This window comes from Dasypus novemcinctus, chromosome 10 (assembly GCF_030445035.2).
Source record: "Dasypus novemcinctus isolate mDasNov1 chromosome 10, mDasNov1.1.hap2, whole genome shotgun sequence".
In the NCBI taxonomy this organism is placed as follows: domain Eukaryota; kingdom Metazoa; phylum Chordata; class Mammalia; order Cingulata; family Dasypodidae; genus Dasypus; species Dasypus novemcinctus.
The window spans coordinates 38,855,178-38,927,266 of NC_080682.1; the positions used below are offsets into that span (position 1 = coordinate 38,855,178).

At 35.6% G+C, this 72,089-nt stretch overlaps 2 protein-coding genes, 1 non-coding gene and 4 pseudogenes across 3 annotated transcripts; 2 read left to right on the top strand and 5 right to left on the bottom strand.

Annotated features, from left to right (window-relative positions):
• Positions 1–3,388: 3,388 nt before the first annotated feature.
• LOC101414150 (olfactory receptor 5L1-like) lies at positions 3,389–4,324 on the bottom strand. Its single transcript, XM_058306399.1, has one exon. The coding sequence runs from the start codon at positions 4,322–4,324 to the stop codon at positions 3,389–3,391; it is 936 nt and encodes a 311-aa protein (XP_058162382.1).
• A 26,852-nt stretch (positions 4,325–31,176) lies between these two features.
• Positions 31,177–31,972, bottom strand: LOC105745254 (olfactory receptor 5L1-like; annotated as a pseudogene).
• Positions 31,973–37,892: 5,920 nt separating this feature from the next.
• Positions 37,893–38,834, bottom strand: LOC101413274 (olfactory receptor 5D18). The gene has a single exon (XM_004483934.1). The coding sequence runs from the start codon at positions 38,832–38,834 to the stop codon at positions 37,893–37,895; it is 942 nt and encodes a 313-aa protein (XP_004483991.1).
• A 3,371-nt stretch (positions 38,835–42,205) lies between these two features.
• LOC111762039 (U6 spliceosomal RNA) lies at positions 42,206–42,313 on the top strand. The gene has a single exon (XR_002795256.1). It is a non-coding gene; the product is annotated as a U6 spliceosomal RNA (small nuclear RNA).
• A 14,019-nt stretch (positions 42,314–56,332) lies between these two features.
• On the bottom strand, positions 56,333–60,417 carry LOC101412840 (olfactory receptor 5D14-like; annotated as a pseudogene).
• A 305-nt stretch (positions 60,418–60,722) lies between these two features.
• On the bottom strand, positions 60,723–61,671 carry LOC101412406 (olfactory receptor 5D13-like; annotated as a pseudogene).
• A 1,393-nt stretch (positions 61,672–63,064) lies between these two features.
• Positions 63,065–72,089, top strand: part of LOC101411978 (cytokine receptor-like factor 3) — a 9,913-nt pseudogene continuing 888 nt past the window's right edge.

Here is a 72,089-nt window from a genome sequence, read left to right on the forward strand (position 1 = left end):
GACACTCTATTACAAGATGAACACATTCATATTCCATAGAAGCATGCCTCAGGTACACTGTTCACTATACATCTCCCTACCACCAAGATCCTGCACCAGTGACCCTTCCCTGCCATATTTTCTGAAAGAACATTCCTACAATTGTATTCTCACCCACAGACCTCCACCTTGCCAAAGTTCACCTCTTCCTTCTTCCATCCCTTTCCCCAGTTCCATGGATAGGCTAACCTAGTCCCCTGCCCCCCAACCCCAGTCAATCTCTCACTTCAGCACTGTTGACCCTACTTATAGTCTTGTACCACCAACACCCTCATCCACTGCCACATCAGCTCCATCCATCTTATCAGAGATTTTCTCCAGATTGAGCCTTGGGTCGCCACAATCTATACCCTTTCTATCTCCCAGTAACTTATCATTCAGACTCTATCTTTGTGAGTGTTCAATATCTTTAGTTCATACCAGTGAGATCATACTATATTTGTCCTTTAGTGACTGTTTTACTCTTTGCTAAAGAAAATGAGGTGGGGGCTATGTGATATTATCAAGGCCCTGAGGGAAAGAATCAATACTAAGAACATAGTTTATTTAAGAATATCATATATTTTAAGGATATATTACAAACAAATAGAGAAGGAAAGGATTCTCGATAAATAATATTGTGAAAATAGGCATACAATTTGTTAAAAGGAGTTAGACCACTACTTTTTAACCAATTAACCTGAACAAACATACAAAATTGTGTGAAAACAAATAAGTTGAAGACATTACACTTTATGTTGAAAAAACTTATTGAAGATAAAATGTAGAATAGGACATAATTTATTTTCTCTATTTTTATTCTTTGAATTTAAAACATAAAATAAGTAAACTCTACATTAAGAAGCATGCCAAATACATAACACTAAATGAAATACAACAAACTTTGATATATTTTCAATATATTCTTCAGGAGTTAGTGTTCTTAAAATGTAAAATATCTTGTGAATTATTACGAACACCTTATTACCAAATGGAAGTATGGCAAAGTGCTTGACAGAAGTCTCACAGGAAATAATTTTAAAAATCATTATAAATTAAATGTTTCCATAATAATTTTTAAAATATTATTCACTTAGCTCCTTCCTAATTCTGAATGATCTTTCAATTCTATCATGTCACTAAGATCACCAACTGCTAAGATAATATTTTATTAATAAGTAAAACTCATTTTGAACCAAGCTGTCCAGAACAGCTTCACCTCATTGAATAGGACTATAAGCAGCCAAGGTAACACTCAAGAATAACTATTTTATAAAAATTGTGAGTGAGTATTGAACTTGATCCATAAAACTTCAGTTACCTAGATTCTAAAGTGTAGTAATCAGCACCACCACTGGCATCACATTTGGTTGGTAAATGTTACAAAGTTTCTATTCCATCTATTCTTAATATAATGAAATAAAGTCTGAAGAGTCTTGAGACATATTTAAGTGTTCAGTTTTAGAGAGATTTATCAGTGTTAAGGGAGATAATAAAAGGTTAAAAGAATCTCTCCCTTGCATTGTAGATTGCAATCCCTCAGAAGTTGTGTTTGTTGCCTTTGTCTCATCTCCATGTCTTCCTTTCCACTCGTTAAGCCATGATGATGCTTCTGGGACTATACATAATGCACACTCAGATATCTTTGTTAGTTGCCTTCCCTTTAGTTTCTGCTCAGTGGAGAGACTGGAAGCTAAGGGGGGAGGAAAAAAAGGAAGGCTTAGAAACATGTGGGCAGGAAAGGAGTAGGGAATTCCTTCTTGATTTCCAAATACTTTTTATGTGAATCCAGCAGAAATAGACACTTGGCTGTGGCTAACAGCTTCTCATCATTTCACCTCTCTCTTCACAGATAGAAGCAGCAGACTTTGGTGTTGAGTAATTGTTGGGACATGCACCAGAGGTGTGAACACCGCTGAGGCCTGAGCCATCCTCAGAGGCACAGACACTCTGAGAGCCAAGAACCTTCCTCAGGGATTTAACAGCAGCTGAGTGGAGTGCATCCTCCAAGCTCATAATGATACTTCTTTTTTATTACCTCCCAATATCAAACATAATAGCTGTCCTCTGCATTTAATAATCAGTACTTTAATACATAGTATCCCTTTTGTGTTCTTTCAGCCTTCTAACATGTAAAATTCAATGTATTAAATTGCTCTAGGGATTTGTTTTAATGAGTGAAACCTAAATTATATAATACACATTATAATGTGGGACAATTTTAGACAATTTGCAATTCTTGAAATTCAACACAACACTCTAATTATGTATTAAGTCTGATATGTATACCATTTATTAACCAGTATTTACTCGTTCATTAATTTAATAAAAAATATAAAGAAATTATAATATACAAGTAAGAGTCAAAGAGAAAAAGATATATAACTCCAGGTCTCAAAGATTTCATTTAAACAGACATTAGCTGAGAACATTCTATGTTCCAGTGAGCTGTCAAATGTAACATGTTGTCATAATTCAATTTCAATATAATGCTGTGAAGTTGCCTTTATTATCCAGTGTTTAAACTTGAGGAATCAGAGAATTGGATAGAATAATTATTTACCAAATGAAAAAATCATGGTCAAAACACCAACCCATTATTTCATGTTCTCAAGCTTGAGATGTGCTTCTCTCACATCACTCTTAGTAGAAGCTGACAATATTCTTTTAAAGTAAATAATGTAGACTGTTATGAAACAAAATGGAAACACTATTATAGTATCAAATGTTCCATAGTAATTGTTACAGAGTGTAGAGTTTTGACCTAGGCCTGTAGAGAAAGGCTAAGAAAGGGCAGTTCAGCACAAGCAGAGACACATGCAAAGAACATGTGCAGAGCCTGGGGAATCCACTTATAAGCTATAGGACAAATTCCATCCTTAATTGTTAGGCATAAGGTAAATATGAATACAAGCAGTAAAGAAAAAGGAGAGCAACAAATGCTGCTACTGATGATGATTATAGCAACAATTACTAGTATATACCTTGTGAAAAACATGATTGAAATTTCAGAAAGATTCACAGTTTACCTAATAATTACAGAGAAAAAAAGTGTAATTCTCATGAACTATTCACTAGATACATGAAAGTTTTACAGCAACCTAAATTCCCGAGTCTTAGCGGTGCCATTTTCCATATACAGTTTAAAGAAAACAGATTGAAGAAAAGCAAAATATGTAGGCATATTTTGAAATATTCTCAAGCCAACTCTTAGAAATTGAAAAGGCACAGATATATGTGACTCAAAAAGACTCATTTGTAACCACTTTGCTCCTTACTCTTCTCTACACTGTAGCACTACAACCTACCTACTCACACCTCCACAAGAATCCTATTTGGAAATCTGAGTCCTGTTTAAAAAAAAAAGTCTTTAAGAAGATATTTTGGAAGCCACCAATTTACTGAGAGCTGTTTTTACATCCTTGTTCCTCAGGCTGTAGATCAGAGGGTTCAGCATGGGAATCACCACAGTATAGAACACTGTGGCCACTTTATCAGTTTCCAGACTGTAACCAGAACTGGGCCTGCAATAAATGAAAAGGATTGTTCCATGGAAGACAAAGATGGCTGTGAGGTGGGAGGTGCATGTGGAAAAGGCTTTGCGCCTTCCTACTGCAGAGCTCATCCTCAGGATGGTGATGAGAATAAACAAATAGGAAGTGAGGATGACAATGATAGTGACGATCTCATAGAAAGTAGCCACAATAAATACCAGCAGTTCATTCAAAGACACATCGGAGCAGGCAAGGGATAAGAGAGGGGGTAAATCACAGAAAAAGTGATTAATCACATTTGATCTATAAGATGGAATCTCAAGAACTAAACACATATGAATCAGAGAGGATACTGTTCCACAGAAATAACAGACAGACACCAATCCCAAACAGAGCTTCTGGGACATGATCACCATGTACAGCAGTGGGTAAGAGATGGCCACAAAGCGATCATAGGCCATCACAGCCAGCAGGATGACCTCAGTGATCACACAGGTGCAAAACAAGTAGAATTGTACAATGCATCCCGGGAAGGAAATGGCTTTTTCTTTGTCTAAGATATTGGCCAGCATCTTTGGCACAATGGTATTGGAATAGCAGAAATCCACAAAGGACAAGTGGCTCAGGAAAAAGTACATGGGGGTGTGCAGCTGAGAGCTGGCCTGGATCATGGTGATCATGCCCAGGTTGCCCATCACTGTGACTCCATAGATGAGAAGGAAGACCAGGAAGAGGAAGACGCTCAGCTCAGGGAGGTCTGACAATCCCACGAGAATGAACTCTGACACAGAGCTGCAGTTTTCCTTGTTCATGTCACCACTTCATTTGGGGTTGGGGAAAAAAATAAGCTAAAAGTCATTTTCCATTATAAATCAAAAATTGAGTTTTTTCTCTCTCCTGAAAACAGACATGGGAAGAATATTGTAAGTTAATTTAGGAAACAAGATATAGGACATTTCTTTTGGCAAGTTCAGAAGGAGTTCATAAATAGTAGAAAACCAATGCATAAGACTCACAGTTTATTTCAGATTACACAGAAACATTAAAGTTATTGACATCTACAGAATCATATATGATTCTTCGCATTCATCTTCCACATTTTAGGGACATCGAATTATTAGAAATAATTTAAATTATTTTTTAATTAGTTTTATTGTTCTATAGTTTCAAATCCATTTTTCTCCATGTAAGTGATGGAATATTTATTTAAGATTGCTAACCGCCAAGGTTTTGTCTTGTATTGCTATCTGTAGATGCAGAAAATAGCTTTGATACTATGTAATAGCATGTTCTAAAAAACATTAGCATAGTTACGGTGTTCATTCTTCACTTCAGTGTTGGCCAGAGTTTAGTGAATTGGATATCTTATATATCTACCTGTAACTATATAATTTCTTGTAACTATGACCCCAAAGCCCTAAAAATATATTTTGATAAATTAATTTAACAGCTTCCAATCTATTGCAAGAACTAATTAAATATATGAATAGCAATTACTAACAAAAATGCCTATTGATGTAATGCAGCATTATTTATGATATTAAGACTTAGAAGTAAGTTAAGTGTTAAGTAAGAGGGAAATAGTCAAAACAGTTTCACATGTATATATGATTAAAAAAACTATGCAGCTATTGCACGATAATTTTGATAAATTTTTGTTGATCTGAAAAATTACTTGATAATATGGCCAGTTAAAAATAATAAGCATTGTTATAAAGGCAGAATCCTATGCATGCCTACATAAGTTGCATTGTATACTAAATTCTCATAACATCTTTGAAATAGAATCATATTATCTCCATTTTTTAAAGAGGACTATGAAAACTTGTCTGAATTTTCACAAAATATAAATATTTATGAGGTAAGTTAGGAAAGACAGCAGCATTTTTTTTTAATTGGAAGAAGATACCTTTAAGTTCTAGAAAATAGCAAATGGAAATAGAGAATAAGGATTCTCTCTTCCTGACCCTGATTGTACATCTGCAACTATAGATGAATCAGCTGGTTTATTATGGGCAGAAAAGAAAAGGACTAGAAACCAACGCAATGAAGTAGTTCCTCCATTCTTTAACTGATTTAAAATAGGTCAAGAATACAGGCATATAGAAATACCTGCTTGAAAACAAGGAATATTTCTGATGATATGGTTTTCTCTATTCACTCACTTAGAAAATTGAATCAATTACTTTCCTTGAGTTCAAAGAATACAATAATAATGAAAACCTTTTCCAGTTTTTAAGACTAAAGGTTAAAAATCAGAATGTTGCAAACCCATGGAACAGTGGTTCACACTGAGGAATGATTGTTCTCCTCAAGTGTTCATTGGCAACATCTGGAGACATTTTTGGTAATGACAATTGGGTGAAGTGCTACTGGCATCTAGTAGATGGAGGCCTAGGGTGCTGCTAAACATCCTACATAGTATGTACAAGAGGGCCCCTCTACAACAAAGAATTATCTAGCATAAAATGTCTATATGGTAATATGTTTGAGAAGACTTGCTATCAAAAGGCATTTCAAAATTTGTTTCACAAGGTCAAATTGATTCCTCTCCTTTCTACTTCAGAGGTTGTTCACATGCCTGGGGCTATCCATGAACTCTCCTGAATATCTCTTACTGCCACCTTCACCTTCAGCATCTAGGTGACTGTTAGGTGAATCTCAATGCTTCTTTCCTATGTTCCATGGGTGGAGTTAGGTAAATGACCAAAAATAAAAGAGAAATAATACATGCTCCCTATTTTCTTCATACTGTTTTCCTTCTCATACTGAGAGCAATTAGAGGATATTTGTTCTAAAGACTAAATTGTTTCCATTACCACTCTAGCATATTATATAATATGCAAAAAGAAAAATATTTCCATGAAGGAATTCTCAAAAAAAATGATATTTTCTTAAAGCATTCTTTAATTAAAAGAAAACTAAAACATAGATTTGTAAGAAAAGACTCTAATTCAACTCCTTTACAATTTTTTCTTCTTTTACATATGACTATAATTAACCCAATGAGGAGAAAAATGAAAATAACAGTTCAGCACATATCATACACATCATTCTCAAATAACAAAATTTAATTCAAACAACAAACCTGTGGGACACATTGTTTCCTCTGCTTCTGAAGATGCAGTGATGGAAAATGTTACAGGCTTTATATATTTTGTATGTCCCTCAGGTCCACGTTCCTTAAACATTCTGAAATCATCATTTATCTCTGCGGGATAACATGATATCAAGAAAAGTACTCTACCTTGCGACAAACAATTATTGATGGCTATGCAACATAAACAAAGGGAGGGAATTATTCCAATTTATGTAGTATTGTAATACAATACAATTTCTTCCAGAATTCACAGTGAATTGCAGAGCATTTTATGATGCATATGAGCATTGCCTCTATCAGCCAGTGATCACATTGTTGCTATGAACTATATAACATATCTTCCAATGTTGCCCATCTATATTCAAAAGTTCCTAATTTCCTGCCAGACATAGTGTCAGAAATCACACCAGAGTTCTAACAAACACAAGAAAACATTTGTGAGTAATAAGCTTTCTTTATGTAGTATAATAGCAATTAGAATAATATTTGCTTATGTTAATAAGCATTTTCTATGTGCTAATTTCTGACCTAAATACAAGAATCAACTCATTTCATATTTATATGAATAAGTAAAAGAGGTACAGGCAGATGTGACTTGCCCAGAACCACATTAGAAATCACCGGTAGAAAGAGGCCATATGATGTTTTCTGGTTTGTACCACCCATATATCTGCATGAATAGAAGAGAGTCAGAAGGGTTCTGGGATGGGATACTTCCTAGAGGGCATTTTCAATACCAGAGGATATTAAATGGGAATGCCTCAAAGATCTCTCCCAGGCTTAGTTCTAGGCTAGCTACATAAATTCTATCTAATCCAATAGTGTTCACACCAGAGTTTTGTTTATCCTGGATATTCCAAACATTTCAAGAATTTCACAGGTATATCTATCTATAGGTGAATCTATGCCCAAATTCTTAGCAAAACTACATGTGAAGAAGTGGACATGGCTCAATAGAGCATCCACCTACCATACAGGAGATCCAGAGTTCAGTACCCAGGGCCTCCTGGCTCATGTGGCAAGCTGGCCCATGCTCAGTGCTGCTGTGTGCAAGGAGTGTCGTGCCACACAGGGTTGCCCCCTGTGTAGGGGTGCCCCACATGCAAGGAGTGCACCCCGCAAGGAGAGCCGCCCCACAGAAAAATTGCAGCACACCCAGGAGTGGTGCCACACACACAGAGAGCTGATACAGCAAGATGACACAACAAAAAGATACACAGATTCCCAGTGCTGCCTGATAAGAATGCAAGTGGACACAGAACACACAGCAAATAGACACAGAAAGAGGACAATGGGGTGGGGGGAGAAGTGGAGAGAAATAAATAAAACTTTTTTTAAAAAGTATGAACCTAGACACTCTATTGCCATTATTCAACTAAAGGCAATTTTTATAGAATTTAAAACAAACAAACAAACAAACAAAAAGCTATATGTGTTTTCTCCTGTCCCACTTAACACATTTTATAATTCCTCTTCTCTCACTTTACAAAATCAAAATGTTCTTCTTATCCACTCACATACTACCATGATGAGTTGCCCCATAAGAAAACCAAACAAAATAAAAATAATCATCTAAATTAAAAATAAAATGATAACTTGAAATGTTGTTATCCTGAAATTTATTTTTAAATCACAGCACCCTAAATCACAATATGGTTCTCATTTCTTGAAAGATTTATCATATTTTTTTCTGTTGGGGATTGAATCATGTCCCCCCAAAAAGGCATGTCCCAACCCCTGGACCAGTGGTAATGAATCCATCTGTAAGCATGAACTTGGATATTGTTTTTAGTTAAGGTAATAACATACTTAAAGTAATACAGTATGGTCGAAGTCCTTTTAAGCAAAGAAATTAGGCACAGAAGAAAAAGTCAAGTACCAAGGTTTGCCATTTGCCAGACCCAGAATATCACAATCTTCAGGTAGACGGTCATTGTCTTGCTGATGTCTTGATTTTGGACTTCATTTAGCCTCAAAACCATGAGCCAATAAATCCCTATTGTTTAAACCAAATGATTTTTTTAGCGTTTGTTTTAACATCAAGGAAACTAAGTCACTTTCCATTGAAAGGAAAGGCATTAGACAGATATAAGCCTACATAGTGATGTGTTGAAATCAGATATAAAATAGAGTGTTGACAATATTTAACACCTTTTTTTTCTTTTCTTAGTTCATACCCCAAACTTTGCCACAGAGAGCATCCTTACTGAAGGATAAAATCCCATTAGAGCAAAGCCATAAGAAAATCTCTAAAAATCATTGTCTTGATGGATTACCCTCACAATAAGCTGCCTTGCCTATCTATTTATTTTAGGTTTAAGGAGCTTTGATGTGTTTTCAAAAGTTCATTCAAATTAAAATCAAATCTGAGTGGAATTGATTTCATGTTTATTATACATAAATTGAATATTCTAAAAGTGTAACCTTATGCTTTTGATGAAAATGTACTAAAAACACATAATACAATATTAATAATATGTTATATTTGCAAGGTTCAATGAAATAATGGTATTTTGATATTTCCAATTTTGTGGGTTTTTGCATTTTTAAAATAAATTGCCTCTATGTTGAAAAATAACAGATGTTCTTAATTGTCATATGATAAATCTTGGAAAAGTCTTTATGGTATCCTTTCCAAAACTTGAGAAAGTGAATGACTCTGATGACTACATAACAAACCAGTCTAAAACATTCACTCTAAAGCATGTTCACTTAAAACAAAAAGCGCAAAAAATAAAAAATAAAAAATAAATAAATAAAGTAAAAAACAACAACAACAAGCGCTTACTATTTCAGGAGTTACCTGTGCTGTTGTGCTAATATGGTCCAAGTTTGGTAGTCTTGGCTTGACTTGCACATATTTATGATATCAGTTGGTAGTTAAGGGAACTTAATTCTTAAGTGTAGGGGTTAGCTAGTTGTTAACTATAGTCCATTCCAAACTTGAGGTATTTGGAATGATGTCTGCTTCAGGCTGAGAAGGATTGTAGATATTAAAGGGCATAGAAATGGAGTTCTTTTGCTTGCAGTTGAAGATACTCCTTGTTTTTGGGGTAAAGCTGGCCCATCCTCATCATTTTGTTAGTTGTGCATGGCAGACCCAAAGAACTGAAGAATAGGGGGTGACTGAATATCTGCTAGGTTTCAGGAATCAGCCAGCATAGGACAATCTAAAGACTTTAAGTCTCTGAGAAATACACTTAACATGTAAGTTGAAAATTATAGGTTCAGATGAAAGAGTAGAAGAATCATGATTTGGGAATTTGTAAATGAATATAGCTATGATCTATTGAGGATCTAGATTTATCTATATTCACACTGATGGGGTGGTGATTTCATGAGGCTGTGTAGCTTGCCTATGATGTGTGAATGTCTGTAGGTCCCTCAGGAGTACTTTCGTGTGAGACTTTGTTTACTGTGTCAGTTGGTGAAGTCTGGCTGAAATATGCATAAGCATAACATCTGGCATGACCTCCCAACTCATTTTGAAATCTTTTAGTCATAAAAACTATATTTTGTTTCATATTTTCCCCTCTTGGTCAAGGTCTTTCACCAAATGCATTGGTGATTAAAGCATGATAATAATCTCCCGATGTCCGGGGAGCTTATTCCCCGGAGTCATGTCCCACGTTGTAGGGAAGAGTAGTGAGTTTATTTGTAGAGTTTCGCTTAAAGAGAGGCCACATTTGAATTACAAGAAGGTTTCCAGAGGGCAATTCTTAGCTATTAATTTTATGTAGGCTTACTGTCATTATTATAGAAATAAGGTCCATACTTGCAACACTTAAGACTGAGGGCTTAGCATATTGGCCTGTTTTCTATTATTAGACAAGTGTCATATAATACAGAACACTATGTTATCATATTTGTGAAGTAGCATGGCTTTCCCAGGATGAAATTTTAATATTTTGTTAGCTACTGTGTAGGCCTCTATCTATGCAGGAAGCAAACTAATGGCAACCGGAATATCTTTTTATATCCCATGTAAGAATCTAACTATACTTTCTATAAATATATAAGTATATATTATATACTTATATAAATATATAAGCATCTAGCTATAGATTTCAAGATGTTCAAAAGACCCTATCTGTCAGGACACTTGACCATATCCCATCTTTACCTTCTGACCAGTGTTATGTTAAATAACAGGTAGAACTTGAATTATATACTTGCCTTGTCTCTCATATAAAATTCTTTGCATGTACTTTCAGAGAAGCCTCAGAGTACAACAATATACCTCAAAAGGAAATTTGGTTGTTTCTCTGGTATATAGAATTTTCTAAGGATAAAATATGCAGTGTTTCCATAACCCACCATTATCTTAAAGAAGTTTGAGAATTTAAAAAGCAATCATGCATAGCATACAGGATTACCTTACATCCTCCCACTACCAACACTGCATTATTGTATAACATTTGTTACAAATGTTTAAAGAACACCCACAAAATATTACTGTTACCTATAGACCATAATTTACATTTAATGTACTTTTCTACTAACAATTCTATTATTAAGACCATATATTAGTGTTGTATTTTGTTTATAGGTCATGAGAGAATATTCCATGTTTCTTATACTTTTTATTTTTTAACTTTTAAAAAGATAATTAAATTGTATAAATGTTATGTAAAAAATGTAGGGGATTCCAGTATGCCTCACTCCCTACCCATTCCCATACTTTCCCACATTAACAACATCCTTCATTAGTGTGGTACATTTGTTGCAATTGATGGAAACATATTGGAGCATAGCTACAAAGTGTGGATTATAGTTTACATTATAGTTTAAACTCTCTCCCATACATTTTTGTAAATTATGACAAGATATATAATGGCCTGTATCCTTCACTGCAACATCATTCAGGACAATTCCAATGTCCTGAAAATGCTATCGATATTACATGCACACACACACACACAAACACACACACACACACACATATATATATATATTTAGGTTACCCAAATATTACATTAAAAATATAGGGGATTCCCATTCTCATATTTTTGCAGTAAACCACAATCCATCATCCACAGGGTTTCACTGTGTTATACATTCCTATGCCTTAAACGGTCTATCCAAAGTGTTCACACATTTACTCTTGATTTCAACATAGAGTTTTGCTGTTACCACCCCCATCAAATTTAGAAAGTTTTCATAGCTCCAAGAGGAAAAATTCCATACGCCATCATACCCACCTATTGTGTAACCTTCACATTGATATAGTACCATCTTTGCCATTGCTATAAAAAATTTCAATATTATTGATAACTATGGGCCATAAGTTACATTAGTTATATTTTCCTCATCTATCATATTCTAAATCACTTATATTATTGAGATGCATAGTTCACAGAAAATAATTCTTTTATTTTTACTATTAATCACAATCTTCATCTACCACCAAGTTTTCTATGTTAAACAGTCCTTAGATAATTCTCTATTATTCTTTCAATTTAAATTTATGTCCTCAGACTACCCCTTTCAGCCACTGTCACCTTTATACATCAGCAATGTTAGTTAAACTTATTATAACATGTTGCCATTGACTCTATCCATTTCCACACATTTACAATCAACCTTATTAAAAATTCTTCATACATTAAACATCAGCTACGCCATCTCAGCCCTCGTTCTACCTCTTAGTAATTTATACTCTGCAGACTAAAACCATTTAGTTTAATATGGTGAAATTTTCTCATTTTCATCAATTTAAAAGTAAATACAAAATTGGTACTAAACACTTTTGCCTTCTAACAATAAGTGATTGAAATGATTCAGTTCAAAGAAGGGCTGTGCAATAACTGAAAGACAAATTTGCAGAAGAACGCATTCCATGTGGAAAATAATCTCTACACATTATTATTCTGTGTTTTTGACATCCCTGTTTCTCAGACTGTGGATTAGAGGATGCAACATTAGGACCACAAGTGTGAAAACAGAGGCCAGTTTTAGCTGGATACTTTGGAGTTAGGCACACATCAGAGAAAGAGGAATGTGTGATGGAATTTGGTGATGGCAGTCAGGTGTGAGGGACAGGTGGAGCAGACTTTGTGGCACCCACTGGCTGAATGCTTCTACAGGATGGTGACAATGATGAACAAATAACAGGAATGATTGATGAATCTCTCATTAAAGGTGGCAAAAATGAAAGCAGCAACTGGTTAAGATAAGTATCAAAACAGGAGAGCGAGAGAAGTGAGGAGAACTCAAAGAAGTGATTTATTGTGTCAAAAACATGAGAGGATCAATTGAAAGGAGGACATGTGAGTTTCAAGGAACATACTAAACATGCTACTCCCTGTGCCTATGATCCAGTATGGAACAGAGTTTCCCTGTGATGTGACATACTTGTAGCTCACAGGGTTGCAAATAGCCACAAAGTGATCATAAGCCATCACAGCTAATACAAAGGGTTCAGTTACCACATAGATATAAAAGAAAGAGAATTGTACTACATGTCCTAGAAGTGCATATGTCTTCTACAAGTTGTCTCATCAGCATCTTGGGAGCAGTGATGAAAGAATAGTGGAAACCAATAAATTAGATATGACTGAGGAAAAGTACATGAGGAAGTGTAAAAAAGGTTTCAATTTTTATGATCACAATCATTCCAATATTTCCAACAATAGTAACACTAAAAGTCAGAAATTCCAAGAAGAGAGGGACCTACAGTTATGGGAAATCCGAGAAGCCCAGGAGGGCATTTGTGGCCTGAGCAGTAATATTTTCCTCTGCCAGAAACATCTATCCTGTTGATGGAATCTGAAAACCAATCTTGAAAAAGCAGATCAAGAAGAATGATGGATATGTGAAGCATGGTTAACTGTATTAGTCAGTCAAAAGGGGAGCTGAAGCAAAGTACGAGAAATCTGTTGGTTTTTATAAAGGGTTATTTATTTGGGGTAGATGCTTACAGTTATGAGGCACTAGAATCCAACTCAATGTACATTAAGAGATACTTTCTTATCCAAAGTCTGTTGCCATGTATTAAAGCAAGATGGCTGCCAATACCTGTGAGGGTGCAGCCTTCCTCTTTTTTCTTTCCTCTTCATGCGTCCAGATTCTTCTGATCTCAGCTATAGGCTGGCACAGGGCTCATCTCTCTCTTCCCAGGGCTCAGTTTTTTCTGGGATCAGCTGCTCTGTTTTTTTCACAAGGTCAGCTGTAAACTATCAGGCTCATCTCTCTTCCCAGGGGTTCCAGCATCAAAACTAAGTTATCTTCTCTGCTTTGTCTTTTTCTGGGTATCTACTTCTCTGTCTGTCTAATTTCATGTGGGAGTCTGCTTCATCAGCCCACCAAGAGGGCTGGAACTCAACACTGGGTCTCACTCTAATGACATGGTTGAATCAAAGTGCTAATCTTTTTTTTTCTTTTTTTAATTTATTTTTAATTCATTTTTTAAAAATATTACATTCAAAAAATATGAGGTCCCCATGTATCCCCACCCGCTCACCCCACTACTCTACCCATAGCAACATTCTCCTCCATCATAATGACATATGCATTGCATTTGGTGAATACATCTCTGAGCATCACTGCACCTCATGGTCAATGGTCCACATCATAACCCACACTCTTCCACGTTCCATCTAGTGGGCCATGGGAGGATCTACAATGTCCAGTAATTGTCCCTGCAGCACCACCCAGGACAACTCCAAGTCCCAAAAATGCTTCCACATCTCATCTCTTCTTCCCATTCCCCACACCCAGTAGCCACCATGGCCACTTTTTCCACACCAATGCCACATTTTCTTTGATTACTAACCACAATAGTTCATGAATAGAATATCAGTAAATCCACTCTAATCCTTACTCTATTCCTCCATCCTATGGACCTTGGATTGGTTGTGTCCATTCCACATCTATGTCAAGAGGGGGCTTAGATTCCACATGGATGCTGGATGCAATCCTCCTGCTTTCAGTTGTAGGCACTCTAGGCTCCATGGTGTGGTGGTTGACATTCTTCAACTCCATGTTAGCTGAGTGGGGTAAGTCCAATAAACCAGAGTGTAGGAGCTGAAGTCTGTTGAGGCTCAGGGCCTGGCTATCATATGGTCAGTCCAGAGATTCAGATCCCCTACATATATCTTAAACCCCAGCACCACCTACAATTCTGGTAAAGTAACAGGAAAGGCTTGTGAAAAGAGATCACATCTGAGTCGAGCTCCATCACACAGAAACACCAACTCCAAAGAAGGGCCAATTGACATGGCAGTGAACTCCATCTGCCATGACCATAAAACCTGTGGGTCTCTGTAGCCCTCAGAAGAACCAATACCTGGGTTGTATCTACTTTATCAGTCTCTGAGACTCTGCTCAGGTGTGCATAAGGGCAACCTCTCTGATAACCTCCAGGCTCTTTTTTAGAGACTCATAGCCTTATAAACTCATTTGTCCTTTCAATTTCCCCCTTGATTTAGGTCAAAAGTATTTCTAACTCCTGTTATTATACGTAGACAGGGATATTCTGCTGGTCCGAGTTGAACCTTTAATTCAAGGTCATTTTCTAGTTACGTCATCAGCTGGTACTTGGTAGTGATCCCTCAGCGCCAGGGAGGCTCATCCCTGGGAGTCATGTCCCACTCTGGGGGGAAGGCATTGCATTTACATGCTGAGTTTGGCTTCGAGACTGGCCACATTTGAGCAACATGGAGGCCCTCAGGAGGGAACTCTTAGGCACACTGCTGCTCTAGGTCTTGTTCTTATTTCAGGTGCACAGGCTCACAAGCATAGTCATTAGTATCAGGGGCTCACTGTTGGACCCTCATTCCTTCCTGGTCCTTGCTGTTGCACCCGGGGGACTGCCACTGCTACCCTAGGGACCGCAACAGAGCCTCCCTGGCCAGGAGCCCAGCATCCCCCCAGCTGTTGTTTTTAATTATTTCCACTATGAAAATATCCAAACATTTCCATGCACCCCGGACACAAGCCCTGTAGAACTCCCTGTCAACCATATGTCCCCTCTCAATAACATCCCACACCAGTATTCCTCTGCTGCCATTGTTGAACCACTCTGTGATCCAAAATAAAAGTGAAGCCCAATATAATGCCAGGTTCTCTTAATAGTAAAATGGAATATAGCTATGAGTTTAAAGGTTAGATAAAGAATACATATTAATTTGGAAAAATTCTACATCCTATCTTTTTCTTTTCTTTTTTTCTAATTATTAAGCTTATCTTCACAAGAGTTTTAGATCACTGTAATTCATATATACAATATACAGTACTCCCACTTATCCAACATAAAACCTTTTCCCTTCCACAGCAATAATCTTTTAACATATTCATACCATATTTACTGAAACTGATGTACAGATATTGAGATAATAGCAGACATCTCTGATGAGTCTAATGCAATCAAAGGGTTCCAGAGGAACAGATGATTTTACAAACATAATGAATACCTCTTTTTGGAATTCATAAATAATATCAAAATGCCACAATGTCCCATGTGAAGAGGGCAAGATGAGTGTATTAGTCAGCCAAAGTATGCTAATACAAAATACCAGAAATTGGTTGGTTTTTATAAAGGATATTTATTTGGGGTAGGAGTTTACAGAAACCAGATGATAAAGCAACTATTTTCATGTGTTGGAGCAAGATGGCTGCCAACGTCTGTGAGGGTTCAGGCTTCCTGGGTTCCTCCCTTCCAGAGTCTTGCTTATATCTGGGTTCAGTGTTCCTCTCTTCCCAGGGTTTGCTTCTCCTTGGGCTCAGGGTCCCTCTTTTCCTGGGACTTTCTTCTGTTTCCTCTGTGAGCTTATTTCCCAAGGTTCCAGCTTAAGGCTTCCGCTTCAAGCTCCAACATCAAAACTCCAACATCAAAAGCCCTCAACATTGTCCTTTCCCAAGCCTTTTATCTGTGAGCCCCCACCTACCAAAGGATGGGGACTCAGCATGCTAATGATGTGGCCAATTCAAAACCCCAATCATAACTCAATCATGCCCAGGTACAAACCAGATTATAAACATAATCCAATACCTATTTTTGGAATTCATAACCATATCAAACTGCTACACTCCACCCTCTGAATTCCAAAAAGACAGTACAATATTTGAAAAAAACTTAAATCAGTAACAATGCAAGTACTACATCATATCACAATCAATTTAAAGAAATACAGTTCATCTTGGGGCAAAGTCCTGTCTGCTACAGACATCTAAAACTTACAAAAGAGTTTATCCATTTCCAATACACAAATGGGCAGGCAAAGGATAAGCATTTTCATTACAATAAAGAGAAATTGGGAGAGAAACATGAAGCAAGTGTCCTCTACAGTTCAGTAAACCTGCAGGACGTACGCCATTCGATTTCAGCCTGAGAGTTATTCTTAAAATGATGATTTCTACTCCTTGGTGCCTTATGGGAAACCACCCTTTCCATATGCTTGTCCAATGCAATTTTCTTGCTTCCACTCTCATTAAACATCTGGGTGTCAACCAACCTCCAGAACTCACCCTCCAAGAGTGTTGGGGTGATTGCCACACCTTACCCAATCTCTGGGTTAGTCATAACCCCCCTAGCACAGTGACATGAAGACAACATTCCCTGTAACATTTGGCAAAATAGTTCAACCCAATTTGAGCAACGGGTTGACCACCTGGGCTTCCCTAACATTTGGCATGCAGGCTCAACTCTCTCAGAGTGATGAGTTGACCACCTGGCCTTTCCTAATCCATGGGGGACAGGTGAAACCCTCTCAGACCTAAGGGTGCTGACCTTAACAACCCAAAATCTTGAGGAATGTGCTCTATCTTCTCTGTACCCTGGAGTGGCAAAACTCTACCTGAACATTGTATAGGAACATCCACCCTCTTCAATTGCTGGGGCAAACTAACACTTTCTGTACACAAGCATGTGGTTCCTCTCTTGGCCCAAGGCGATATCTTAATTTCAGATCTCAGCCTCCATTATTTTCTTCTTGAAGTTGTTTCCCCTTCAATCTCTCCTTTCTGTGTCCCTTTTATTCCAGGCTGACAGTGGTTTTGTTCATACAGTTCTCTCAAAAACCTTGTTGGTTTAGCATGTAAGAAGCAGGGGTCTGAGCCATCAGACAGTAAGACTTTCCATGAGTCTTTCCAAGATAACTGTATCTTCCATCCTGATTTACAAGTTCCAAGTTTAGTTAAGTCCTCCAAAAGGGCACTTTCATCTGGGAGCTTGATCTCCAGAGGTTTGGAATTTCCACAATCAGTTTATGTTTTCTTTGTATCTGACAGTTCAGTCCTCAGCATATCTCTCTCATCTAGCATTTTGCTATAAGCTGCAAGCAGAAGCCAAGCTACATTCTCTGGGTATACTTTTGAAATTTTTTCTGCTAAAAACCCAGGCTCACCATTTTCAAATCCTGTCTTCCATAAAAACTAGGAGTTAATCTTACTCCTCCTCTGCAACATTAAAACATGGTTCATCTTTCCCCCAGTTTCCAATACTAGTTTCATCATTTATTTCTAAGGCATCATAAATGGTCTCTTTAGCATCCATATTGCTATTAACAGTCTCTTCATAGCTATCTAGACCTTTCCTATCAATCATCTCACAATTCCTCCAAAAAATACCCCTTAACCATTTATAAAACCATTCCAGCATTTCAGTAATTGCAAAAGTACTTTCCCACTCCTCGGTATCAAATTCTGTATTAGTCAGCCAAAAGGATGCTGATGCAAAATACCAGAAATTGGTTGGTTTTTATAAGGGTATGCATTTGTGGTAGGAGCTTACAGAAACCAGGCCACAAAGCATAAGTTACTTCCCCCACCAAAGTCTATTTTCACGTGTTGGAGCAAGTTGGCTGCCAACACCTACAAGGGCTCTTCCAGGGTCTTACTTCTCTCTGGGTTCAGGGTTCCTCTCCATCTCAGGCTTTCTTCTGTTTCTGCTGTGAGCTTACTTGCCAGGGCTCCACCTTAAGTCTTCAGCATCAATTCCAACATCAAAACTCCAAGATCAAAACTCCTCAACTCTGTCCTTTGTGAAGACTTTAATCTGTGATTAAACACCCTAATGACATGGCGCAATCAAAACCCCAATCATAACTCAATCATGCCCAGGTAACGACCAGATTACAAACATAATCCAACATCTATTTTTGGAATTCATAACCATATCAAATTGCTTCAGTAATAGAAAATAGACCTTTTTCATAATTCTTATAGCTGTTAAGCGTCTAAGACAGGAATATCTACAATTTCAGAAATAGAATTACTAATTCATATTACTTTCTCAAGAATTACAAAACAATTCTGTTCATGCTCTGAAATGTAATTTAAAGACTTAGAAGTATAGTAAATATTAAATCAAACAAGTTGAGTGGTAACAGGTAAGCAAATCCTCATGTAAAACATGCCCATCTCATTGAACTTCATGAGTTCTGGAGTGTACATGAAAGAACTATTTATGTCTTTCTTACATAAAGTAATGAAAATATCACAAATATTACCAGAAACATACTCATATTATAAAATATTTTCATTACTTATCTGAAGTTCAACTTAAATTCGGCATCTTGTATTTTTATTTGGTAAATCTGGTGACCCTGTGCACAGAACAACTGATAATCTCAGATTCACCAACTCAAAAGACAGGGACTTTCCTGGTTTTACTGCTGTAAATTCCATAACAACAATCCCCTTAGTCAGTTTCCTAGAATGAAGATTCTTTATTAGACTATCACTTCTGGCAGTCATCTCTGGCTCTGCAACCCAAGAAATATGTTCCAGATGTTTTAACACTGAAGGCCTGCAGTCCCAAGCAAAAATAAAAGTTTCCAATGGTCCTGTCTGTTCAGTATCCAAGGATTTAAGGAAATATCAGAAGACAATCTTTTTGAGACAATCTTTATGATTATAAAATTCCTTCTTAGTGCCCTATTTCTGGCTTCCTTAACGTCAGCACTATAAATATTCTGGGCTTGAAAACACTTTGTTGTGGATAGGTTTTCTTGTTTTGTACCATACTTAGCAACATCCCTGACCTGTTGCACCCCACTCAGTCAGGAAAAATAAAAATGTCACCAGACATGGTAAAATAGTTGTAAGTGTCTATAATCACCCTTAGTTGAGAATCATTCCCATATTTCCTTGTCTTTGTTAGATTTTAATATTTCTAGTGTCTGAAGTTGACTTACAATCAATGTGCATCTTCACTATCATGGTTTCTTTTCACCCAAATAATGACCACTATGTAGATTTTTTTTTAAGTGTTATCTTCAGTCCAGGACATAAGTATCTAACATCCTCTTCATTATAATCTCCTTCCAGTTTTATTTTATCTTTTTTCCCTAATATATTTTCCATGCTCTAAAATCTTATTTCATGAGAGTTCTGTGTATTTTCTTTCTCCAGAAGGCTCATCTAATTCATTTCATGCAAATTTTATTTTAACTACCTGCCTACTCTCCCTTGTAAAACTCTTCTAGAAGTTCACAGAAGCAAGAAGAAATATAATGCTGAAAACTCTCAGATCAGGGCCTTTCTATTCCTCCTACTCCCAGGAAATGTTTGTTCAGGACACTGCACTTATTTGTTTGTTTCTTTCTTTCTTTCTTTCTTTCTTTCTTTCTTTCTTTCTTTCTTTCTTTCTTTCTTTCTTTATTTAGGTTATTGTCTTTATTTTTTTTCCCAAATTCTACTCAATTTATTCTTTTTTTTTTAAAATATTACATTAAAAAAATATGAGGTCCCCATTCACCCCCACCACCCCCACCCCACCACTCCCCACACAGTAACACTCTCCCTCATCATCATTACACATCCATTGCATCTGGTGAGTACATCTCTGGGCATCGCTGCACCCCATGGTCTGTGGTCCACACCATAGCCCACACTCTCCCACGTTCCATCCAGTGGGCCATGGGAGGACATACAAAGGACACTGCATTTAAAGAGCTATGCTAAGCCAGGTCCTCTACACAAATCTCAGTGGAAAAAAATCTGCTTCCTCTTCCCAAAATATACAGATATATAATATTTACAATAGCTGGAAATTTCACAAAATGATTTTTCCCATGAAGAAATACTTACCAAAAGCATATACTACATGCCTTAAGTATAAAAGAAAATCCATATTTTCTCAGACTTTGCAGACAAGAGACAGTCTACTTTCTGGCTCTGGAGAGCTTCTTTTGGTGAGATGTTAACATTCCTATATTTACTTCCAATTCCTGTGGCACCAGGACCCTAAATAAATCTGTTACCTTATTATCCAGAACTCTCAAAGAAAGCAATTAATTTTAACTACTGTTTTCTGCTGTAATTTGAGTTCCTTGGAATTCCTGAAGGAAAACAGCAATTTTAGAAATATTTTATATGATCTTAGCCAAAGACTTAAAATGTTTTTTCACTGTGCTCCATGATCTTGCTATAAACAACTCCCAAAATTGCTGTATAATAAGGAATCACAAAAGAAGTTATCTTTTTAATTTACTCAAAAATATTTCTTATGTGTCTTCCATGTTCCTTTGCAATTCATAATTACTCCCTCAGTGATACTAACCACACTGCGAAAGTGGGAAAATCCTGCCTTGAGGTCCCTCTGCTACTTAGTTGTCTTCTGCCAAGGGTGTTGTGTAAAGTGTCTCTTCATGTACAATAAGGACAGGAGAACATAATATATTGGAAATTAATTTTCTCAGTGTCCACAGACAAAGTTACATCTGGGGCTGGAACAAGTATTATTCAGTGTGTAAATATGAATGACTCCAGTTATAGGTGCATGTCCAAGTACCTAAAAAGGCATTCAAGTGCTTCTCTCCTAACATTATTCATCTCCAATATTCTGTAAAAATTTTAGGTTCATAAATATCAAATATATATATATCTATATATATAATCTTAGTTTGTTAATGACAAACACTACACCACACTGGTTGGCCTATACATATACTAGAGTTTTATCATCTCACAGCATGATGGATTGAATATTGTGCCCTTGTCTGGTCATATCCTTGATATATGTGCCCATTCTGATGGATGTGGACTCACTATAAATAAGATATGTCCAAAGTGAAACAGAAAAGCTGTGGCTCAACTGAACCTGAATTGGGCTATAATCCAGATTACTGGAGTCATTTATAAGCAGAATGAAATTCAGACACAAAGAGAGATAGTCACAGAAAACTGTAAGATCCAATGGTCAATGGAATGTTGGAAGAGAAAACATTGTCAAGTGCTACCATGAGCATTGTCATGTGGTAGAAAATATAAGACTCACATCTGCAGCCAGTCAGGCCCAAAAGTTATGGTCTTTAGGAAGAAAGCATATCCTTGCTGATGCCTCGATTTTGGACTTTCTCTAGCCTCAAAACAGTGAGCCATTAGTCTGCATTATTTAAGCCAACCCACTGTATATAATTTGTTTTTGCAACGAAGAAATTAAAAGACATCATTTTGAAGGATGTAAGTCCAACATCAAGGCATCAACAAGCCACTCTTTCCCCTGGAGTTCCAATGACAGCAATCATATATCATAGAGATATCTCTCTTTCTCTCTCTGGCTTCCCTTTGTTCCTTATGACTTCTCTAATCTTAACTTCTTCTATTTAAAACACTTTCAGTCATAAGGATTAAACTTATGGTAGTCCTTTATAATGTTTGGCTACCCTAAATAGTATCTTTCGAAATCCTATTCATAAAGAAGTCCACACCCTGATTTACCTAAACATATTTTTTTAAAAAAACTATTTAATAGTGGGTACATAGTCACAAAATGCATATTAAGAACATGTCCTTTGTAGGGTACATAATTCAATGTCCTATTCTACATATCTGCACATTTGTGTAATGGCTCATTAAGCTCACTGATTTCAACCATCAAAAACTACTGAGATATGAACCCTTGTAGGGAGACTTATCTAACTCCTCCCACCAAATTCATATTCTTTGATAGTCATGATTTTTGTTCATCATCCATTTTTTACTTATTTCTGAGATCATAATGTGTTGTACTTATCTGTTTATAGATTTATGTGGCCTTTTCTCCAAATTGAGTGTGGGTTCTTAGAGATCACAAACTATTTCTCTTTCACCTGTGCAGTCTCCTTACCCATTTCTATGTCTTCCCAAGTGTTGCTGGAACTAATTTCCAGGTTCGTCGTGAATTAAACAAGCAAGCAGAGATTTACTGTAAAGTGAAAAAATGAAAGAACACACTCAGGACGTGAGTGAGGGAACTCTCACTAGTGAAGAGGTGCCCCCAGTGATCTGGGGTGGGGTTTAAGGAGGTATGAAATGGGAGGGTCTTTTTGCCTTGTGACTTTAGTTGGTAACAAAAGGGTTAGGACTATTGAGTTCTGTTCTCTTCCATTGGGCAGAAACAGATGCTATCACTTATTTTATGAGTTTTACACATCCCAGCTCAGGTCTGACTGCTCACAATAACTCAGACCTGGCTCCCCACAGGGCTTTTTGTTGCCCTTGAGATGTTGTGCTCACTGCTCCACTTCCCTTTCCCAGTTCCCTATCGTTATTGCAACAGAACTCAGCCTCATTTTTTCTCATTTGAAAAAGTAGAGAAAGCTATAATGCTCTTCACATTAGGAGTAAAAACTTAAATTGTTCAAGTCCATGTATTAATTGTTGCAGCCAACCTGGGTCCCCAGTCTTATCTTCTAGTTTTCTCATCTTGTTTTCCTATATTGGCCTTCCATTATTAGAGTAAAAGTCAAATAATCATAACTTGAAAAGCATTCATACATTGAAAAGCTATTAAAATTCAAATTTAAATTATAATAAAATATGAACTCATTATTTTTTTCCTGACAGATCGGAATACTTACCATATTCATTGATTTTAAGATATATTTTCATCCATGACTTCTCTGAGATTGTATCTGTTTTACAATTGAGAGTTAAAAAAATATATCATAGATTCACATGGTTTATTTTTTGGACTTGTTTAACAATGGTGAATCTTATATAAGTTTAATCATGAGATAAGAATGGATATAAAGAAGAATAGTGCACAGTGAGAAACATCTCAGAGACAGTGTTCCTGACACTTGGACACAGTGTCCCCATCTATCTAATTAGGATAGTAATGAGTTTGCTAAGTAGTAATTTGAGAATGAATTGAGATTTATTCTTTCCAATGTTGTATCTTTTAAAATAAATGTGATTGATGAAAATTGTGACCACAGAGTTTAGGTGGATTTGTCTAAAATCACAGTGACACAGGCAAAACTTGCAATAGAATCTGTAGTTTTGTCAGTGTTTTACTTTGTTTGTATATTCTTCAGCTAAATATTATCCCTTATTGAACAAAATATGAAAATAAACAAATAAAAGCTTTATTGTTGTTACAGTCATACCTTGGGGATATTGTGGTTTCAATTATAGACTACCACCATAAAGCAATCACAAACACGTAAATCATATGACATTTTTGGTTTCCCAGTGCATATAAATGTTATGTTCACACTACATTGTCGTCTATTTAATACTCAATAACACTATGTCTCCAATAAGTATGTATGTAACAATTAAAATGTGAAACAGAGACACCATATGAGTGCATGCTTTTGGAGAAATGTACAGATAGACTTGTTCAATACACGGTTGCCACGAACCTTCAATATGTAAAACCATGCAATATATGCAAAGCACAATAAAGCAATGAGGGATGTATATATTGACTCTAAGAGTTTAAAATGCAGCTTGAATGAGGAATAAAACATTCTGATCTACCTCTAATTCCTACCTTTGTAAAGATTGTTCTGATTATAGTGCAAATATCATTAAAGGATACCAAAATAATTAAAAATTGGTTGTATGAGAACAAAATTTCAGAATGTGGATTATTTTAACCCTCAGTCTCTTTCTTTAGTTCTTAAATAAGTGTTGTATTAATACATTTGAGTCAGTTTCTGATTGCCTAAATATCATTTTTTTTTGCTGGTATTGATTTTCCTTTTCTTTTTTTAATTAATTTTTTTCTTAAAAATAGGTTTAGATTACATAAATGTTATATAATCACATGTGCCCCTTTCCCATCCTCTCCCATACTTTCCCGCATCAACAACATTCCTTATTGGTGTGGTATATTTGTTAAAATTGATCTACACGTATTGAAGCATTGCCTACTAAATAAGATGAACTTTTACAGAAAAACATTTGCAAGTAACCCTCCAGTGTGTTCCAGTTCATGGTGATGTTTAATCTGTGTCTAGTTTGTGATTGTCCTTCTCTCACTGAGAGTATTGTCCCCAGCTAGAGTCTTAATACAGTTCTGTCCATGTAACAATATGGCAATGATTAATAGAAGAGAGAAGGTATATTTAATTGCCTTGTATAAAACCAATATATTTCTTGTCGCTATAAGATAAACTTTTGTACATTGAGTATTAAATGGCATTTTAAAATTATATATCTACTCTTTTTAGTAAGTAAAATAAGGTGGGGACTACATGATTTTTCCAAGGTCCTGAGGGAAAGAACAATACTAAAAACATAGTTTATTTGAGGATGTTACTAATTTTAAGGAATATATCATAATCAATGGAGAAAAAAAGAATTCTCAATAAATAGTGTTGTGAAAGTAACTATACCTTTTGGGAAGAGGTGTTAGACAAATACTTGTAAGCAATCATTCACTCAGAAAACATACAAACTGATGTAAAAAACAATAAATTTAAGGTATTAGGTTTAAAAATCATACAAATTCAAGATAAACTGTAGAATAGGGCACACTTCATTTTATCCGATTTATTATTTAAATTATAAAAGAAATGAATATAAATACAAAAAATATTAAATATCCATAAAGAAGCATATGTTATGTCAAAGATATAACACTAAATGATATATGTTAAAATGCGACAATTTTTCTAAGATAATTCTTAGGAATCAGTGTTATTAAAACATAAAATATCTTACTAATCATTATGAAAATATTCATACTGAGTAGAATTTTGGCAAAGTGCTTGAACAAAAATTTCACAAAATACTTGTGGAATTTCTCTTTTTCCTCTGTGCCTAATTTTCAGGTTGACAATTAAATGCTTTATTCTCTTGGATAATATCAGCATTAGAATGTTTTCTGAACCCCTATTATCTCCTAAATACATTTTTTTTTCAGTTAGGCTTGTAATTTATGCAGGTGGGGAGGGAAGATAAATGGGAAAAAATAACATATCAGGCGTCCCAGATAGAGAGGAAGTGGGTGAAAAGGGATAAAGAGGGCTGATTTACAAGCTACAATTCCCATTATTATAGTGAAAATGTTTATATATTTTTTATGGTGATTCATGCAATTTGAATATAACACTTTATTTGACAGCAGAAAAGAAATGAAAAGTAAAGTTAAAAGAGAGAGCTATATCTGTATGGTACAGTCATGTCTGTCTTTCACTCACCCTTTCCTAATTCTGAATCTCCTTTCTAGTCTATCATATTCCCAAGGTCACCAATTTCCAAGAGAACATTTTATTGATGAGAAAACTTCCTGTTGAACCAAGCTGCCTAGCGAAGCTCCGTCTTATTGACTATGACTGTAAACAGCCAAGGAAACACACAAGGCTATGGAGAAATTATTAGATTTATTATTAAAAGTGGAACCATGGAACTTAAGTTACTGAGATCTTAGTGGGTCAACACCACCACCACCATCACTTTTGGTTTACAAATGTTACAAAGTATCAATTGCATCTGTGACCGATACATTGCAGTAAAGACTGACAAATCTTGATGCTTACTTTTCAGTTCTACAGACTAATAAACACCTAATGAAGCAAGGCTACTAACCATGGACTACAGTTTATATTATAGTTTATACGCTGTCCCACACAATTTTGTAGGTTATGACAAAATGTACAATATAGACATAAGTCTTATATCTTACAGATATAAGTCCCTGGGACATATAATTAATGGGTATAGTGCTAATTATAGGTTCAAATAAAAGGGGCAGAAGAGTCATGTGTAGAGAACCTATAAATGAGTATAAATGAGTTACACTGGGGAGCATAAATTCCAAAGCAAGGTCCACTTTCAGGGTGCCAAATTCCTGAGTTAAATGAGAAAAGAAGAGGTTAAAAGAATCTCTTCTATATTTCCCCTAGTGTCTTTTTTTTTTTTTTTTTCATTTTATCGTTAAAGAAAATGTAGGGTACAGAAAAGTCACATAGAGAATATAGGGGATTTCCATATACCCAATGCCCTCCCCACTTTCCTAGCTCCTTTATTAATACCATTTTACATGGGGATGGTACATTTGTTACAACTGATGTACAAAAATTTAAGCATTGATACTAACCATAGTCAATGGTTTACATTATGGTTTACATTTTGAATTGTACACTTTTATAGGTGTTGATGAAATTTGAAGTGGCCTGTATCAGTATTGTAGACAACTTGTATTCAGCAATATCATGCTGAATAATTTTAAAATACCTTACTTTGCATTTCTTCTATTCTTCTCCTTCCTCTTGGAGCCTATGGTAACCACTAAGTTTCAATTTTTGAAGAATAAGATTCATAGTTACTTGCAATAATATTGAAGGCTTGATATATTGGTCTGTTTTCTTATATTGGGTACTGCCCATTTTTCTCAAGGGATTCTTGTTCCTCTAATTTGGAACATAACAGGACTCCCTAAATTGGGAGTTTGATATTTTCTTTATTGTGTGGGTCTCCCCCTACTTTAAAATACACTACACCATGATGAACACTTACATATTCCATAGAAGTCTTCCACAGGTATGCTGTGTCCCATATACCCCTGATGTCCAACAAGCTATACCAGTAACCCTCCCCTGCCATATTTGCTAAAAGAACATTCCTAAGACTTTACTTTTAACCACAGACCTGCAAATCCCCAGAGTGCACCTGCTCCTTCCCCCCAGACTCCCCCCAGTTCCATGGATAGTCCAACCCAACCCCTCCATCCTACTCCCCATTACAGACCAGCATCAGCGTACCCAATCCCATCACTGCACCACAGTCATGCTCATCCACTGCACAACTACATCCTTTTACCTTATTGTAGATTTTGCCCACATAGCCATGGGCTTCACCATCCTCTACTCCCTTCCAGTCTTCTCTAAACCTGTCTTCCAGACTCTATCTCTGTGACTCTGCTCAATTTGCTTAACTCATATGTGTGAAGTCATGTAATATTATAGGGATATAAGATACAATACCTAAAAATTATTTTTTTATTTCAATTTAAAAAAATATTTCATAGGTTATTTTTCAAATAATTTCATTTTCTTATTAATTTTATCTGGTTATTTTGTTGACTTCATTTATAGAGAGGTTTTGGGTCACAGAAGGTCACAGTAGTGGAAGGAGGGGATCACTGCTTCAGGGTGTAGGTGATGGGGGGATGCATGGGAAGGGGTTGACCTGGGGTTGACCTCTAAGGCATATGAATATTCTCAAGTGCTCGTGGGGCACTGTCTCTGTGGGTGGAGATACACACAATAACCAAAAGAATATTGAATTCCTATACAGGGGAGTTCTGCTACATTCACTAATATGACAGCAAGAATCCCCTGAAGGCAAGCGCAGTGCCTACTGAAGGAAAACAGACCATTACGCCAAGCCCTTAATATTGATGATAGTACTTATGAACCTTTTCTTGTGAAATTGAAACTAAACTTAGTGCTATATACTGCATAGGACTTACCTCCTGAAAGTCTTCTTGTTGCTCAAATGTGGCCTCTCTAAGCCAAACTCCACATATAAGTGCACTACTTTTCCCTGGCATCAGATAGGAATCCCAGAGATAAGCATTTCTGGTATCAAGGGATTATTACTAAGCACCATTGAACAAAGCATCTGGAAAAAAAACCTCCACCAAAAAGGGGAAAAGACAAATACAAATGAGTTTTTATGGTTAAGAGGTTTCAAAGTGAGTCCACAGATCATTCCAGAGCTTACACTTATGCAAGTCTCAGCAGGATCTCATTGACTGTCACAGTAAACAGTGCCTCAAATAGCAGAACTCTTGAAGATTCTAGACACTTCTAGAAATTATAAGAAGCTCAGAAACTTGGCACCCTGAAAGTGGGCCTTTGGAATTTATGCTCCCCAATGTAACACATTTATACTCATTTACAGGTCCTCTACACATGGCTCTTCTCCTTTTATTTGAACCTATAATTAGCACTATACACATTAATTATATGTACCAGGGACTTATATCTATATTGTACATTTTGTCATAACCTACAAAATTGTGTGGGACAGCGTATAAACTATAATGTAAGCTTTAGTCCATGGTTAGTAGCCTTGCTTCATTAGGTGTTCATCAATTGTAACAAATGTACTACATTAATGAAGGGTGTTGTTAATGTGGAAAAGTGTGAGATGAGGAGACAGTGGGACATATGGGGATCCCTTATATTTTTCATGTAACATTTATGTAATCTAAATTTCCTTAATTTTTTTTTTAAAGAATCTCTTCCTTGCATTGCAGATTGCAAGTCCCTCAAAAGTTGTGTTTGTTGCCTTTGTCTCATCTCCATGTCTCCCTTTCTATTCTTTAGGCTGTGATGATGTTTCCGGAAGTATATACAATGCACACCCCAGACATTTTTGCTAGTGGAGGCCAAGGGGAAAGAACAAAATGGAGCATTTAGAAAGAAGAGGGCAGGAGAGGAAAAGATTTCTCCTTGTTTTTGAAAGACTGTTTATGTGAATACAGAAGAAATAGACATTTGGTTGTGGCTAACATCTTCTCATTATTCCACCACTCTCTTCAGAGTTTGGAGCAGCAGACTTAGTATTGACTCTGATGGGACATGCCACCAGAGGCCTGAACTCTGCAGAGGCCTGAGCCATCCTGAGGCTCAGACACACTGAGAGTCAAGACCCTTCCTCGAGGACTTAACAGCACCTGAGTGCTTCCCAATATAAAATACAGCAGCTGTTTCTTGCAATTATAATCAGTAAATTAATACACAAGATCCCCTTTGTGCTCTTTCAGCCTTCAAATAACTAGAATTTCCTGTATTAAATCCCTTTAGGTATTTGTTTTGGTGAATGGCTCCTGAATGACATAATACTTTTAATAATATGGGATAATTTTGAACCAGGTCACAGTTTTTGAAATTAAGTCTGATATATATATCATTTATTCACCAGAATTTATTCATTCATTCATTTAATTGAAAAATGAAGAGAAACTATAATATGGTAAATAGAGTCAAAGAGAAAAAGAGAAATAACTCCAGGCCTCAAAGACTTCAATTATAGAAATATTCACTAAGAACCCCTTATGTTCCAATGAGCTGTCATATGTTAAGTATGTTGTCATAATTTATTCCCAACTTACGCTGTGAAGTTGCCAATATTATCTAATATTTAAACATCAGGGACCTGAGAACTGGAGAGCTTAAATTATTTACCGAATATAAAAAATCGTGGTCAAAACACCAACCCAATATTTAATGTACCCAAGCTTATTACTTTTCTCACATCATTATTGGTAGGAGAGAATCTTTTAAAAAGTAATTGTAAGAGAGTGACATGAAAAAAAATGGAAATACCATTAAAATATTATTTAGTCTACAGAAATTTTGAAAGAGAAGAATGTTGTGGTCTAGTGATGGAGGGAAAGGAGGAAATAATGGCAGTTCAGCAAGAGCAAAGACACATTCAAAACACATGAGCAAATGCATGGAAGTCCACTTACAAGCTACAGGAAGAAAATTTTTATAAAAAGGTTTATTTATTTATTTTCATTTATTTCTCTCCCTTTCTCTCCCTCCTCCCCAGTTGTCTGCTCTCTGTGTTTGTTAGCTGTGCATTCTTCTGTGTCCGCCTGCATTCTCGTCAGAAGCACTAGGAATCTGTGTCTCTCTTTGTTGCGTCATCTTGCTGTGTTAGCTCTCCATGTGCATGGTGCCACTCCTAGGCAGGCTGTGCTTTTCTCACATGGGGTCGCTCTTCTTGCAAGGTGCACTCCTTGCACGTGGGGCTTCCCTACTCAGGGGACACCCTGCGTGGCATGACACCCTTGCACACATCAGCACTGTGCATGGACCAGCTCACCACAAAGGTCAGGAAGCCCTGGGTTTGAACCGTGGACCTCCCATATGGTAGGTGGATGCTCTATCAGTTGAGCCAAATCTGCTTCTCAAGCTACAGGAAGAATTTTATCCCTATGGTTAGAACATTGGCTAACTAAGAAAAAAAAGGAAGGAGAGTCACAAATGCTGCTACTAATATTAGTGGTTATGCAAATGATTACAAACATATAAGTTGTGAAAAATAGAAATATAATTTTCAAAATAATCATAGGTTCCGTGATGACTATGAAAGCAAACTGTAATTCTAATGAATTATTTGCTAAATTAATGGTTTTATAGAAAACTAAATGTCTGAGTCTTAGAAGTGTCATTTCCCATATACAGTAAATACAATACAGATTGAAGAAAAGAAAAATGTGGGTGAACATTTTAAATTTTGCTAAACCCTACTCTTGAAAATTGAAAAATCACAAAAATAAGTGAGTCAAAAGACTCATTCATAGCTACCGATCTACTTACTAGTCTTTCCACTGTAGCACTGACATCCCCACTTCTCACCCCTCTACCACACTCCACTTTGGAAAACTTAATCCTGTTTTTCCTTAAAAAACAAACAAACAAGTGGTTTCTTAGAAGACATTTTGGAGCCCACCATTTTCCTGAGAGCTGGTTTCACATTCTTGTTCCTCAGGCTATACATCAGAGGGCTCTGCACGGGAATCACCACAATATAGAATACCGCGGCCACTCGAACAGTTTCCAGACTGTAGTCAGAACTGCAATAAATGAAAAGGAGTGCTACGTGAAAGACAACAATGGTTATCAGGTGGGATGTGCTGGAGGAAAAGGCTTTGCACCTTCCTTTTACAGAGAGCATCCCTAGGATGATGATGAGAATAAACAAATAGGAAGTAAGGATAATTAGGATCATGATGATCACGTAGAAACTTACCACAATAAATACCAGCAGTTAATTCAAAGACACATCAGATCAGTCAAGAGATAAGATAGGGAGTAAATCACAGAAGACATAGTTAATCATATTTTATCTATTGGATGGAATCTCAAAAGTTATACATTTGACTCAGAGAAGACACTGTTTGACAGAGATAGCAGGCAGACACGAGTCCCAAACAGAGCCTCTGGGACATGACCACCATGTACAGCAGTGGATTACAGATGGCCAAAATGTAGTCATAGATCATCACCACCAGAAGGATGACTTCTGTGTTCATACATGTGCAAAGCAAATAGAATTCTATGGTGCATCCTAGGAATGAAATGACCTTTACCTTGTCTAAGATATTGACCAGCATTTTTGGCACAATGGTGGTGAAGTAGCAGAAATCTACGAAGGACAGGTGGCTCAGGAAAAAGTACATGGGGTGGGAGGTACAGATGAGAGTTGGCCTGGATCACTGTGATCATGCCCAGGTTGCCATCACTGTAACTCCATAGATAAGAAGGAGGACAAGGAAGAGGAAAACACTAGCTCAGGGAGGTCTGACAATCCCCGGAGAATGAATGCTGACATAGTGCTGCAGTTTTCCTTCTTCATGTCACCCCTTTTGGGTGCACCTCAGTGCATTCTCAGATTAATTTTAGGAAAACACATAATTGTTAAGAATTTTAACATAGATATACCTATAATGAATTATACCCATAAAATTCTTAAATTTTTTGGAATATCCATATCATTGGAATCAGTCTTTGTTTTCAAGCAAGAATATATATATGCATGTATCCTTGACCTCCTCTAAATCAACTGTAGAACGGGAAAATACTTTGTTGTATACAGATTCTCTTTCACCCACACTAGTTCTTACATAGTCATGTATGTACAAACTAGGGTCAGGAGTATTTGCTGTGTTCAAGGACAGGAAGGCATTATTTTCTGAAGAAGAGAGTCCCATGAGAGTAAAACTCTAAGACCATCTCTGAAAATCAGTGTTTGCACTGATGGCTTTCATCATCTAGTAAACCCACTCACACAAAACTTGATTTGCCTTTTAATTTTAAGAAACTTTGAGGTATTTTTAAATATTGGTTCAAATTAAGAGGAAATTTAAGTGGAATTGATTTCGTGATCATTATATATAAATTAAATATTCTAATTGTGAAAACCAGTGCTATTTATGAAAATGCAATTTAAGCAATAAAATAACACAATTTTAATAAAATGTTATATTTACAAGGTTCAATGAAATAAAAAATATTTGATGTTTGATTAATATTTTATTACTTAAGCAAATTGCCTCAAATTGGAAAAATAACAGATATCCTTAATTGTCATAGAATAAATCTTAGAAAACTCTTCTGCAAACCTTTCCAAAACTTGAGAAAATGAGTGACTTTAATGACTGCAAAGCAAGCCACTCTGAAACATGTTTGTTCACATGTCAAGTTTTCAGCATTAGAAAAGACTGAGTATCTGTGTATAAAGTATAAAGCTTCTCAAATGTTTGGAATTGGCACAATACCACATTCTATTAAGCAAAGCAATTTTCATATCCACCTACCTTCAAGGAGGGGAGAAATAAAATCCATTGATGTCAAAAGCTGCAAAGTCACAATGGCAAAGGTCAGGAACACAAAGTAGTGGAGAATCAGGACACGTTTATAAATTATCACACTGGTTAATAAATGAAAGACAGGTCATTTCCTAATTTTAAGCTTTCATCAAAATTGGAAAGCAAACTGGGTTTCAGGCATTCTTAAAAATGTTTTTGACAAAAATCACGTGAGAAATTGGCACGTAACTTAGATGGAATTGAAATTTGAGTGACATTGCTTTGAAACATAATTTTCACCCATTTCTGCTCCCATTTATTTTCAATTTGATCAAGTTTTCTTGGCATATTCATCAATTTAAAAGTAGAAACAAAATTGATGCTGAACCTATCGCCTTCTAGCAATAAGTATTTGCAATGGTTGAGTTCATGTGGAAATTTGTCCAGGTTATGGTGCCCAGTTGTTTGGTCAAGCTAGCACTGGTCTGATTGTTACTGCGTGAGTAATTCATGGACTTAAATCATAGTAAGTTGATTGCATCTGTGACTGATTACATCTCCAATCAACTGATGAGATTGCTTTTAACAAAGAGAGAAGTCTCATCTAAACAGTTGAAGACTTTAAAAGAAGTGATCATTTCAGCAGTCAGAAGAATGAATTTCCATCTGTACTTCAATCAGCCAGCTCCTCTTAGGGAATTCATTGAAAACCTTCATTGGAGTTCCCAGCTTGCAGGTGCCCTGTGGAATTTGGTCTTGCTTATCCCCACAGTCTCGTGAGGCAATTCTAATAAAATCTCATAATATTTATATTAGATGTAATGTTTCCTTTGTTATCCTAGAGAATTCTGACTAATATACTGATCATCTACCATGGATATATTAATTAATTTTTAAAAATCCAAATATCCTTCTAATAAAAATAAACATTTCCTATATTTTCTAATTTTGATATTCATATTTTAATTTAAATTGCAATAAAATTGCATTTCTTAATTAGCAATGCATTTTTTGTGTCATTACAACAAAAGTTTAACAAACCAGAAAAATATATTTGATAACACTGAAAGAAAACATTTGATTATAAGAAATATAGAATGTGATTCATAAACTCATAATGTTATTTGGAGAAGTGGAATTGAAATGTGAGTTAAAGTAGAAAAAGGAAAAATATAAATATAAATACAAAAATTATCTTGTTCATGATTTTTAAATGAATTATCACATATGATGGAAATTACACTTTGTGGTGCTATTTAATCCTACAATGAAATATTGCATATGCCAGAACAAGTTTTTGGAGTGTAAGTCCTTTCAAACATCAATTAGCAGCCCATGGCCAAATATTTGAAGACTATTATCTTAGTTAGCCAGGGATGTTATGACAAACACTATTCACACTGGTTGACTTCAACAACAGGAATTTATTGGCTCATAATTTGGGATACCAGAAGTCCAAAATGAAGGAGTTGGCGAGGCTCTGCTTTCTGCACATTATGTAGTGTTCTGATGATGGTAGCCCTTTGTCACATGGTGATCACTCTCTCTGGCTTCTTCCATTTCTGGTTTCTACTTCCCTGTCCAACCTCCTTTCCTTTCCTTCAACTATATTAAATTAAGGCCCATCTTTATTCAGTTTGGTCACACCATAACTAAATTAAGTGTGTTGTGTTATTTCCATCATACAAAGTGATCTTTTTTGTCAAAGCAGGAGAGAAGCAAGTGAAATTACTCTGTAATTTTCACTACATAAATTACATACTTCAGATATAAATAATAATATTATTACCATCATTAATGCAAATCAAGTTTAATAAAACTAATATTCTAATATCAAATAAAATTGGAAACTATAGTGATCAAGTGTGTAATGAAAGTTAAATTATTTACAAAAAACCAAGTGAATCATATTAAATCAAGAGAAAACAGCATTTTTTAATTAGACAACCAGTATTTAAAACAATCTTTCTTATTTTTTTCTTTTTTATCTTTCCATATACAATGATTATTATAATCAGTCCTTATCAAGTAATTTATATGAACTGAAAATAAAGGCTTTAATTAATTATCATAAATTCAAGATAACATGGTCATCCCACTTATTTTTATTAGACTCATATAAAATTATTCCCTAGGGTATATTTTTCTTCTTCAATTAAACAGTTGGAAAATTATTTTCCTCAATATAGTACTGATTTCCTTGGAATTGTATCTAGACATACTGAGTGGAGAAAAAAAAAAGGTGAGTTATTATGAAAAATTGAGTTAGTAGGATATCTGATTATTAGAATTTGTCAATTTAAATATATATTAATGCTAATGACTGCATAGTTTTTCACTTAATTTTGGATAATTATATGCAGGATATTAGCTTTCAATACCATAGAAACTCCAATCACTTTTTTTTTATGTTGGATAAGAATTTTATTGCAAAGGATTCAAAAACTATGCAGATGTTTAGGAAAAAAAATCCTTAAGGATTGATATTTTTTAAGATATGGGGAAATTGCAAAATGGTAGCACAAACACAAATTGGACCCTCAACATCCTTGCTGTTTAAATTTTCTACCTGCCAAATAAAATACCATGCAATGGGTTGGCTTAAAAAATAGGAATTCACTGGCTCATGGTTTGAGATTAGGAAAAGTCTGAAATCAAGGTATACATGAAAGCCTATCCTAGCTTCTATCTTCTCTTATGGGTCCCACTGACCTCTAGCTACTGTCTGGTCTCTATGGCTTTTTTTTTTTCTTTCACTCTGTTTATAAAGACTCCTGTAATCTATGTTAAAGCACAGCATGATTCATCTGGGCCACACCTTAAGTGAAGTAATATCTTGAAGAAATTTTATTTACATTGGGTCCATACCCAGAGGAATTTATTATGTTTAAGAATATGACTTTCTGGGGATACATATCTCCAAGCCATAGTCTGTGTCTGGAACCCAAAAGACATGGAATCACAAGTGAAATACTTTCATTCCATTACATATCTCAAAAGCCTTAACTCATTTCAGTAATAATGCTAAGTACAAGATTTCATCATAATTAGTTATGGGTGTGTTCTGCCCTGGGACACAGTTCTGCTCTTTATGTGAACCTAGAAAATCTAGAAAACAAGTTATCTGCTTCCAATATACAATGAAAAGGGAGACATAGGATAAACAATCACATTACAGAAGGAAGAAATTGGAAGGAGTAATGGGTCCCAAACAATTCTGAATCCCAGCAGGGCAAACTTCATTAGATTTCAAGGTTTAATGATCTTCTAAGGATTGTTGTTTATTCTCTGGGCCTGATGGAGAGGCAGCTCACACCTTGCAAGTGCTTGTTCAGTGGCCATCTTCTTTAAGAAAATAGAGTGAAGTCTCCATTCTTTCCAAGCACTGGGATGGCAGCAGGTCTCTCAACAGATCCCACCCTCTCTGAGCATTTGGGTGGAAATATGGGGGACAAGGCCCACTCACTCCTAAGTACCAAGGAAGATGGTCTGCTCCTCTAGAGGGGTGAACCTGCTCTTTCCACACCCACGGTTTGGTCCACTCTCTCGACATGAAGAGATGTCTTTTGTTCAGATCTCAGCTTCCATGGTTTTGTCCTTGAAATCATTCTTTCTATAATTTATTACTTTTCTATCCCTTTTAGTTCAGTGTGGAGTGATTCTGTTCAAACCAATTTTGCAAACATTTGTTGGCTTTGCATGCAGTTCACAGAGGTCCAATGCATCAGAATATGAACCTTGCACTGATCTTTCCTGCAAAACTGCATTTCCAACCCTGACTTCCAATGAAATGGCTGACTGAATCCATATTCAGGTAAACCCTCATAACTGCTTTATACATACAATATTTTTTGAGATCCAGTCTATCATTTCTAAGATTCGGGTCAGTCTGTTGCAGTTTATCATACTGCTACACTGGAGATCTGTTGTAAAACACATTCAGGATATAGACAATACCACCTGAAATGCAAAAACTGCATTCATGCCAAAGTAACATGTATACTCAACTCATATATACACACTAACACACACACACACATGCACGCACACTGCATATTTACTTAACAAATTTTTTTTGGATCATTGACTCAATATTACCTTCTAGCCCCTTTGATTTTGTTCATGCTAGTCTCATCTAATCAAACTCCTTCCTACCTGAAATGTGTCTCATAAAACTTTGCCCATTCTCCAAGGCCAAATTCAAATAACACTTATCTTATGAAGACAAAATTCTAATGTCCGCAAATGGATTTGAACTTCTCCTTCTCCAATATCCGCTCTTGATACATACTATTTTGGCCTTAAACAATAACCATTTTCTATGATGACCTACAATTATGACTGGATTTTGTGTTCTATCAAGGTGAGACATTCCTGTCTTAATTTAACTGCAATTTGTACTTTTTTTAAAAAAAGAAATTCATGTGTTTAAGAACCTACAATATTAAAAGTACCTTATAGGAAGCAGGAAGAAATTATTATTTGTTTAGATGATACAAAGTACTCAATATACTATTTATATTCTTTTTAATCATCACAATCAGATTATTCACAAAATCATGCTATTGCAATTTTGTAGATGAAAAATTATAAGATAAGGGAAATCAAGTTAATTGATCTTCTCCAGCAAGTAAGAGATATAGCCAAATGTGTTTCTCTTTAAAACAATATTAAAGTCCCTCCCATTGTAAAATATTAACTGTTCATTGAAATCTAAAGGTATTTTTAAAAGCAACCTTTTGGGAAACAATTTACTTACAAATCAGTAACAAACTTCATTATAATAATTTATTTATAGAGAAAAGACTTTAGTGCCCATTATCTTAATGACAGCTTCCTTGACATCTTTATTCCTGAAACTGTAGATCAAGGGATTCAACATGGGGATCACCACTGTGTAAAACACAGAGGCCACTTTTATTGTATGCCTGGAATTTTTGGAATTGGGCACACAGTAGAGGAAGAGGATGGTGCCATGGAATATGGTGATGGCAGTCAGGTGTGAGGCACAGGTGGAGAAGGCCTTGCGGCGCCCACTGGCTGAACTCATCTTGAGGATGGTGACAACAATGAATATATAAGAGGTGAGAATGATGAGTAGTGTGCTCACCTCATTGAAGGTGGCAAAGATGAAAAGCAGCAACTGGTTTAGGTAGGTATCAGAACAAGAGAGAGAAAGCAGTGAGGGAAGCTCACAGAAGAAGTGATTGATTATGTTGAAACCATGAAAACATAATTTGAAAGCAGAGCATGAGAGTACCAAGGAACAGGCAACTCCCCATGCATACGATCCAACAACCAGCATGGCACAGAGTTTCTTAGACATGACAACTGTGTAAAGCAGAGGGTTGCAAATAGCCACAAAGCGGTCATAAGCCATCACAGCTAATACAAAAGATTCTGTCACCACGAATGTACAAAAGAAAAAGAATTGAAGTACACATCCCAAAAATGAAATGGATCTGTCTTTTACAACTAGGTTCACCAGCATCTTGGGAGCAGTGACAGAGGAATAACAGAAATCCACAAATGAGAGGTGACTGAGGAAAAAGTACATGGGCGTGTGTAATTTGGGGTTAATTTTGATCATCACAATCATTCCAAGATTTCCTACAACAGTAACACTGTAGATAGCCAGAAATACTAAGAAGATAGGGATCTGCAGTTCTGGGTAATCTGAGAAGCCCAGGAGGGTGAATGTGGCCATGCTTTTATTTTTCTCTGACAATAGCATGTTTTTTATCTATTGAAATCTGAAAATCAATCCTGGAAACAAAAGAAAATATTAAGGAGAGTGAGCATACAGGAAGTGTGATTAATTCTCCCTTGTTCACACAAGAAGGTAAAACAAAACATACATCTTTTAAAATCTCTCTGTACTTATTATCTAAAATATGCCGAATGTCCACAATTTTAAAACTATGATTTTAAAATTTTCTTAAGGAGAATCAAATGCAATTTTTGAACTATCTTCAGTTTAAATTCTTACCTAAATTTTTAATATATAAAACTATAGGAAAATGAGTGCAAGAGATTTGATGTTAATTTTTAATAATATCATCATGTAACATTTTCAAATCTCCTTATGCATTATGTGTTCATGAAAGAAAAGTGTAGCATAAAACAGTAACTGTTCCATATCTAAAATGAGTAACAAAAATTGGAAGTTTTTAAAACTAATTTTTCCCATGAACACATGGAGCATAAAGAATAAACAGCCTTACCCTTTTTTGTATCTTTGTTGTTAAGTGCTCTAACTCTTAAAATTTTTTCTATCTGATTCAACAATTTTGATATCGAAATAAATTTTACTTATATTTTTTCAGAGAAAATTCTTCTCAAATCAGGGAGTACTAACTTGCAATACTTCTTGATTGTTTGAGGGATAATAAAATTAAAACAAATGATAATCTAGACTAATTTGTTTATTATGCGGGCAACAGAACAGAAGCTAGAAATCTTGACTTTCCCAATGACTTGCAGGTAAAAACCAGTCTCTGAATTGGTGACTAGCACCCTGATCCCCAGACTCCTCGCCACATATCATTTTTCTATAACAGACTCCAATCCATGTGAAATGCTTATATGTGAAAAATTTTCCTTTGTTAATATCCACACTTTTAATTTTTGAACAAACTAGAAACTATAAAAAGGTGCTAAATCTTCCAGGGGCAGTGTGACATGTGACAGAGATTTTATAGAGAGCAGCATCAGGATGAAAAATATGAGAATGGGGTTTAGAGAAATGCTCACATCCAGAAATACTATCATAAAGATGCTTTGGCTTAGAAACTTTTCTTTCCCAGATCTCTCTCTCTTCTCTCCATTCAAAATACCTAAGATCCTCATTCTGTGCCTGTGTTACATATGAAGAAGTAGGGGGGAAATCTTAATACTGCATTATAAAGTCATGCCATGGAAAAACAGTAATAAAAAGGAATTGTAAAACTTTTAAAATTAAAGCCCAGCACCAATCAGATCCCATCATTGTACCAAGACAATCTTCTATATCATTTTTGGTAAGATTATCTCTGATCCTAATTTTCAAATGCCCCAGCAATAAAGATGTCAAGTCATATGCAAGACAGAGACATTCAAATGGCCTCATGTGTTTCTATATCAAAATGTGAAAATTAAAGACAATGTCAAAAGGCAATCTATTAAACAGCTGGACATTTTAATTATTACATTTTTTTTCCTAACACCATATTTCATTTATCTAAGTGATTTGAGGATTAATTTTTAATGAATATATATGTTTTATATTCTGGCTCTTTTCTGTCTCAACTGCTGTTATTAAGTTGATGGTAATATTCATTATATCTTTGTGCCCAGGAAATACGATAACTAAAATTTTCTTCCTTATAATTTTTTCCTATTTTATTGCTTACTTTGCTTCCAAGAGCACGCATTTGTTCCATGCTTTTAATCTTAATTACAGCTGGCGCCCTTAAAATTTTTTTTCCGTGTGAGAGTTCATTTGATCCCGGATTATTCAACTCTACTCAAATACATTTCACCTTGACAACTCCTCCAAAAATCTACAGAAGGAAGAAAATACACTTCTATAAAATTCTCGGGCATCTTCTATTCCTCCACCCTAGATAATCTGTTGTTCATGTCACTGTTATTTAGGAGCACACTGAACCGGGACGTCCATGCAAAAATCTTTTTAAAGAGTCCACTTCCCCTTCCTTTCATGTTCAAATACACAACTGTTAAGATGACTGAAAATTTCTCAAAAACTGTCTTGTTCTAAAGAGTAAGTTCCTCCCCCATCCAAGTTATGTTCTAGATACCCTACGTTGGAAATAATAAGAGTACATCTTTAGAACCCTAAAGCAAACCTGCTGATGGTAGAAGCAGGCTCTCTCTTGTCTCCAGAAATGTTGGGAGAGAGCGACGTATGCAGTCTTATATCTGGAGTCACAACTTTTGGATGTGAACCCTAGAGACTTTTTCTTGCCCTATTCTCTAGAGATTACAAAGCAAACAATTACAATTAATCACCTTTCCCTGGATATATTTTTTATGTACTACAAAATTTGAAGGAAATTGTAGCAGTATTAGGGACATTTAATATGAAACCATTTATATTTAACGCCATTTCCTGTAGCCCCATGATCATTCCCACACCTTCCCATAATTATGAAAATACATACAATTGCAGGATTCATCACAACAAATGCTAAAGAGTGACTACCTGTGTCAGACATCTATAGCCCTCTTCCTCCATAGGACCCACTAAAGCCATATTGGAGAAGTATGAAGATCTGACTTGTGGGTGTTTATGAATTATTGAGAGTTAAAGGATAAATATTTAGATGGCAAATGTTCAGTTGGCTAGATGGTCTAGTCTTTATTAAATCTCTTTTATTACTCTTCCTCCCTATCTTTTCCAGCTAGTCTGACTTTTTTTGCAGTTTCTTGGAAAAATAGGACTCTCTTTTTTCCTTTCTACTGGTGTATTCTCTGACTAAGAAGCTCTCCTTTTAAATTTTCGCTCAAATGCCCCTTGTCAATCACACACACTTCAATGAATACACTACTATACTGCAGGTGTTACCCTACTATCCAGTTTTAGTGTTTAACATACATAATAAGCTTCAAACATTTTTACTGTATTTATTGTACATTGTGTTTCCTCCTGCCTAGAATAAAAGCTCCAGGAAAACAGGGAATTTCTGTTGTTTTGGTTACTGCTCTATGCCAAGTCCCTAGAAAGTGATAAGCACAAAGGCAATGTATCAAGAATACTTGCTGAATGATAAATAACAACTTCCTTGGAACTGGGAATAGAGCTATAACTACCAAACTCTAGGGATTCAGTTGTAGAGAGAGAGATGGTTCAAAGAACAAAGAATAATCGAGGTGGTTTTAGAAAAAGAGACCATTGAAACTAGGCAGTCAAAACAAAACAAAATAAAACAAAATGTACATTTGGTTTGATTTCCTGTATCTAGTCAGGTTTATTAAAATAGATATATTGACATTTAAAAGTTAAATTCAGTCTGATGAAATTACTTACAAATGGAGACCAAAATCCCAAATATTTTTCTTTAGCTAAAGTTTGGCAAAAAGCAACTTTATCCAAGTTTTATTGTGGTGTTCATTTCAGCAGTATATATACGAAAATTTCAGCAATACAGAGAATGATTATCATGACTCCTGCAGAAGAATGACATGTAAATTTATGAAGCATTCCATGTTTTTAATCTAGGCTGTAAATATGATACTAGAATAATTTTTTAAATCCATTTGTGTAAAAAAGAAAAATATAGTGTGTTCACTTATCAGCAATTATTTTTGCATTCCCATTACATGCAAAGATATGCTATAAATATGAGAAAAATATAAAAATGAATCACATTCAGACTTTTCTCTCAAAGAAATACAGTCTCTTTGTAGTAATGATCAACATCATTGAACATAGACTGTTGGAAGAGTATGAATTAATTAATCAGTTTTAAAACAATTACTATTTCATGAAAAATGATTTCTGCTGTGGGAAACAGAGAAAGGAGATTGAGTACGTAATGAAGTTACAAGTAGTCATTTATTAATTCATTCATTCAATATCCTAATATTTATAATAGGTGTAACATGAGCTAGGCACTATCTTAGGTTTTGGGGGAAAAGAGAAACAAAGTTCCTTCCTTCATCAAATTTACGTTTAATAGAAAAAGGAAATAAACAAAACAAATACATAATTATTTTCCAGTAATGAGGAGTACTAGAGAGATTAACTAGAGCTGTCATTTTAAGTAGGGTGGTCAGGCAAGAACACAGCAAGGGAGCAAATTGTGCAACTACATTGAGTTCCATTGACTTCCAGCTTCTTTCTTCTCCAGTGCCTTCTCTCGTTTTGTCCTTCTTGGTAAGGACTCCAGTAAGAGGATTAAAACCCATCCTGATTCAGTTAGATCACACACCTTTACTGAAGTAACCCTATCAATTGGGTTCATACCCAGAGGACTGCATTAAGATTGAGAATATGGTTTCCTGGGGTACATAACTATAAGCCACCGCATTTACCTTCCCTGATATTACAGATGTAACTCACCTCTGATGCTGACAATTTTGGTTTCAATGTCATTTATATTATTATGTACTTTATAATAAAATAGTCATTATGTAAGAGTGACATATAGGCATAATATTGGAAAGTCCCTTAAAATATTTTATACTACATGGTCATGTTTACAACATTATAGACAGGTTACTTTAATTTGTTTTCAAATGATAGAGATTGTTTTGTTTACTTTTTTATGTGTACTTTTTTTTTCATTTTTTAATTATCTTTTTTTTAAGATACATAGATCACCCAAAAAGTTACAGTAAAAAATATGAGTTCCCGTATACCTCAATCCCCCTACCCTTCACTCCCCCCAAACTGACAACTTCTTTCATTAGTGTGGTATATGCATTTCATTTGATAAGTACGTTTTGGAGCACTGCTACACAGCATGATCCATTCAGTGGGTAATGGCAGGCAGAGAATGTTTTTGCTTACTTCTATTTTTTTTGGTGAACACATTTTTTTTTTCTTTCTTTTTTTTTTCCTTTTTTTTTCCTTTTTTTTTGTCTTTATTTACTTTTTTAATATTACATTCAAAAAATATGAGGTCTACATATACTCCTTACCACCCTCACCCCACTCCTGCCCCCATAACAAAAATTTCCTCCATCATCATGAGTCATTCATTACATTTGGTGAATACATCTCTGAGCACTGCTGTACCTCATGGCCAATGGTACACATCATAGCCCACACTCTCCCACAGTCCACCCAGTGGGCCATGGGAGGACATACAATGTCTGGAAACTGTCCTTGCAGCACCACCCAGGACAACTCCAAGTCCCAAATATGCCCCCATAACTCATCACTTCCTCCCATTCCCTACCCCCAGCAGCCACCATGGCCACTTTCTCCATACCAATTCCACATTTTCTTCAATTACTAATCACAATAGTTCATGAACAGAATATCAGTAAGTCCACTCTAATCCATACTCTATTCCTCCATCCTGTGACCTTGGAATGGTTGTGTCTACTCCACTTCTATATCAAGAGGGGCCTTAGATTCCACATGAATGCTGGATGCAATCTGCCTGCTTTCAGCTGTAGGCATTCTTGGCTCCCTGGTGTAGTGGTTGACCTTCTTCAACTCCATGTTAGCTGAGTGGGGTAAGTCCAATAAACCAGAGTGTAGGAGCTGAAGTCTGTTGAGGCTCAGGGCCTGGTTATCACATGGTCAGTCCAGAGATTCAGGTCCTCTGGATATATATTAAACCCCAGCACTAACTACAGTTCCAGTAAAAGTAACAGGAGAGGCTTGTGAACAAAGATCACATCTGAGTCCAGCTCCATCACACAGAAACACAAACTCCAAAGTAGGGTCAACTGACATGGCACTGAACTCCATCCACCATGACCATAGAACCTGTGGGTCTCTGTAGCCCTCAGAAGAACCAATACCCAGGGTTGTATCTACTTTATTTGTCTCTGGGACTCTGCTGAGGTGTGGATAAGGGCAACCCCTCTGATAACCTCCTCGCTCTTTCTGGAGACTCATAGACATATAAACTTATTTGTCCTTTCCATTTCCCCTTTGATTCAGGTCAGAAAGCATTTTTAACTCCTGGTATTATATGTAGATTGAGATATTCTGCTGGTATGAGTTGACTCTTTTATTCAAGGTCATTTTCTAGTTACATCATCAGCTGGTACTTGTTAGCAATCCCTCTGTGCCAGGGAGGCTCATTCCCAGGAGTCATGTCCCATGCTGGGGGGAAGGCAATGCATTTACATGCTGGGTTTGGCTTCAAGACTGGCCATATTTGGGCGACACGGAGGCTCTCAGGAGGCAAATCTTAGGCACCCTGCAGCTCTAGGCTGTGTTCTTATTTCAGGTGCACAGGCTCACAAGCATAGTCATTAGTATCAAGGGCTCACTGTTGGACCTTCATTCTTTTTTGGTCTTTGTCATTGCACTTGGGGGATTGTTGCAGTTCCTTTAGGGACTGTGATAGAGCTCCGCTGGCTAGGAACTCAGCACTCCCTTGGTTGTTGTTTTTAATTTTATCCATTATGAAAATATTCAAACATTTTAATGTACCCTGTAAATATGCCCTGGAGAACTCCCTGCCAAACATGTGTCCCCTGTCAATAACATCCCACACCAGTATTCCTCCCCTGCCATTGTTGAACATTTCTGCGATCCAAGACTTCCTGAAAAGTGAAGCCCAATATATCGCCAGGTTCCATTAACAGTAAAATGGAATGTAGTGATGAGTTTAAAGGTTAGGTATAGAATACATATTTATTTAGAACAATTAAGGTAAAAATAAATTGGGGTATCAAAAAATTAAAAAATGCAAAAGCTTTGTTTATGATGTTTTGCCTTCCATCACTGCAATAAGCATTGCCCTGTATGCAAATTGTCAGATTAACTACTTCCGTCTTTTCCTCAGTGTCTATATCCTATCTTTTTCTTTTCTTTTTCTAATTATTGAGCTTATCTTCACAAGAGTTTTAGATCACAGGAATTCATATATACAATATAAAGTACTCTCACATATCCAATGTAAAACTTTTTCCTTTCCACAGCACTAATCTTTTTACCTATTCATACTATATTTACTGAAACTGATGTACAGAAATTGAGGCAATAGCTTTCAAATGAGGTAACATTTGCATTTACATTGTGATTTATATTTTAGACTATACAATTTTCTAAATTTTCAGTTATCTTATGTTTTACATTATGATTTACATTTTAGCCTATCAGCCCCTATATACTTTTGGTGTAATTTAACATGTCTTATATCCATCCTTGTGTACTCTTGTGGAACACTTCTACTGTCCACACAGTTACATTGCTTCCATCTATTCAATACCTCTTTCCCTCTCCCCTTAGGGCACACAGTGACAGTCAATCTTCATTGCTTGAAGGGCTATGTTCAGAGATACTTGCAACAGTGTTGAGGGCTTGACATGCTCAGCTGCCCTAATGCACTGGGAGCCACCATTTCTATTGAGAGATACAGTTCCCTCTATTTGAGGGCATCAGTCCTCCCCAGAATGTGGGTATACCTTCACTCTCATTATATGGATCTCCATCCAATTATATAACCCACTATGGCAAAATGAACATTCACATATTCCCTAGGAGCCTGTCCTGTGTCAGATTATCCCCTTTAAGCATCTTAAACAGGTAATCTTCCTTATTATATTTTTAAAAAAGTTTTCTCAGCATTACACTCTCAACCAAATACTTGACAATCTCCTATGTTCATATGATGCTCCACCCTCCCCCCAATTTCTTGGGCAATATTAACCATCCTCCCATCCCTAGCCCCCCTCAAACCCACAAAGCCCCACCCAAAGATAACTCTATACCCCCATTTTATACCTTCCTTGTGTGAATACTTACCTCCAGCTTATCATAGATTTCACTCATGTAGGTGTCAGTTCACATCCTTCCTCTATCCCCCAATTTCCTTTAAGCCTATCGTCCAGTCTCTAGCTCTCTGAGGAAGCTTGGTTTACTTATTTCATATCATTGAGGTCATGAAGTATTTGTCCTCCAATGCCTGGGTTGCTTCACTCAACATAAGGTTCTCAAGATTCATCCATGTTATCATGTGTGTTTGTAGTGTATTTGTTCTTAAAGCTGAATAGTATTCCATTGTATGTATATACCACATCTTATTTATCCATTCATCTGTTGATGGACATTTGGGTGGTTCCAACTTTTGCCAATAGTAAACAATGCTGCTATGAACATTGGTGTGCATATATCAGTTTGTGTCCTTGATTTCAGTTCTACTGGGTATATGCCCAGCAGTGGAATTACTGGGTCAAATGGCATCTCTATAGCTAGTTTTCTGAGAAACTGCCAAACTGTCCCCCAGAATGGTTGGATCCTTCTGCATCCCACCAGGAGTGGATGAGTGTTCCCATTCCTCCACATCCGCTCCAGCACTTATAGTCTTCTGTTTTTCTTCATAGCTGCCAATCTTATGGGAGTAAGATGGTATCTCATTGCAGTTTTGATTTGCATTTCCCTGATAGCTAGAGATTTGGAGCATTTTTTCATGTGCTTTTTAGCCATTTGTATTTCTTCTTTGGAGAAGTGTCTGTTTAAAGCTTTTTCCCGTTTTTTTTTAAATGGATTGTTTGTCTTTATTTTCAAGATATAGGAGTTCTTTATATATGGAGGTTATTAGTCTCCTATCAGATATATGGTTACCAAATATTTTCTCCCATTATGTAGGGTCTCTTTTCACTTTCTTGACAAACTCCTTTGAAGTGCAGAAGGCTTTAATTTTGAGGAAGTCCCATTTATCTATTTGTTCCTTTGCTTTTCGTGCTTTTGGTGTGAAGTTCATGAAGCCATTTCCTATTACAAGGTCTTGTAGATGCTTCCCTACCCTGCTTTCCAAAGTCTTTATGGTCTTAACTCTTATAATTAGGTCTTGGATCCATCTTGAGTTGATTTTTGTATAAGGTGTGATATGGTAAACCTCTTTCATTCTTTTACATATGGATGTCCAGTTCTCTAGGCACCAATTGTTGAATAAGCCATTCTCTCTCAGTTGAGAGGGTTTGGTGGATTTATCAAATATTATATGACTATATATATAAGGATCTATATCAGAACTCTCAATTAGGTTCCATTGGTCTGTATGTCTCTCCTTGTGCCAATACCATGCTGTTTTCATTACTGTAACTTTGTAGTATGTTTTGAAGTCAGGTAGTGTGATTCCTCCAATTCCATTTTTCTTTTTCAATATGTATTTGGCTATTCGGGGCCTCTTTCCTTTTCAAATAAATTTCATAACTAGTTTTTCTAGTTCCTTGAAGAATGATGTGTTGATTTTTATTGGGATTGCATTGAACTTGTAGATCAATTTTGGTAGGACAGACATCTTAATAGTATTTAGTCTTCCTATCCATGAACAGGGAATATTCTTCCATTTATTTAGGTCTTCTTTGATTTCCTTGAACAGTGTTATGTAGTTCTCTGAGTAAAAGTTTTTTACATCTGTAGTTAAATTTATTCCTAGGTATTTGATTTTTTTAAATTTACCATTGTAAATGGTATTTGTTTCTTGATTTCCTCCTCAGCTCACTCAATATTGGTGTACAGAAATGCTACTGATTTTTGCACATTGATCTTACAACCTGTGACTTTATTAAACTCATTTTTGAGTTCTAGAAGCTTAGTTGTAGACCTCTCAAGGTTTTCTATGTATAGGATCATGTCTTCTGCAAATAATGAAATCTTGACTTGTTCCTTTCCAATTTGAATGCTTTTTATATCTGATTCTTGCCTCAGTGCTCGAGGAAGTACTTCTAAGACAATGTTAAATAGAAGAGGTGATAGTGGGTGTCCTGGTCTTGTTCCTGATCTTAGAGGGAAGGATTTTAGGATTTCACCATTGTAAACAATGTTAGCTGTGGGTTTTTCATATATACTCTATCATGTTCAGAAAATTTCCTTGTATTCCAATCTTTTGCAGTGTTTTTATCAAGAAAGCATGCTGTATTTTGTCAAATGCTTTTTCTGCACCTACAGATACAATCATGTGATTTTTTTCCTTCAATCTGTTTATATGTTGTATTACATTGATTGACTTTTCTTCTGTTGAACCATCTTTGCATACCTGGAATGAATCCCACTTGGTCATGGTGTATAATTCATTTAATGTGTTGTTGGATACGGTTAGCTGTATTTTGTTTAGGATTTTTGTATCTAGGTTCATTACAGAAATTCGTCTATAATTTTCCTTTCTTGTGGTGTCTTTGTTTGGCTTTGGTACTAGGGTAATGTTGGCATCATAGAATGAGCTAAGTAATGTTCCCTCTGTTTCAATTTTTTGGAAGCGTTTCAGCAGGATTGGTGTTAGTTCTTTCTGGAATGTTTTGTAGAATTCACCTGTGAAGCCTCCTGGCCCTTGCTTCCTCTTAGTTGGGAGGTTTTTAATGACTGATTCTATCTCTTTACTTGTGATTTTTGTTGAGATCATCAATTTCTTCTTTCCTCAATATAGGCTGCTTATGTGTTTCTAGGAATTTGTTGATTTCCTCTGAATTGTCATTTTTGTTGGAATATAGTTTTTCAAAGTATCCTCTTATGATAGTCTTTATTTCTCATTTCTTATTCTGTATATTTGCCTCTTCTTTCTTTTTTTCTTTGTTAATCTAGCTAAGGGTTTGTCAATTTTATTGATATTCTCAGAGAACCAGCTCTTGGTTTCATTTATCTTTTCAAGTGCTTTCTTATTTTCTATTTCATTTAGTTCTGATCTTATCTTTGTTATTTATTTCTTTCTTCTTCCTGTGGGGTTACTTTGTTGTTGTTTTTTTTTACTAATTCCTCCAAATGTGCAGTTAGTTCTTCAATTTTTGCTCTTTCTTCTTTTTGAGGTATGAATTTATGGCTATAAATTTCCCTCTCAGTACTGCTTTTGCTGCATCCCATAAGTTTTAGTATGTTGAATTATTTTCATTGGTTTCAAGGTAGTTATTAATTTCATTTGAGATTTTCTCTTTAACCCACTGTTTTTCTAAGAGTGTGCTGTTTAATTTACTTAATATCTTGGTATGAAATCTGGGCCACTGGCCCTTGCATATTTCCAGTTTCACTCCACTGTGGTCAGAGATATTATTTTGTATGATTTCAATCTTTCTGAATTCATTGAGCCTTTCTTTGTGGCCTAGCATATGTTCTATCTTGGAGAACAATCCCTGTGCACTTGAGAAAAATATATATCCTGCTGTATTCAGGTATAATGATCTGTATATGTCCCTTAGGCCCAGCTCCTCTAATATACTGTTCAAAGTTTTTGTTTATTTATTGATTCCCTTTTGTGATGTTCTGTCCAAAGTTGATAGTGTTGTATTAAGTCCCCCATTATAATTGTAGAGGAATCTATTCTTTCACTTAGTTTTTCCAGTGTTTGCCTCACATATTTGGAGGCGCCCTTGTCAGGAGCATAAATATTTATGATTGTTCTTTCTTCTTGAAAGATTTTCCCTTTCACTAATATGTAGTATCCTTCTTTGTCTCTCACAATTGTTTCACATTTAAAGTTTATTTTGTCTGATATTAATATAGCTACTCCTGCCTATCTTTGGTTATTGTTTGCTTGTAAGATTGTTTTCCAGCCATTCACTTTCAACCTCCATGAATTCCTGGGACTAAGATGTGTTTCTTGTAGACAGCATATAGATGGGTCATATTTCCTTATCCAATGTCCCAGTCTGAATCTTTTGACAGGTGAGTTTAATCCATTGACATTCAGTGTTATCACTTTCAAGGAATTATTTAAGTTAGCCATATTTTGTTTGCACTTGTGTTTGTCATATTTTGTTTGTTTTTATTCTTCTCTTTTTGTCTGTTTTTGCTCTCACCCTCTCCTCCAACTCTGCCTCTCCTGTTTTTTTCTTTCTTCCTGCAGAACTCCCTTTACTATTTCTTGAAGGACAGGGTTCTTGTTGGCATACTCTTTTAATTTCTGTTTATCTGTGAATATTTTGAACTCTCCATCATTTTTGAATGCTAGTTTAGCTTGGAAGAGTATTCTTGGTTGGAAATTTTTTTCTTTTAGTACCTTGAGTACTGCCTTCTTGCCTCCATGGTTTCAGATGAGAAATCAGCACATAATCTTATGGAGTCTCCCTTGTTTGTGGTGGTTCTCTTTTCTCTTGCTGCTTTTAGAATTTTCTCTTTGTCTTGAGCATTGGATAATTTGACAAGTGTATGTCGTGGGGTCAGCCTGTTAGGATTTATGGTGTTTGGGGTGTGTTGTGCTTCCTGGACATGTACATCCATCTCTCTCAATAGATTTGGGAAGTTTTCAGCCATTATTTCCTCCAACACCCCTTCTCTTCACTTTCCCTTCTCTTCTACTTCTGGGATGCCTATAATACGTATGTTTGTGTGTTTTGCATTGTCATTCAGGTCTCTAATGTCCTAGCTGGATTTTTTCTATCTTTTTATGGATCAGTTCTACTATCTGTTTGATTTCAGATGTACTGTCTTCCACGTTGCTAATTCTCTCCTCTGCCTCTTCTAATCTGCTGCTATTTGCTGAGAGTGTATTTTTGATTTCTTGAACTATGGTGTTCATCACCATAATATCTGTTATCCTTTTGCATATGTCTGCAATTTCCTTTCCAATTGTTTTCTTCATATTGTTAATCTCTTCCTTTACTTCATTCAATTGGCCTCTAATACATGTTTTGAGATTTTTAATTACTTGTCCAATGTTCTGCTCTCCTTCCTGGTTTTTAGTTTGTTCATTGGATTCAGCCATGTTTTCCTGATTATTGGTTTGGTTTGTAGTTTGTTGTTGCTGTCTGGTCATCATTTTATCTTGATGGGTTTAATCAGTTCCTTAGCTTCTTTGTCTAGTCTAGGGGATTAATTAGTTGCTGTTCATGCATAAGTGTTATGTCTTCTCTTTGTCACTTTGTTCTTCTTACTCTATTTTCTTGTTCCTGGCTAAGTTCACTTTGAAGGAATATATTAGGGCCACAGAAAGCAAAATGAGTAAGAAAAGAAAATGTATAAAGTAGTATTGGTAATAAATGTTAACAAAGCAACAATGCGAGATCTGGGAGAATGGATATCAGACTCATGTAAGTTGTGTAGGTTTATAGTAGTAAGTAGAGTACCTATAATGAGACAGTCAACTGAATATGGGGAGGAACATGTATGAATTAAAAAGCCAGTGTTTTCATGAGAGAGAGAAAGAGAAAATAAAGACGATAATGTCAAGAGTGGATAAAAGACAGAAAAAAAGAACAAAGGTATTAGAAATAAAAAGTGAGTCAATTTGGGGGCCAAAGAAAAGGAGGTGGAATGTAAGAGAAACAGTAGATGATGGAGGATAGAAAGATGTGGGGGAAAGGGGATAGTGTAAGTGGCCAAAATCAGTACACACAGAAAAGAGGAAATGGAGGATGAGGAAACAGCAAATGTGAAGCATTCCCTGCAGCACCTATTATATAAACAAAATAAACTAAAATAAGAAGAAAAAGAGATAAAAGAAAAAAAGAGAGAAAAGAAAAAAAGAAAGAAGAGAAAAATGGGGTGGGCAAAGAAAAGGGGGGAAAACAAGCAAGAAAAAGATAAAGAGGAAAAAAAACTAAATAAATGAAAAAGGACCTTGACCGATAAAATGGGAGAAAAGACCAGGACACAATGCAATATTAGCAACCAAGAAAAAACAAAAAACAAACAATCAAACAAACACAAACACCAAGGGCTAGGGTAATCAAGGACCTCAGACCTCAGGGTGCGGTGGATTCAGGGATGGGACGTCTGTGATATTACAGACTTAAAGTGACTTAAGGTATGTGAGTCTCTGGAGCATGAGCCACCAGGGTTTAGGGGACACACACCTGAGAACCACACATCCGGTTAACAGGGGGCCTGGGAGCACCGCAGAACAACACAGCCTTCAGGGATCCCTGCAGCTGGGCGCCAGCCCTAGGGGGAGGGGTCCCACCCGCAACCTCTGATCTCCATGTCAGACACCCAAATTTCACCTCTCACAAGAAACTCTTCTGTCACTGTCTCACCAAATCGACATCCAGACACTTTCAACCCTGCAAGCCTACGAAATAGCTCGCTCAGTGTTTGGGAACACCCCACACAACCTTGTTTACTTTTAATACAAATCTCTTTTGTAAACTATGTGAAATGTTACCTTTTTCTAAAAGCAAAACTATATTATACAGTATTTCTCAGAAGTTTTCTTTCTTAATTTCCCATATTGTGTAGGTCTTGCTTTATCTTTTGAGGAAATTTCATACAATTTGCTATACCATAAACCCTTTTCTCCATTTCATCTGTTTTCACCTAAAACATGGTGGAGATCACACCATAGCAATATTTAGAAATTGTCTTCTTTCTTTTAGTACAGTTATATGGTACTTTATTGTGAAACATTGATTATTCAACAATTTTCATATGAATTTTATTTCTTCAGTTGTTATTATAAGTAAGGCTTGTTAGTATGTCATTTTGTATTTTTGCTACTCTACCTTTAGGGTGGATTCTTAGATCTGTGATTGATTTTAAAAATAATAAATGCATGTGTAATTTTACTTAGTGTTTAAAGTCACCTTCCATAAGGGTTATATCTTGTTATAATCCTGTCCTCAATGTACAATAATGTCTTTTTCCCCACAGTTTCGTTTACAGGATATGTCATTAAACTTTTATATTCCGCCAATTGGATATAGGGAGAAATTATATATCAGGGCAATTTTAATTTGCTTTTCTAACTACAAATCAGTTTAAAAATTTTTCATATACATAAGCCTATATGTATTCCTAATTAATGAAATGTCTGCTTTTCTATAGGATTGTTTGTTGTTTACTTTTTCACTACAAGTAAAGCATGGCGATTTTTTCTCAATTATTCATTTGTCATTTTAATTTCTTTTCTGGTGTTTTTGTCATAGAGATTTGCTACATTTTGTTCATTTAAATTTTAAACTTCATTTTCTAGAATACTTATTTGGTATGTGGAATAAAGAACAGATCCAATTTTACCTTTTTTTCCCCAGAGGGTTTCCTGTTTGTCCTCATATGACATTGTTAATATTAAGAACTTTATAATTTATTTAAAATTTCATAAAGATTTTCCTTCCTGCTCTAATTTGCTTTAACATATAAGGATTTTCTGGATTTTGTGCTTGTTTATTCCTTCATATGAAATTTAGTACAAACATTTTGAAATTTGATTGCTTAGTATCCCCACCTAATAAATACAATAATTCTGTTCCTAATAGCTGTGAATTAGAGCAGGGAAAACTTGGGGACATTTTTTAGTCCAGTAACACTGGGAATGCATGCTTTTGAGTAAATACTATCTGAGCATAATCTAGATATATTGAAATGGACCCATCAGTTGTCCTTTCTGAAGGACAAAATTAATTTCTATACTTTTCATCAAACAGCTTCAAAAATATAGTGAAAAGTCACTTGATTTAGGCTCAAAGAGTTAAGTTCCTGCCTTCAATCAGTTATTTCTAGTTATATGACTTTGTGGAAATCATAAGTTCCATAAACCTTTATGTCATTATCTACACAATAGGTATAATTGTTTTTGTCTTATACAACTTCTCAACATAAGTATTTGACTGTCTCAAGGGATAGAACACCCATTTGTGTAGAAGTCACAGAGCCTCAGGATGGTAAAGAATGAAGGTATCAAAAAATTATTTCTCCTTTTAGCATACAGCATATCCACCTGGGTCTCTCCCAAAAGATTCAGTGTTTTTTCCACATGTTTGAAAATCACCAGGGACAAGTGAAACAAGTAACTTTAAAGGCCAGTCACCCATTGTCATAGGCTTTAACAAATCAGAAGGCCTTCTCCTATGATGAGACCAAATCTTCCTCTAAGTAACTCTTTCCACGTGTTCAATTAAGAGAGAAAACAGCATACGCAGTAATATGATTTATTGACTCTGGGTGACAGTTTAAACAGGTCCATTTTAAAGAATCCTCAGTTGAAACAATATTAAGTGTATTTGGTAAGACACTAAGAACAAGGGGACAAGGCATTGTGTTACATAGAATATTCTAGACTCCGTGATACAGGACTATTAGAAACCTGATGCTCAGCTTTTGGAATTTAATGCATTATTTCATTTTCAAAATAATTGTAGCTAATTACAAAGTGCTACACTCATTGTTTAGCCAAATAATGATGTCAAAATAGAATTAAAATAAATAAATTAATTAAACACATTCACATGCAAAAGTAAACAAAATTCCCTGTTATGGACATAAAATGGATGTTACTTAATGCATATACTTCTCCAAACATTGTTGAAGGAGACTTTTTAGCGACACACTGACATTGATGTAATATTACAAATATTCACTAGTAACCTATTATGTTTTAGAAATTGTTAACTACCTCAGAAAGTAAACTATACCTGTTAGCATTATCATAAGAATTTTTATGTGATTATGCCATTCCATATTTACACAAAGCCCAAGAGTCATTACTATCCCCACCCTGAGGTAAAGAAATCTAAGTTCCATGACTCAGCCATGTCTACAGATCATTGTTATTAGGAGTACAGACATTGGTGTCAGAAGGATATGGGTTTGATTTTAAATTCAGGTGGTGTAAATATGAAACCTGGGGCAATCTTTTATACTTCAGGGTTCTTATTTGTAAATACAAATACAGACTTTGTGAGGATTAAATAATGGGAAAATGCTTATAAACCATTTAGTGTAGTGACTAACATATAGAAATTCCTAAAATAATAATAATAATAATAATATTGATAATATCAGTGAAGAATAAAGGTGCACACAAGAGCTTCATGTGCAACAGACAGAGAGAACAGCCCTACCTATTACTCTAGCCCAGATTCTGTTTTCTTTTCTACTACCCAAACTGCCCGTCCCTGCTTCCACCAACATTACCTGCACAGAAGTACATGAAATCATGGTGATATTTTACTATGTGGTAATTTGCATTTGCTGGTGTCCCCAGTCAACTGAACTAAATTTTTTTCTGTTTTCTAATCTTGGAGAAAGCACTTCTTCTGGAAAGTGAACCTCTTCTACTCCTTCATTCTGCATTAGCAGTCATTCTAGTTCTTTTAAACACTCTTCATGCTTGTGCAGGCACTGAGTATATGTATTTATGCACCAGACTTGAAGTTAAATTGCATTAAGAAATGGACTTTTTGAATAAATTCGTCTCTAAGACTTTGTTTTGTAACTCACTCTATGTAAAACACTAGGCAAGGTATTTAACCTTTCCAAGGTTTTGTTTCCTAGTATGCAAAATAAAATATTAATATTATCTGACCTCATGTATCACTTTGGGTCTTAAATATGTCAAAATTTCTGCCTGCCATGCAGAAAACATTGAAGAAAAATTAAGTTATTTATAACAATATTTACCTTTACCAGCTGTTATCTATAGTATTTTTGTTTGTTTTTATAACATTTGAAGGAATAGATGCTTTATGGATCCATATACTGTGGAATGTATCCAAGAATTAAACTCCTTTAGCGTTGTCAAAGGATTTGAACTTGTCAGTTCAAAATCTATTAAAATTACAATTATGTATAAAAATAGTGTGCTATATATTTTAGAAGTAGGTTAGGCTATGCCTAACCTATGGGTCACTGGGATGGAAAACAACTTTTAAGGTTGGTTCAGTGAAATAGGACTTTCATATAGTATCTGTTAATTTTCAGAAGGCATCCTTCACATCTTTATTCCTCAGGCTGTAGATCAAGGAGTTCAGCATGGGATTGACCACTGTGTAAAATACAGAAGCCACTTTTACTGTTTGCCGAGAGTTTTTGGAGTTGGACACACAGTGGAGGGAAAGTGGTCTCTTGAAAGATGGTGATGGCAGTCAAGTGGGAGCCACAGGTGGAGAAGGTTTTGCGACATCCACTGGCAGAACAGATTTTCAGTATAGTCACAAAAACAAAAACATATGAAGTGGGATGATCACTAGAGTGCTCACCTCAATGAAGGTGGCAAAGTCAAAAAGCAGCAGGTGGGTAATGTGTATTTTGGAGTTTGAGACAGCAATAAGAACAATATATTCACAAAAAAAGTGGTTGATTACATTATGACCATTGTAGTTTAGATGGAAAGCATAACAAAGGAGCACCAAAGGGCCAAACATAGCCCAGAGATATGAACCAGCCACCAGCAAGGAACAGAGTCTCTGTGACATGGCCATCATATAAAGCAGAGGATTATAGATGGCCACAAAGTGGTCATAGGCCATCACAGCCAGCAGAAAGAACTCACTTACCATAGCAGTGCAGGACAGGAAGTACTGCAGCATGCAGCTAAAATAGAAGTTTTTATCTGCCATAACCAAGTCCTCATGCAGCTTGGGAGTGACAATGGAAGAGTAACAAAAATCAACAAAAGAAAGGTGGGTAAGCAAACAGTACATGGGGGTGTAAAATTTGGGGTTAATCTTGATAATTGCTATCATCCCAAGATTTCCTACCACAGTGATAATATACATGAACAGAAACAACAGAGGAAACAAAAGAGGAATCTGAAGCTCTGGATAATCTGAAACCTAAGAGGGCAAAGTTGGTTTCCACACTGAGATTTCTTTTAGCCGTTACGATAATTCCTTCAATGGAAGAGCATGGGACAGAGGTGTTCTTGCCAAAGATAAGATGTATGGGGGTGAGTGGCAAATAGGTTATGACTGTCTACAAAGGGAAAAAAAAGAAAGAAGAAAAAAAATATTTGAATTAGTTTTCTCTATGCAGCTCATACTTCATTCAAATAACTTAAATGTATATCTCAAACCAAGCTGATTCTCTAAAACGTCTTGGATTTCTATTGCATTTAGATTTCATTTTAAAAATACTTAATTGTTATGTATAAGAGTAATATTTATACACATTATCTTTCCCCTTGTTTCCATGTATCATTAGCATATGTTCATAAATTAAACAAATTGAGCAAGTGTTTGTACAGAATTATACAAACTTGCAAAGGTTCTGTTAAAAAAATGGGGATAATTTACTCAAAAAGCAAAATATACTGCTCTTGTGTTTGCCTATATACTTGGATCAATCAAAATAATTAATAGAATATTTTTTTATTCTAAGAATAAAATAAGATGTTAAAACATCATAGTAATAGAAATCATAGTAATCCCATTAGCACACTTTATTACATGAAATCTACTTTCCTCATTGAATAGCTTAGTTGCTATGGCGTTTATGCTAAGAAAGGCAATGTCCCCTTTTGACCACTCAGTGGAGATATATACTTTATTATGATTTATGACCTAAAGCTTAGTTTCTATTATAGACCAAGCATCTTACATATATGGAATTCCAAGAGTTATCAAATAAGAATTCTAGGAATATTAACCAGAAAGTTATCATTTTATATAAATAATAGCACACCATACCAATTCTTATGAAAGTTTATGTACACTCATTTAAGATTTATATAAATAGGATATGGATAAATATCCATTTCCAGTTGGAAAATTTATTCTATTCTTTATGAAATAGTTGTTAATGGATAATAAAGTCAATTATTTTCAAAGTATCAACTTCTTTTTTACCATGTTTGTGTCCAGGATTGGTGAGCAGTTGGAATGACTTGACACACACAAAAATGTTAAAGACCCTAGTTACTGTACGAGGAAAATATTTTCACTATTTCTAAGAAAATTTGAAACAACTCACCTGCTACAGAGAAACAGGTCTCTACTTCCTCTTTCTCTGAAAGGTGTGGAGGGCTGGGACTTCATGGATCTTATACCTAACTGTATAGCCTTTGGGTCTCAAACTTAGAAGACTCACTAGCATCTTAGTCTCACAAACCTCAAAACAAGTAATTAAGTCAAATGCCAGGTATCTTATACTTTAATGAATAGAAGATCCTTGAAATTACACAGAAAATTTGAAACTTGAAATTGACTAACACGTTTTGTTTGCATATCATTAAAATTCCCTCTGAATTAATAAAACCAAGCTGAAGCAGATTTTCTCAATGGGTAGTCTCTGCAGCACCTATACCAGAACTGACTGGAATTTGGGGTTATGACAATTCCCAGGTCCAAATAAGATTTCCTAGGTCAGAATTTCTAACAATGGGACCCTATAATATCTACATTAAAATGAATTTGGGTGATACTTTTGATTATGTGTAAGAACCACTGCTAATTGGTTTTTTTTAAAAAGAAAGTTTAGAATAATCACAATGATCTCCCTAGATGGAGAGAAGCAGTATTTGTTTCATAACTTCCATATTGTATATTAAGCAGGGTACTAAAAAATGAGAAGAATAAAATAATAGATTTTGCTAATTCTCCCATAAATTCAACACATTGCTGAATACATATTATGCATATTATTGCTTATTATTTTACATTTGCCTTTCTATGTTCACTTTCTGCTCTTGTTCCTCCCACTTTGTGTTCCCGAAGACTGGTATCAATGGGCTGCATTACCCAAGCTCCCTGGTCCTTGAGTTTCAGGTAGGATTATCTCAATCCATAATACTGTCAGGAGACCTGAAGCCACAAGTGTTTTCTGGTTACTCCAGCCCCTGAATCATTTTCTTAACGTCTTACTTTAGCTTGCTTCCTCAGAGGCTCCTATAATCTATCCTTTGTATGTTTTTTGCCCACCTAAAATATTTGTTACTCTTTCTTAATTTTTTAAAATTTTTCTTATTTTTGCATTGTTCCTCCTCAAAGAGTGATGCCCCCAAAAATGGCAAGGCAAAGAACTTCAAAAGCAAGTAATAAAACAAAAACTTTCAAAATCAACTTTATTTGGAACTCTGAAAGCTAACCAAAAGCTTTAGCAAGGAGAGGAATGCTTTGTTAAGGAATAGCTGCTGAATCAGAAAGAATAGAGTACTTTGTGCTATTTTAGCTTGCCCTTGTATCCATTGCTCAATGCTGACTTAGAAACAATAGCCCATGTTCTGGTACAGAGAAACAGTAAACTAATAAAAATTGGGGAGAAAATTTGAGGGGAATGAGATGTTTGAGAAGCTCAGATATGTTTCTAGAATATAGGAGGCCATGCATATGACTAAGTCCAGGTGTGTGCTCAGGAAAAACCTGAGAATGCCCTGATCTCTCATCTCTGGCTGACGTCAGGCTTACAGGAGCCTGGCTGAGTGTTGAAGACATGCATCAACAGGGCTGAAGGCATGAAATCAAAATTCATCTGCCACGACTGGGGCATTTTTCTTTTCCTGGTTCCAGGCATTTGAGGAAATATCTATCCAATCACCAGCTGACTACTAAAGTAATGATACAGTGACTTCTGAAATCAGTGATCAGTATTTAAAACCAAGTGGCCCTTGCATATGGATAGACATTTACATAAAAGGAATATATCTGGGAGTCCAGAAATAGCCCAGATATTCTCACTGCTTAAATGGGATTGACAAATGTTTAAAAGCATCATTTACTATGTCAATAATATATGAGCTAAAAGATTTGGGTTTTGTTGTATTTACATACATATATTTTAATCATTTTCTAGGGTACTCAAAACAAATTATCACATACTTGTTTCCTTAAAACAACAGAAATTTATTCTTTTACAGTCCTGGAAGTCAAAGTCTGAAATAAGGTACCAGCAGGACTGCACTGTCTCCAAGGGCTCCCTTTGCCTCTTCTTCCTTCTTCATGCTTCTGATGTTTCTTGGTTTGTGGCAGCGTAACTCCAGTCTCTGCCTCCATCTTTTCATGGCCTTCTCCCTGTGTGTCTCTGCGGGTCCTTTTCTGTCTGTCATAATGATCCACTGTGATCTCATCTGGATCCCTACCTTAATTACATCTGCAAAGACTATTTTATAAAAAGGTCACCATCTGATGTTCTGTTAGAGATGATATTTTGGGGGGTTCTCTATTCATTCCACTACACTTAAATTATTTCACATATGGTTCAAAGTTACTTTATTAAATATTGAACTGAATAGAAATTAAATGATCAGGTAACTTGTCTGTTACAATAGATTTAAAAATCTAGCCAGAAGATTGCTAACATCAAATAATTCTAGACATAATAAATTAGATTCCTTTGGAAATAAATAAATCATCAACAAACTTTTATTGAGTGATTTATTAATTTCCTGATAGTCTCCTTTACAACTTTGTTCCTGAGGCTGTAGATCAAAGGGTTCAGCATGGGGATCACCCCATGCTGTATAAACTACAGAACCTACTTTGACAATGAGCCCTGAATTTTTGGAATTGGGTACACAACACAGGAGCAGGATAGTCCCATGGAAAATGGTGATGGCTCTCAGGTGGGAGGCACAGGTCAAGAAAGCCTTTCAGCATCCACCAGCAGAAGGCATTCTTATGACAGTGATGAAAATGAAAATATAAGAAGTGAGGATCATTACAAGACTACTAACTTCATCAAATATGGTAATGACAAAACAAAGCATTTGACTGATGTAGGGTTCAGAGCTGGAGACAGAGATGATGACTGAAAACTCACAGACAAAATTGTTTATGATGTTAGACCCACAGAAAGATAATTCTAGGAGAAAATAGGTCAGTATTAGGGGACAGATTATGCCCCATGTGCAGAGTCCAGCTACTAAGGATGCACAGAGGTTTTAGAACATGATGACTGTGTAAAGCAGAGGATTACAGACTGCCATAAATCAGTCATACACCATCACTGCCAACATGAATGTTTCCATCACTGCAAATATGCAAGCCAAGAAGAATTGCATGATAAACCCAGTGAAGAAGATGGCTCTGTCTTCCACAATCAAGTTATCCAAGAGTTTGGGTGTAACTACAGAGGAATAACAGAAATCCACAAAGGACAAATGACTGAGAAAAAAGTACATGGGGGTGTGGAGTTTGGGGTTGATCTTGATAATCATGATCATGCCCAAGTTCCCCACTACAGTGACTGTATATATAATCAGGAATGCCAGAAAGAGGGGCACTTGAATGTTGGAATTCTCTGAGAAGCCCAAGAGGATGAATGTGGCTCCAGCACTCTGATTTCCTTCAGTTAACTTCATGATTGTTCTTGGAGAAAATCTGTTATAATAACAAAAATAATAAAATATTACTATTGCATAAATACTTAAATAAAATATTTACCATGTGTTAGACATTATGCTAAAGCACTAAAATATATTACTTAATTTAGGTCTTTGTAAGACACCATGAACTATAACACAAGTACCCCATGTTTCACCTAAGGAAACTGAAATATCTGTAAGTTAAGGAACTTGTTTGATGTTACATAGCTAGTGAGTGGTGAGGTGGATTTTGAAGCCAGGAAGGTTATCACTAGAAGAAGAACTTGAATTAAGTAGTTTCCTTAAGGGGAGTAGTTTTCTACAGTGTTGTAAAAACTGTGATTTTCACAGTTGTATTTTATTCTGAAGGTGGACGTTCTTTGAGCCTTAATATAACAATGAATGTCAATTGAGTGCTAAAAAGCATTATGGAAAGATCTAGTAAAACTTTAGAGGAAATAAAACTGATAAAGTTATGACTTCCGGAGGAAGGATCAATGGAAGGAAACTTTCCCTAGGAAGGCAGCCTTTTAGAAATCTCACAGAAATTTCTGAGTTTTGAAAAATATCTTGGATGTTGAAGGAAATAAGACCTTACATATCTTCAAGTTTTTCTTTGATTCTCTCTTCCTGATGCTTCAATAATTGCCTTACCGTTCAAAAATAATGCAGCACTATGGTAATATAATGAGGTTGCATTTTATGGCATGTGGTTTATTTTATTCATGTTTTCATTCCCACTTTAGTGCTTCCTTAGAGTCACCCAATGTTCTCAACTCACCGAGAGCCTTGAATATTATCTTTTTAATGTCTACTGTTATCTTTTAATTTGGCAAATTTACTAGCCATATTAGAGCATTAAACAACTACCCTATTACATGACTGTACGACCTCTGAACTGGAGGGTAACTGAAAATGCTTTTAGCCCCAGCAATCCATATTCTCCAGAGCAAGCTAACCAATGGTTATAGAATGGTACTTGGATGCAGCAGGTATTGTAGAGGAGTATTGATTAAAGCTACATATGTAATTATCTTGTTATGAGTCATTCAATCTTTGTTATATTTGTATTGTTATTTTGAGAAAATAAAAAGATCATATATTTACAAGCAGTTTATAACCATAGTAGTCTCCACTTAAGCAATTATGATTATAAAAAATTGAACCATTAAGATATATGTTGCTGAAAATTTCTGGTTAAGAAAAGACTTAGTGCAAAACCCAGAGACAAAGATACCATCTTGATGTTTCTCTCCAGCTCAAGGTAGATAGGAAGTAATACCTTTTTTCAAAGCTAAACATCATTTCCTACTTTCATAAAAATATATTTCCTGCACAGAAAAAGAGAATGGTCGGGACAGTAACAAATAGCACATAAAAGAACGGCATAATGAAAGGAGCATGGATTTTGGAAACATTTAATTTCAATTCCAGGTTTTGCCTTTTGCTCTGCTATATTTGGTAAGTTACTCAAATTTTCTAAGTCTCAACTTCAATATATGTAAAATGATAAAAAATAATAATATGATAATACATAGCTTATAGGTGTGCAAGTATTAAACTAGAAAATTATGCTAAAATCCATAGTTCAGAGTCTGACACTTGTAAGGTACAAGAAATGCAGGCTCGGTCTTTTAATTTTTAATGCTATAGCTAATCAGTATGATTTTAAAAACCACTATATGAATATAAATCTCTAAGAAACAGTGAAAGAACAAATTGGACATAATGGACAAGTAGTCTGGAACAAACGGGAGTCACCTTTCTTACCTGAATCTCCTTAGGACCACCTTTGTCTTCATTCAGTAACTACTGCCCTTCAATACATTTTTCAGATTCTCCCCTTTGTTTTCTAATGACTACCTGGCCTAGTCGGGTTCTCATTTTCTCATCTCAGGTTGGTGCATGTGGAAGAGACATCAAACTGTTGCCATTACTCTTTTAAACTCCCTGAAATGTTCCTGCTCTACACTGTAAGATCATTAACTGCTTAATCCCTCAATTACTGAAGTTATTATGAAAATCTATGGCTCTGAAAACTTCAATTGCTCCCTACTACCTGGTTTTTCAAATATAATTATTCCTTAGTTATTCCCCAGTGTTCAGCCTTCTTCAATATATTCAATGTTCTCAGTCCATCATGAACAACAGAAGCTAATTTATTACTTGGCTTATTTAATTTTTCATTTTGCTTACCTATAATATAGCATTTTAGTAGTCTTGCATTAGATCAAAACCAATATTACAAAATGCTTTCCCGTTTCTTTCAAGTGGTATTATTCTACATTCTTTGTATACCTACAGACAGTAATTATCAGGAAAGCAAAATTTCATACATTGTGGTCACTGTTACTTTATGCATAGTATTTTCATATTCTCTCAGCAAGATACTGAGATATTGAGGACATTCTCACACTTTATTTTATTTTTAAAATTTTAAGAATGCCTGTACTATACTGGGCAATGATTGGTAGTCTCATAGTGAAAATCAGGACCAGGGAAGGAGGGAGGGAGTAGAGCTTAACAACCCAAACCTTTAGTAAGTGGACATAATAGATATTATGATATTCGGACTACCCAATGAGATCCCGAGTTAAAAGTACCACAGAACCCCAATTGCTAGCATACAAGTGAGAGATAGCATAAGTCACCTGAAGACAACTCACCTGAGGATCCTGCTACTGTTATAAAAATCTCCAGGAAAGTTCCTACTCAAGATTCAAGCATTTTTTTGCAATATCAAAACACTCGTACATATACAAGGACTTTACATTACATTTAAATTGATGTTCCAGAAATACGAGTTTTCTTTCCTAGTACCAAGAAAAATGCAGAAAATGGAGAGGCAGAGAGAAGGAGAGAGGGAGAGAGAAGCTGGCTTCTAGGAACAAAATCTAGGGTTTATGTATGCCTCCATGACCTCTTTACTGAACAGTTACTTTTTCAATAACAAACCCAGAAATAAGATGAAATGTTCTCCTATGTGTCATTTTGGAAGAAAGTAGTTTTTTCTAAATCACTGGTGACTATGCCTCATTAAGTCTACTTTATTTCTCCAAATCTTTAACAGTAGAAAATATATAAATTGACTTACAAATTATAAGTACCGTAAAACACAAGTGAAAATAAAATTATCCAAAATGCAATTATTTAGGGATAACTGAGGTTAATATTTGCTATATTATTTTTTTCTATACATATATGTGTGTGTGTGAGTGTTTAGCTATACAGTCTATATATATATGCTGGACGTGGATTCTTGTTTATTCCATTTAAGGTAAATTAGTCATCATTGTTCGTGGAAAACATTGATTTCCTTAACTGAAATTAATTTATATTTTCTTTCATAAAGGGACACAGTGATGCTCCAGGTTTATATCAAATAATTAAAAAATCAAATCTTGGCATGCATATCTTCTTAAAGATAACAAATGAATATTGGAAACTTGCTTAACTCTGTAAATCTATTGAGTGTAGACGACTCCATTTGTTCCACTGCACCCATACACTACCCAGTTAGATCCACTTATGCTTTCCCTGGACCTCGGACAATTTGACTATGCCTTTCCAGACTTTCTGCCTATACCACACAAGGAGAAGTCTATCTAAGGGCACATTTATTCTCTGTTGCAGTGTGACCTAGCTCCAGAATCCCAGGGACCTTCAATGTTATTTTCGACTGAGATTGCCATGAGCTCCACACTTCATCTTTCTCCACCACTAAAATACATCTAAAACTTTCACCAAACTCAGATTGCTTTTCTTTACTGAGGCCCATACAAAGTCAACAGACTTCTGGGTCACCTGGTATATTAGTTTCTATATTGCATAAAAAATTACTGCAAAAATAGCAGTTTAAAGAAACACATTATTTCACAATCTCCGTAGGACAGAAGCCTGGGCACAGCTTAGCAGTGCTCAGGGTTTTCCAGGGTCTCATCAATCAGCAAACTTAGTGTTGGCCAGGACTGCAGTTCTCAAACAGGGAAAGATTCTCATAGCACGAATAATTGGTAATGGGATACCATTTACGTAAAAAAAGTACATGTGTATGTTTGTGTGTATGAGCATGTACATGCTTTATTAATTTTTGAATATTTAAGAAAACAAGTGAGAGCAGATTTTTCAGGTAAAAAATTGCTTGGTAGGCATTTTTTGCCTTTTATTTTGATCATATTAAAAATGTATTATCTAATCAAATACTTTTATATATGATTAATCATAAATGTTTTTAGTTTTTCTTTTCTTTTCTTTTCTTTTTTTTTTTTCTTCAGTACCAGGGCTGGGGATTGAACCCGGGACCTTGTATGTGGTAAGCCAGCACTCAACCACTGAACTATACCTGCTCCCCAAGTTGTTTTTTCTCATTTGTTTTGTTTGTTGTTTGTTTTGATTTTAGGAGGTACTGGGATTCAAACCCAGACCTTGTAAGTGGGAAGTAGGTGCTCAACCACTTGAGCTACATCTGCTCCCAATCATAAATGGTTTTAATGTTGAAATCAATGACTCAAAAAAAATTAGCATGGTCTCCAAATTTTATGGTCTCCAAAAAATCTGTGTCTCTCTTTCTCTCTTTGTATGTGGACTGATACTCATATATACAAATATGCAGGCATATATGTATATATTATCTTCACATTTTGTGTATTTAGATATCCATTTACCAATTCTTACTATGGTATTTTTTTTTTAAGATTTATTTTATTTATTTCTCTTCCCTTCCCTCCCCCTCAACCCCCATTGTCTGCTCTCTGTGTCCATTCACTGTATTTTGTTCTGTGTCCTCTTGCGTTTTCAGCGACACGGGGATTCTGTGTCTCTTTTTTGTTGCGTCATCTTGCTACATCAGCTCTCTGTATGTGTGGTACCATTCTGGGGGAGCTGTGGTTTTTTTTTTTCCCCACGCGGGGCAGCTCAATGTGGGGCGCACTCCTTGCATGTGGGGCTCCCCTATGCAAGGGACATCCTTGCATGTCACTGCACTTCTTGCATGCAACAGTGCTGCACGTGGGCCTGTTCATCACATAGGCCAGGAGGTCCTGGGTTTGAACCCTGGGCCTCCCATATGGTAGACGGATGCTCTCTCAATTGAGCCACATCTGCTTCCCCTATGTTATTCTTACTCAATTTTTCTGAAGTACTATATTGTGGAGACTCTTCCATTTAAGTATATAAAAATGACCTAATATTTTTAATGGTTGCATGGCATGATTTTTTTCAACATGCAATAATTTATTGGCCAAACATATATTAAATGGCATTTAGAAGTCTGCAGTCTTTTGCTATTACAAAATAATACTTCAAAATAGTCAAATGCACATTCCTTTGTATCTGTCAAAATATCTGTAAAGTTCTCAGAAGCAGAATTGCTGGGACATAAGGTATATTTTTATTTAGATGTGTACTACCAAATAACTATCTAATTCTACAATATTCAGTCTCACCAGCATTTATGAGATTTGTTGATTCTCTGCACCTAGCTGTAGTGAGAAGAGTTGCCCTATACAAATTCCCCTTCAAGGAAGGATATGCTTTCCCAATTGTTAACTCCTTTATAGGTGACCTCAGCTTTGGAGAGCCACCATGCCCTGATTGTTAAGGTAAAAATATAAGAACCTGGCCCCAGAGGCACAACTCTGAAGGACTGTATACATGGCAAAGCTTTCTATGGGGTAGTCCAGGGATTGATGGGTGCACCACTGTTTGAATTATCCCTCTATCCCCAACTGTATCCTCCTCTTTTCTCCCTTAACTATATATCCTTAAAATGTATTCTTCATCACACTCTGTTTCAGCATCTACACCCAGAGAACACAAGTGCAATACTGGTCAAATCTGCATTTTTTTCCCAAATTTATTTGGAAAATAGAAGTCTAATCAAGGAAAAAAGAGAGAGAAAGCAAAAATAACTAGTATTTTGCTCATGAACAGTATTATCATGATAGATACTATGCCAACTTTAGAGAGTATGACAAACAATGTTGTATCATTAGCTTTGAAAATGTAACTATAATAGATAAATGTAAATGAAAATATAAAATTTAATAATACTGACTGAAGAAGAAATTAAGATCATAATTTTCCTACCACTATTAAAGAAATTGAAAACTTTTCTATGCAATTCAAAATGTTCCTATTGACCAGTGAACTCTAATTTTCAGAAGACTTCTTCACTGAATTAAATAAAATTAAATAAGATAGACTTCCTAACATATTTTAAGAAACCAGCACAATTTTGTTACCCAAAACTAGCAAGGAGGTATTAAAAGAGAAAATTATAGAGTATTTTGATCTATGAGCATATATTTGAAAATTCTAAATGAAATATTGACACATTGAACTAATCAACGAATTAAAAAGACAGTATATTATATCACATGCAAGTCAGTTTTCTCAGAAAACATCTTTGGTTCAACATTAGAAAAATAAAAAATTCAAGTTGCCGTATTAAAATATTAAAGCAGCTATATCACATTGTCATCTTACAGAATAAAGAAAAAAATACCTTGAATAAATTCATCTCAACTCACCAAAAATCAAAAACCAAAACAATAGGAAAGAACTTTGCTAGTCTGGTAAAATAAGGAATCTGTAATAAATCTACAATAAACAACATTTTAAATTATGAAATATAAATGTTTTCCCTGTAATTTCAGGAAGATAAGCTCTATTTTAATATTTTTATTTAATATAATACTGAGGTCTCTCTAGGCAATCAAGACAATAAAAAGGTTTAAAATTGGAAACAACAAAATAAAAATATATAGAGACATTTTATGATATACATGTTGAAAATCCAAAATAATCTATAAATAAATTATTAAAGTAATATGAGATCTTGGCAGAGTGGGCAGAAGCAAAGTCAATATAAAATAAATTGTATTCTGACCTACAAATAACCCATGTTTTTTAAATGCCACGAAAAAAAATACCATGAAAATTATCAAGCACTTGGGGATTACTTTAACAAATGATATGCAAGACTACCTCGGAAAAGTTTTAGAAAATAGCTATGATAAAATGTGTATTACATAAATTAACCTAAATCCAAAGAAGTAGAAATATATAACAAACAAACAAAGAAGTTTAAATATATATAAATAAATAATTTGGAAACCTAAGTGACGAAAACTTGCCATTTATTTCCAAATGGTTCTATAGTTCTACCTTAAATCCAAACAAAGATGATTTTTAAATTTGTTTGGAAAGATAAAGGCCCAAGAATATCTCCATCATCCTGCAAGGAAAAGAACAAGGTTGTAGGATTGTTCTATTAGATATCAAATCTTATTAATATGGGTGGTTTAATAATAGGCAAAAAGGATATTAGAAACATATAGAGGGTCAAGATATAGACCCATGCATTAGGAGTAATTACTATATGAAAAATGCTACATTGCGGAGCAGTGTATAAATGATTATATTTTAAATAAATATTGCTAAGGTAAATATACATTCATAATCCTGTAAATCCATTCATACATTTTCATATGGTCCAATTTTCATGAAAATTCATATAAAAAGCAAAATGGTAAATTTATATAAAATCTAGAAAACAGAAAAAGGGAAATATTATTTAAAATACTGTCTATTATATGGTTATTAAGACAAGTTAACATGTAAGATACATGAATATCAGGATGTTGGAGAGAAATATTTCTTTAAGAGAAAACTAAAAGTGCTTTTCTATATAAAGGAACAAATTGCTAAATTGTACTGCATTAAAAATTAGGACATAAATATCTCAGCAGGGAAGTGAATATACAAGCCACATTCTAGGAGGAAATACTCATAATACATGTATTCAACAAAGTACTTATATTCAGAATGTATAAAGATATTCTACAAATCAGTAATAAAATGACAAACAACTCAGTAGAAAAACGGGTAAAAAATCTGAATAAGCAGTTCAAACAGAAAACAAATCCAAATGACAATGGTCATAGTAGATTTTAATGCTTGTACTCATGAACTTTATTCTTATAAAATTGAATCTTAGCCTAGTAATATACAATGCCTAAGAATTACCTCCTGAAAACCTTGTCACTCGAATGTGGCCACTCTCTAAGCCAAACTCAGCATATAAACACTTCCTCCCCACGCTATGAGACGTGACACTGGGGAATGAGCCTCTCTGGCACAGAGGAATTATTACCAAGTGCCTACTAGTAATGCATTTGGAAGAAAACATTGAACAGCAGTGGGAAATATTAAATACAAAATAGTTTTTAAGACTAAGAGATTTCAAAGTGAGTCAGGCAGTCATTCCAGAGGTTACACTTACGCCTGTCTCAGGAGGATCTCACGACTTCCACAGTAAACAATGCCTCAAGTAGGGGTGTTCCTGAGGGCACTAGAGACATCTGGACTCTTTAGGCAGGGCACACATTCCCAAGAATAGGGTCCCTGTCAGTGGCCTTACTTAGAAATATATGTTAACCTATCTCCCCAATGTAACAGAGTTAGACTCATTTATAATTTCCCTACACATTCTTCTTCTGCCCCTTTTATTTAAAGCCTACATTTAGCACTATACCCATTAAAATATGTCTGAGAGACTTAAATCTTCCATCTGTGCTTATGCTGGCTGAGCCCTGAATCTTAGCAGAGTTGTAGCCAACACATACTCTCCAGATCACCAGACGTGCCCAGGACAAACAACAAAACGATGATGATATGCAGCCCTATCCCCCCAAAACAGAGAGTATCTACAACTGCAAGCAAGATGGTTCCACCCATCTGCCCTGTGGGATCTAAGTCCCCCCTCACTTGGAAGCAGAGTAGGCATTACCATCCCCAAATCGTCAAGATTGAGGAATGAATAAACATAAGGGGGGGATACAACTAAGGAACAAAATATACCAATTATTATACTAGTAATGGAAGAACTTGTAACACTGATACAAAGTTAGTGATCACCAGAAATTCTGAGAGGAGGGAGAGGAAAGGATAGGTGTAAAATGGGGCATTTCTGAGACATTAGAATTGTTCTGCACAATATTACAATGAAGGACACAGGGCATTATATATTTTGCTAAAATCTATAAAATTGTATGGTCCAAAGGGTGAACAATAATGCAAGTTATAGGCCATGATTAATAGCAAAACTTCAATATTTGTTCATGAATGTACCACACTAATTAAAGATGTTATTAAATGGGGAAAATGTGAGAGGTGGAGAGGCTGGGATACCTGGGAATCTGCTATATTTTTTAAATAACTTTTCGGAAATCTGACACTTTTTAAAAAATCAAGTTAAAATATTCATAAAATAATAATAGGAATTTAAATTATGTCTTAATTTGCCAGAGCTGCTATCGCAAATATCGTCAGCTGGTTTTGGCTTAACAACAGGAATTTATTGACTTATAGTTCTGATGTTAGAAGTCCCAAGTCAAGGTATGGGCAGAGCTAACAGCCGGAACTCAGCCAGAGGCTGCATGGGTTTCAGGAGACTCAGAGACAGAGCAAAGACAGTGCATCACAGACAAGAAATGTCTTCAAACAGCAGTTTAATGATTTAAAGGGAATCCTTGGGAAGCTCCTGGATGACTGATTGGTGATACTTTTGCAATAAGTGGACACCATTGAGCAGGAGACCATAAAGCCATTTGATGGTTGCCAGAAGCTCATTGAGCATGGCCTTAATACTGCAGAAGACTTAATCGGAGAAGTTGAGATCACCATATTTGGGGGTATAAGAGAACAGAATGAGAAACTATGAAGCTTTACCAAAAAGTTCTCTTGTATTCAGTTGGGCAGCTTGCAGGAAGTGTCATTAGTGTTTGTTGTGCCTTGCTTAACTGTGGAGAAACAGCCGGAAGTTAAAAAGTTTCCATGATAGGCCAGAGATTAAAATGTTTCCAAGAAGCACATTTTGGAGCACTGCTGCACCACATGGATAAATAGTTTACTCTGTAGTTCACACTCTCCTCCACTACATTCAGTGGGTTATGGCAGGATATATAATGTCCAGCATCTGACCCTGCAATATCATTTAGGACAACTCCAAAGTTCCAAAAATGCCCCCTCATCATATCTCTTCTTCCCACTCCCTGCCCTCAGCAACTACTGTGGCCACTTTCTCCCCATCAGTGTAACGAATGAGGGTATGGACCTTGAACATTTGGTTCTTTCAAGATGGAACACTGTCCTGAACAACCTATGATTGTTTGCAGAAAAAGACATTTGAGCCCTGTACCCCATGGGAAAAATGTGGGCCTGATTGGTCTGGGAAAGTTTTATCTAAAGAGTAAGAACAGCAGCTATACTCCCACCCCTGAAATATTCAATAAATACAATGTGGAAGCATGGGTCTAGGCTCTTTGTCCTTGAGACTCTGGGTCCCCTGTTCCCATCTTTTACTAATTCTTGTGTCTCTTTCTTAAGTTCTGTGGTGCCTCCGGTTTGAGTCT

Coding starts and splice junctions, on each gene's coding strand:
- LOC101414150 (XM_058306399.1), bottom strand. CDS start 4,324: ATGAACAAGGAAAACTGCAGCTCTGTGTCAGAGTTCATTCTCGTGGGA.
- LOC101413274 (XM_004483934.1), bottom strand. CDS start 38,834: ATGCTATTGTCAGAGAAAAATAAAAGCATGGCCACATTCACCCTCCTG.